The sequence below is a fragment of the Urtica dioica genome, chromosome 2 (assembly GCF_054948205.1).
Source record: "Urtica dioica subsp. dioica isolate 48M chromosome 2, U.dioica_male_clone48M_v1_H2, whole genome shotgun sequence".
Taxonomy (NCBI): Eukaryota; Viridiplantae; Streptophyta; class Magnoliopsida; order Rosales; family Urticaceae; genus Urtica; species Urtica dioica.
Window position 1 is genome coordinate 3,863,755 of NC_142757.1, and position 71,552 is coordinate 3,935,306.

Below are 71,552 nucleotides of genomic sequence, written 5' to 3' on the forward strand. Positions count from 1 at the left end.
AGATCGATCGCGAGTCACGGGATCTTTTTTCATTGGATCCGGAGAAGTGAACTTGTCACGTGCCAAAGCCAAGATCCCTTCTGGCGTTGTGTTCAATGGTGTGAATGACGAATACCCTTTAAAGTCTTCCGCATCTCGCAGCTTCTGGGGTGCAGGGGGTTGGCTGTTGGAAGCATGATTCCCCTTATTTCGTCTTTTACGAGATTCGCCTTGTTCGTGGCTGACTTCGTCTCGACGACGAGAGCTTGGATTGTTGCTCTTACGGTCGTCGAGGTAATCTTCGATGCCATGAAAGTCTTAGCTCGAGTCATCAACTCGGCCATAGTAGAAGGGACACGGCCAATGACTGACTTGAGGGAGTAACTTGTGTGCAAGCCTTCAATGATAGCGGCAATTGCGTCACCATCGTCAAAGCGGTCGACCTTGTTCAGCTCTTCTGTGAATCGGGCGAGGTATCGCCTAAGAGACTCGCCACTCTCTTGCCTAATTGACCATAGGTACATCTCGGTCTTCTTTTGGACCATAGATGTAGCGAACCGTGCTAGGAAGATTTCCTTCAGGTCTTTGAATGAGTGGATGCTTCCCAGCCTTATGTTCTTGAACCACTCGAAACCGGGTCCAACGAGGGTAAGACTGAAAGCTTGGCACATGGCGTCGGGTGCAACACCCTGCATCGTCATCCAGGTTTCATAGTGTTGGATGTGGTAAGCATGATCCACTTTTCCATCATAGGCAGCGAGGTACAGGAGTTTGAAATTTCCCGTACAAACCTCGGCTAATATCTGAGCCGTGAAAGGCGAGGAATTCTCCTCAATGACTCCATAGGAACTTCCGCCTATTTCATATTCCCAGAGATCTCGTACCTCATTTCGAAGATTCTGGATCATAGTGACCACATCGAGACCGGTTGTCGGAGTAACTCCCTGTTCGGAAGGAGTCACATCCAGCCTTTCATTAGACCCTTGACCCGTTCGGCAGTTCCCGTTAGTTGGGGCTGCCACTGGGATGTTGGGCCGAGAGCTCAGTCCCTCTCTCAGATCATTGCCTCGCTCGTTGCGTTGAGTAGTGAGATGGTCCCTGAGATCAGGGCTTGTCGCACGGAGGCACATGCTTCGCCTACGACGGCGCGCTCTCCTCGTGCCCTGACTTTCCGCAACATTCTCCCTTTGAGCAAGTCGGTCAAGGGCTGAATGTCGGGAGTTACCCTCTTGAAAGGCAGCAAGCATATCCCCTATCTTGAGTAAGGGGTTCGAAGGACCGGCTTCATTCACGGAAGGGAGTCTCCCGTCCTTCGTTAGAGAAGTCTCGACATCCTCCGAATCACCAGTATCCTCGTAATCAGGGTCACAGATTTCCTCGTTGAGGTTCTCGAGATCCCCATTGGGGATCACTGCGTTACGCGTAGGTTGTTTTGCAGCCAGTCGGCTGTGGTACCTCGCGTTCTTCGCCTTCAGTTGGCGGATATTCTCCTCCAATTCCATGATGCAGTCGTCCCTGCTATCTGGAGAAGGAGATGGCGAGCGGGTCGAGCTCTCTTCATGGAGCGACTCTTCGTCACCATGCGCTTGAGAGCGCAAGAAATATTTCTTGGTCCCAGTGACATGGTCAGGGTTATCGACGCCCTCAGAACGTACGGGTGGCTGACTTCTCATCTTTTCTCGAGTCCGAGAAAGTCTAGTCCCAAAAAAGAAGAAGAAGATGGATAGAAGGGATTTCGGGCTGAACAGGTCGGGAAGTCCCCTCCTTCTAGCGCCAAAATGTTGTCGCACGAAAATGAACAACTATTAAAAGGGTCGGGCGGTTCGACCCAACATTGGACCAAGTGGCCGCACCCGAGCCAAAAGAGTGAACTCGAAAGTCTCGAGCTGGGTTTTCTCCAACCCACGCACTTCTTAGAGAAGAGAAGGGATGAAGAGGAGGAGTGACCGTGCCTTTTTGGAGTAGGCTGCCTACGTACCCGTGTATGGGATTAGGTCAGAACGTAGTTCAAGGCATACGTAATGTAGAATGAGGCACAGAGTTTGGGGAGAGGTAGTTCTCGATGAAGCAGATAGAGCGCGGTGGAGTCCTCGGCGACGTCTCTGAACTTCGGAAATCACAGACGCGTCTAGTGTGTTAGATGCGTAGGGGATTTTCGGTAAAAAAAACCCTAGGAGCGTGTCTTGGCACTAATCTCGGCGTTCGATCATAGGGAGCAATTTCCGAGATTCCCTGAGAGTGCTTCGGAACGTCTGAGAATGAGAGAGATTTGTAGAAAGCGCTTCAGGCCAGAAATGGCATCAAAAGAAGCAGAGGAGAGTGAGAATTTGAGCGTATCGATAGGAGTGAATAGGGTTCCTTCCCCCTCAATGAGAGGGGGTATTTATAGTACTTGGAGGACCTTATGAAGCTCCTTTCTCATCGATGTGGGACTGGGGGGGGCGCCCCGTCAAGAGGAGGAGCGAGTCGCGGAACGCGAAGCGCTCAACCTGCCCCGCGCGGCGCACGGCGCGTGGCGCGCGCCTGGCTGGCTCTTTGTGGGCCTTCGCAGACTTCTGTATTATTTGGCCCGTTGGGCCGTTTGGGCTTTGGATATCACACTCGTCACGTGAAATATGAAAGTCTCTACTCATGGAGAGCGACTCAACTCGAGGAGCGATGCTCGATTCGAGGAGAATGACCTGATTATTGACTCGAGGAGCAAAGCTCGACTCGAGGAGAGTGAAGCTCGACTCAAGGAGAGCGCCTCGAGGAAAATGACTCGAGGCTCGACTCAAGGAGCGATACTTGACTCGAGGAGCGATGCTCGACTCGAGGAGCGATGCTCGACTTGAGGAGCGATGCTCGACTCCAGGAGCGATGCTCGACTCGAGGAGAATGACCCGAGGCTCGACCCGAAGAGAATGTCCCGAGGTTCACTTCGAGGAACAAGGCTCGACTCGAGGAGTGAAGGTCGACTTGAAGGATGGAAAGTCTCGGCATGAGGATTTGCCAGCGACTCGTGATGGAAGGCTCGCCACACTTCAGGACCTCCAGCCTGACCATCGGCCCTTTGAGCGAAGCGTCTTCTTGGTGTTCTGGGTTTTTCGAAAATGCCCAACAACAGGTTCCGTCATGTATGACTTGGTGAACTCTATATGGTCCTTCCCAATTCGGGCTGAGGACACCGGTACCTTGTACTTGGGTGTTTTGGAACACGCGCCTGAATACAAGGCTGCCGACGGCGAAGATTCGCCTCTCGACTTTGGCGTTGTAGTATTTCTCGACTTTGCGCTTTTGTGCGGCGAGTCGGGTGATAGCCTCGAATATTTTCTCGTTGATTAGATCAAGTTGGAGGCGCATGGCCTCGTCAAAAGTGTCGACTCGGTAAGTGGGGACCTCGATTTCCACGGGGACCACTTTCTCAACCCCGAAAGCTAGGGAAAAGGGGGTCCCTCCGGTGGCATTTCGAACAGTCATTCGGTAGGCCCAAAGGATGAACGGTAGCTCCTCAACCCATGCGCCCTTCTTGGCCTCGAGCTTTTTCTTGGGGTTGCTTTTTATAGTCTTGTTGACGGCTTCCACTTGGCCATTAGCCTGTGGGTGTTGCGGGGACGAGAATGTATTGCTGATCCCTAGTTGGGCGCAGATTTCTCTAACCCGGGCATTATCGAATTGCGCACCGTTGTCGGTCACAATTGACGCAGGATTGCCATGGCGGCATATGATGGACTTCCAGATGAAGTTTGTTGTGTTGGCCTCGGTGATTCTGGCTAGAGGCTCGGCTTCGAACCACTTAGTGAAGTAGTAAATAACGACGATGGCGTATTCGTACTGCCTCGGAGCTTTAGGAAGCTTGCCGATGATGTCTACGCCCCATTTTCCAAAGGGACGTGGTACGACGATGCTACCCAGGGGAGATGGCGATTGTCGTGGAACGTTTGAGAAAGGTTGAGACTTGTCGCACTTTCTCGCCCAGTTCTAGGCATCTTTCTTCATCGTGGGCTAGAAATAGCCCTGTCGGAGCGCTTTGAGCGCGAGGGATCTCCCAGCGGAGTGATTCCCACAGATGCCCTCATGAATTTCATGGATTACCTTAGACGACTCGACGCTATCGAGGCATCGGAGAAGCGGGGTTGAGTACCCGCGCTTGTATAGGGCTTCGCCTCTCAACAAATATTTAGATGCGGGGGCTTTTAGCCGTTTGGCTTATTTGCGATCTTCGGGAAGTGCCCCTCTTCGCAAGGATGCTTGCATTCTTCAGGACCTACTGCGATGGATGAAGAACATGAAGACGGACATGGAGTGCGCTGCGACCGACCATGCCGCTGCACTCGCGGGGGTCTGAACTGCCCAGGAGTTTCAAGCACTCGAGAGGGAGTCGAAGCGGGCCCGCGAGGAGGCTTCCCTTCTAGGCGCGGAGCTGGCCGCCAAGAGGTCATTGCGGGCGGCCGATAAGACATCTCGAGAAAAGACGGAATAGTCGCCCGATACCTTCCTGGGGGAGACGAGGAAACTCTAAGCGCTACTCTCAAGCCGAGACGAAGAGCTGAAGATCGTCCATGCTTGACTATCGGCCAGCGAGATCTCCCGCATCAAGGCGGAGAGGGAGCAGGACTCCTTGCTGGTGGAGATGCAAGCCATTATTGAAGAGAAGGACGACGATGTGCGAGCCAAGGCGGATTTGGAGGACGATTGGGACATTGCTCTAGAGGAGGCTCATTACGCTGCAGCGGTACGGGTTCGTGACACGACTGCGAAGGAGAACGCATCTCGCAAAACCACCTTCTCTTTCTTCGACGGCATGTTTCCCCCCTCGGACGACGTGCCCCAGGCGAACGACCCTTGTCCCTAGGTTCCCGCAGAGGCTGCTCAATCGACGAACTGCCCTCCACCCGAGATCGATGAGGAGCAGGTCGATTTTGGTTCCGAGTAGCTCGTTTTGTGTCGATTTCCCGTGCACTTGTTTAGTTCTTCTTTTCTTCGATGCTTTCCTTTCGGATATTTGTCGCATTTTTTTCTTTTTTGTTGGGTTGTTTCCGTAACGTTGACCTTATTATTAGTGCTTTCCTGGTTCACCATTGTTGTCGCTGATTTTTGGACAACGATTTAGGAGCCCAAAGTGGTTAGACCCAAGGCCAGACCAAGTGGTCTCACTTCGGCTCGAGCGTGTCGGGCTTGGTATCCCAAGCCTTCCCTTAGCTGTCAATGGTGTTTGAGCTCGCCGGCCTACCTGAAAAAGATAAGAGAACCGTGAGCTAAGAAGGGAAAACAGAGGGGGTGCCCCTGTTTACCTCTCCGACGCTCAACATTAGTGGGATTGAGGTGGAGTATAGATGTTTTAGAGGTGGTGAGAGGCCAAAGATGAGCGAAACGAGTGAAGTACGAGTTCGACAGCGTTTCGGGACTCAAAAAATGGATTACCTGGACCAAGGGAGGTACCTTGGTATTTATAGGCGACCAAGGGGCATTTTGGGCATCCCCTTGGCCGAAGGCCGGGTCTGAGTCGACCATGGAGGAAGGCCGGCTCTGAGGAAGGCCGGCTCTGAGGAAGGCCGGCTCTGGGGAAGGCCGGCTCTGAGGAAGGCCGGCTCTGGAGGAAGGCCGGCTCTGGAGCAAGGCCGGCTCTGGAGCAAGGCCGGCTCTGGAGCAAGGCCGGCCCTGGAGTAAGGCCGGCTCTGGAGCAAGGCCGGCTCTGGAGCAAGGCCGGCTCTGGAGCAAGGCCGGCTCTGGAGCAAGGCCGGCGCTGGAGGAAGGCTGGCTCTGGAGCAAGGCCGGCCCTGGAGCAAGGCTGGCTCTGGAGCAAGGCCGGCTCTGGAGCAAGGCCGGCGCTGGAGGGAGGCCGGCTCTGGAGCAAGGCCGGCTCTGGAGCAAGGCCGGCGCTGGAGGGTGGCCGGCTCTGGAGCAAGGCCGGCCCTGGAGCAAGGCCGGCTCTGGAGCAAGGCCGGCTCTGGAGCAAGGCCGGCCCTGGAGCAAGGCCGGCTCTGGAGCAAGGCCGGCTCTGGAGCATTCACTCGGCCATTGGCCGAGTTAACTGCGTGGCTAGATGACCTTCGGGCCGGCCGTGGGCCGGCTGACCTTTGGGCTGGCCATTGGCCGGCTGACCTTTGGGCCGGTCACGGGACGGCTGACCCTTGGGCCGACTGAGCATACGGCCGGCCATTGGCTGGCTGAACCTTGGGCCGGCCATTGGTTTGGGCCGGCCAATGACTGAGGCAAGGTCTCGCCGTCAAAGGCCTCACGCCGGTCTCGCGGATCGAAGCGATGCCTTCTTCTTCGTCGGTCCGAGACGGGCCGACAACATTAGCCCCCCGAGTTTCTGGTCGAGCGTGGGTCGAGCGGGAACTCAGTACTTGGGCTGACGTGCGGACCCGGGACAAATGCTCTCAAGTTTGTGTGTCGCATCGTAGAAGGGCTTTCAATGCGTTGTGAGGGACGGCTTGTGTTCCGGGTTAATCGTGCGTGGCTTATCTTCTCGACCTACCGACGAAGGTGTGACCTTTGAAACCCATTTGAAACTCGTTGCCTTTCGGCTCACGAGCTGGGCAGCGAGCGAGATGCCACATTTGCGTGGTGAGGTTTCCCGTGGACGGTGGCTAGACCAGATACGCCCGGCGGACGCAAGCCTTTGAAACCCATTTGAAACTCGCTGCCTTTCGGCTCACGAGCTGGGCGGCGAGCGCGATGCAACATTCGCGTGACGAGGTTTTCCGTGGACGCTCGCTAGACCAGATACGTCCGGCGGGTGCAAGCCTTGAACCCATTTGTAACTCGTTGCCTATCGGTGCACGAGCTGGGCGGCAAGCGCGATGCCACATTCACATGGCGAGGTTTCCCGTGGACGCTGGCTAGACCAGATACGTCCGGCGGATGCAAGCCTTGAACCCATTTGTAACTCGTTAACTATCAGTTCACGAGCTGGGCGGCGAGCGCGATGCCACATTCGCGTGGCGAGGTTTTCCGTGGACGCTGGCTAGACCAGATACGTCCGGCGGACGCAAACCTTGAACCCATTTGTAACTCGTTGCCTATCGGTTCACGAGCTGGGCGGCGAGCGCGATGCCACATTCGCGTGGCGAGGTTTTCCGTATATGCTGGCTAGACCAGATACGTCCGGCGGACGCAAGCCTTGAACCCATTTGTAACTCGTTGCCTATCGGCTCACGAGCTGGGCGGCGAGCGCGATGCCACATTTGCGTGGCGAGGTTTTCCGTGGACGCTGCCTAGACCAGATACGCCTAGCCTTGAACCCATTTGTAACTCGTTGCCTATCGGCTCACGAGCTGGGCGGCGAGCCCGATGCCACATTCGCGTGGCGAGGTTTTCCGTGGACGCTAGCTAGACCAGATACGCCCGGCGGACGCAAGCCTTGAACCCATTTGTAACTCGTTGCCTATCGGCTCACGAGCTGGGCGGCTAGCGTGATGCCACATTTGCGTGGCAAGGTTTCCCGTGGACGCTGGCTAGACCAGATACGCCCAGTGGACGCAAGACTTGAACCCATTTGTAACTCGTTGCCTATCGGCTCACGAGCTGGGCGGCGAGCGCGGACTCGAGACTCAACTCGAGGACTCATGTAGAGCCTGCACGAGGCGTAGTTAGTTGACTTGTGGACTCGGGACTCAACTCGAGGAATGAACTCATCTCGAGGAGACATGTGAGGAGTCAGTACGAGGAGTATCTGTCGACTCGTGGTCTCGGGACTCAACTCGAGGGCTCATGTAGAGCCTGCACGAGGAGTTACGTGAAGAGTCGGTACGGGGAGTATCAGCCGACTCGTGGATTCGAACTTGACTCGAGGAATGAACGCATCTCGAGGTGACATGTGAGGAGTCGGCAGGAGGTGTATCTGTCGACTCGTGGACTCGGGACTCAACTCGAGGGCTCATGTAGAGCCTGCACGAGGAGTTTCGTGAAGAGTCGGCACGGGGAGTATCGGTCGACTCGCGAACTCGGAGCTTGACTCGAGGAATGAACTCATCTCGAGGAGACATGTGGAGTCGCCACGAGGAGTAGCTTGTCGACTCGTGGACTTGAACTCGACTCGAGGGATTACCTTATCTCGAGGAGACATGTGGAGTTGCCACGAGGAGTAACTTGTCGACTCGTGGACTCGAACTCGACTCGAGGAGACATGTGGAGTTGCCACGAGGAGTAGCTTGTCGACTCGTGGACTCGAACTCGACTCGAGGAATCATTTAGAGCCTGCACGAGGAGTTTCGTGGAGAGTCGGCGCGAGGAGTATCGGTCGACTCGCGGACTCGGAGGTTGACTCGAGGAATGAGCTCGTCTCGAGGAGATGTGTGAAGAGTCGGCACGAGGAGTATCAGTCGACTCCTGGACTCGAACTCGGCTCGAGGCCTTATGCAGAGCCTGCACGAGGAGTTCCGTGTAGGTTGTTTCTCTTTGGGACCTCCGGCCAAACCATCGGCCCCTTGAGATTTTATTATGCTTTTATTTGTTTTTCGTTTTTGAGAGAGTCAGCTGTTGTCGCTGTTTTTCGGACAACTATTTAGGAGCCAAAGATGGTTAGACCCAAGGCCGGACCAAGTGGTCTCGTCTTGACTCGAGCGTGTCGGACTTGGTATCCCAAGTCGTCCCTTAGCTGTGGGTGGAGCTCACCACGTCTTGATACCTGAAAAGGGGAAACAGGGGGGGCCCCTGTTTACCTCTCCGACGCTCAACATTAGTGAGATTGAGGTGGAGTATAGAGGTTTTAGGGGTGTTTAAAGGCCAAAGCTAGAGAGAAACGAGCGAGGTACGAGTTCGGCAGCGTTTCAGTACTCAAGAATGGATTCCCTGGACCAAGGGGGGTGCCTTGGTATTTATAGGTGACCAAGGGGCATTTTGGGCATCCCCTTGGCCGAAGGCCGCCTCTGACCCAGCCATGGCCGGCTCTGACTCGGCCGTGGAGGCCATGGCCGGCTCTGACTCGGCCGTGGAGGCCATGGCCGGCTCTGACTCGGCCATGGCCGGCTCTGACTCGGCCGTGGAGGCCATGGCCGGCTCTAACTCGGCCATGGCCGGCTCTGACTCGGCCGTGGAGGCTATGGCCGGCTCTGACTCGGCCGTGGAGGCCATGGCTGGCTCTGACTCGACCATGGCCGGCTCTGACTCGGCCGTGGAGGTCATGGCCGGCTCTAACTCGGCCATGGCCGGCTCTGACTCGGCCATGGAGGCCATGGCCGGCTCTGACTCGGCCATGGAGGCCATGGCCGGCTCTGACTCGGCCATGGAGGCCATGGCCGGCCTTGGAGAGCCGGCCTTGGAGGAGCGCCGGCCTTGGAGTGCCAGCCTTGGAGCGCCGGCCTTGGAGAGCCGGCCTTGGAGAGCCGGCCTTGGAGCGCCGGCCTTGGAGTGCCGGCCTTGGAGCGCCGGCTGTTGTCGCAGTTTTTCGGACAACGATTTAGGAGTCGCAGACGGTTAGACCCAAGGCCGGACCAAGTGGTCTCGTCTCGACTCGAGCGTGTCGGGCTCGGTATCCCGAGCCGTCCCTTAGCTGTGGATAATCTATATCTCGTCCAAGAACCTGAAACGTGAACAGAAAGGTGTGAACTACAAAGGGGAAACAGGGGGGGTGCCCCTGTTTACCTCTCCGACGCTCAACATTAGTGTGATTGAGGTGGAATATAGAGGTTTTAGGGGTGTGTAGAGGCCAAAGCTTGAGAGAAACGAGCGAGGTACGAGTTCGGCAGCGTTTCAGTACTCAAGAATGGGTTACCTGGGTCAAGGGAAGGACCCTTGTATTTATAGACAGCCAAGGGGTGGCTTGAAGACCCCTTGGCCGAGTGAGCAAGGTTGGGCCGGCCTTGGAGGAGAGGGCCGGCCTTGGAGTGCCGGCCGTGGAGGGCCGGTCTTGGAGCGCCGGCCGAGGAGGGCCGGCCTTGGAGCGCCGGCCGAGGAGGGCCGGCCTTGGAGCGCCGGCCGAGGAGGGCCGGCCTTGGAGCGCCGGCCTTGGAGCGCCGGCCGTGGAGGGCCGGCCTTGGAGCGCCGGCCTTGGAGCGCCGGCCGTGGAGGGCCGGCCTTGGGGCGCCGGCCGTGGAGGGCCGGCCTTGGAGCGCCGGCCATGGAGGGCCGGCCTTGGAGCGCCGGCCGTGGAGGGCCGGCCTTGGCCAGCGCCGGCCTTGGGCCAGTCATACGCCGGGCGGCCGCCGGCCGGGAGCTGGCCGGACGGCACTTGGCCGGCCGGGAGCCGCTGTGCGGGCCTCGCACCGGTCGCGTGGATCTAAGCGATGCCTTAGTTCTCGTCGGTCCGAGACGGACCGACAACATTAGCCCCCCGAGTTTCCGGTCGAGCATAGATCGAGTGGAAACTCAAAATGTACGCCTTTATACGGATGCGGGATGAACGCTCTCGGGTTCGTGTCATGAGGAATGGCCTTCGCGCGTCGCGAGGGACGGCCTTTGTGCGTCGCGAGGGACGGCCTTTGTGCGTCTCAAGGGACGGCCTTTGTTTCGGGTTGATCGTGCGTGGCTTATTTTCTCGATCTGCCAATGAGGGCGTGATCGATTAGCACGACTTTATTGTGTCGTGCGCGTCTTATTTTCTCGACTTGCCAACGAAGGCATAACCGATTTGCACGTCTTTGTCATTTTGTGCGCGTCTTACTTTTCTCGATTTGCCAACGAAGGCATAATCGATTAGCACGTCTTCGTCGTTTTAGTGCGCGTCTTACTTTTCTCGATTTGCCAACGAAGGCATAATCGATTAGCACGTCTTTTTTGTTTTGTGCGCGTCTTACTTTTCTCGATTTGCCAACGAAGGCATAATCGATTAGCACGTCTTCGTCGTTTAGTGCGCGTCTTAATTTTCTCGATTTGCCAACGAAGGCATAATCGATTTGCACGTCTTTGTCATTTTGTGCGCATCTTACTTTTCTCGATTTGCCAACGAAGGCATAATCGATTAGCACGTCTTCGTCGTTTTAGTGCGCGTCTTACTTTTCTCGATTTGCCAACGAAGGCATAATCGATTAGCACGTCTTTTTTGTTTTGTGCGCGTCTTACTTTTCTCGATTTGCCAACGAAGGCATAATAGATTAGCACGTCTTCGTCGTTTAGTGCGCGTCTTACTTTTCTCGATTTGCCAACGAAGGCATAATCGATTTGCACGTCTTTGTCGTATTGTGCGCGTCTTGTTTTCTCGATTTGCCAACGAAGGCATAATCGATTTGCACGTCTTTTTTGTGTTGTGCGCGTCTTACTTTTCTCGATTTGCCAACGAAGGCATAATCGATTAGCACGTCTTTTTTGTTTCCTTTTTTTTTTTTTTTTTTTTTTGAGCGAGCGAACTCTAGTTTCGTCGAGTATTGTTCTTCGTTGAGCATTGTTTCCCATTAGCCCCCCGAGTTTCTCGTGTACTCGTAGAGGAGACTAGAAATTATAATGCAGCAAGATAAAGACTTCGAAGTGAAATGTGATACAATTATCATGCACAAATAGTCAAAAATTACATCCCTGGGCCATTGGCCTTATTGAAATTCGAGATTGTCTTAAAATAACATGACATAATGAGAAAAGGGGACGGGCTTAGCCCACGACATGCAGCTGTGAGGTCTCCGGTTGTTCAATCGCTGCCTGGTTCATGACAGTCACCGTCGCCGGACCCTTCCTTCCCCGCCGTGGACGGTCTTTGTGCACCGTGGCCGCCTCGACCGTTCTCAGGACATACTCTTTTAATTTCCCGACTTGAATCAGGGCCTCGATCTGACGCCTAAGATGATAGCACTCGGACGTCAGATGCCCGTGATCCTGGTGGTACTCACAGAACTTGTTCCGATCCCTCTTCGCGGGATCTTTCGCTAGAGGAGCCGGACTTCCTAGCTCGTCGCGGTGCAGAGCTAGGATCCGCTCTTGCGGAGTGTTCATTGGGGTGTGCTCATCTTTCGAGAGTCGTGAGAACAAAGGGAGAAAACTGGTAGAGGGAATGCGTCGTCAAGGTCGAGAGATCCCCTCCTTCTAGCGCCAAAATGTTGACGCAGTTTTTCGGACAACGATTTAGGAGTCGCAGACGGTTAGACCCAAGGCCGGACCAAGTGGTCTCGTCTCGACTCGAGCGTGTCGGGCTCGGTATCCCGAGCCGTCCCTTAGCTGTGGATAATCTATATCTCGTCCAAGCACCTGAAACGTGAACAGAAAGGTGTGAACTACAAAGGGGAAACAGGGGGGGTGCCCCTGTTTACCTCTCCGACGCTCAACATTAGTGTGATTGAGGTGGAATATAGAGGTTTTAGGGGTGTGTAGAGGCCAAAGCTTGAGAGAAACGAGCGAGGTACGAGTTCGGCAGCGTTTCAGTACTCAAGAATGGGTTACCTGGGTCAAGGGAAGGACCCTTGTATTTATAGACAGCCAAGGGGTGGCTTGAAGACCCCTTGGCCGAGTGAGCAAGGTTGGGCCGGCCTTGGAGGAGAGGGCCGGCCTTGGAGTGCCGGCCGTGGAGGGCCGGTCTTGGAGCGCCGGCCGAGGAGGGCCGGCCTTGGAGCGCCGGCCGAGGAGGGCCGGCCTTGGAGCGCCGGCCGAGGAGGGCCGGCCTTGGAGCGCCGGCCGAGGAGCGCCGGCCGTGGAGGGCCGGCCTTGGAGCGCCGGCCTTGGAGCGCCGGCCTTGGAGGGCCGGCCTTGGGGCGCCGGCCGTGGAGGGCCGGCCTTGGAGCGCCGGCCGTGGAGGGCCGGCCTTGGAGCGCCGGCCGTGGAGGGCCGGCCTTGGCCAGCGCCGGCCTTGGGCCAGTCATACGCCGGGCGGCCGCCGGCCGGGAGCTGGCCGGACGGCACTTGGCCGGCCGGGAGCCGCTGTGCGGGCCTCGCACCGGTCGCGTGGATCTAAGCGATGCCTTAGTTCTCGTCGGTCCGAGACGGACCGACAACACCGGCCTTGGAGAGCCGGCCTTGGAGAGCCGGCCTTGGAGCGCCGGCCTTGGAGTGCCGGCCTTGGAGAGCCGGCCTTGGAGCGCCGGCCTTGGAGTGCCGGCCTTGGAGAGCCGGCTGAGCATATGGCCGACCACCGGCCGACTGACCTTTGGGCCGGCGACAGGCCGGCCAAGCATATGGTCGGCCGCCGGCTGGCTGACCCTTGGCCCGGCCACTGGTTTGGGCCGGCCAAAGGCCGAGGCAAGGTTTCGCCGTTCGAGGCTTTGCACCGGTCGCATGGGTCGAGGTGACGCCTTAGTCCCCGTCGGTCCGAGACGGACCGACAACATTAGCCCCCCGAGTTTCCGGTCGAGCGTAGATCGAGTGGAAACTCAAAATCTACCCTTTATACGGATGCGGGATGAACACTCTCGGGTTTGCGTCATGAGGAATGGCCTTCGCGCGTCGCGAGGGACGGCCTATTGTTTCGGGTTGATCGTGCGCGGCTTATTTTCTCGATCTACCAGTGAGGGCGTGATCGATCAGCACGGCTTTATTGTGTTGTGCGCGTCTTGCTTTCTTGACTTTCCAATGAAGGCATAATCGATTTGCACGTCTTCGTTGTATTGTGCGCGTCTTATTTTCTCGACCTGCCAACGAAGGCATAATCGATTTGCACGTCTTTGTTGTATGGACGCAGGCCTTGAACCCATTTGTAACTCGTTGCCTATCGGCAAACGAGCTGGGCGGCGAGCGCGATGCCACATTTGTGTGGTGAGGTTTCCCGTGGACGCTGGCTAGACCAGATACGCCCTGCGGACGCAGACCTTGGACCCATTTGTAACTCGTTGCCTATCGGCCGAGGAGCTGGGCGGCGAGCGCGATGCCACATTTGTGTGGCGAGGTTTCCCGTGGACGCTGGCTAGACCAGATACGCCCAGCGGACGCAGACCTTGAACCCATTTGTAACTCGTTGCTTATCGGCCGACGAGCTGGGCGGCGAGCGCGATGCCACATTCGTGTGGCGAGGTTTCCCGTGGACGCTGGCTTGACCAGATACGCCCAGCGGACGCAGACCTTGAACCCATTTGTAACTCGTTGCTTATCGGCCGACGAGCTGGGCGGCGAGCGTGATGCCACATTTGTGTGGCGAGGTTTCCCGTGGACGCTGGCTTGACCAGATACGCCCAGCGGACGCAGACCTCGAACCCATTTGTAACTCGTTGCCTTTCGGCCCACGAGCTGGGCGGCGAGCGCGATGCCACATTCGTGTGGCGAGGTTTCCCGTGGACGCCGGCTTGACCAGATACGCCCAGCGGACGCAGATCTTGAACCCATTTGTAACTCGTTGCCTATCGGCCGACGAGCTTGGCGGCGAGCGCGATGCCAGATTCGTGTGGCGAGGTTTCCCGTGGACGCTGGCTTGACCAGATACGCCCAGCGGACGCAGACCTTGAACCCATTTGTAACTCGTTGCCTATCGGCCGACGAGCTGGGCGGCGAGCGCGGACTTGAGACTCAGCTCGAGGACTCATGTAGAGCCTGCACGAGGAGTAGTTATTTGATTTGTTGACTTGGGACTCAACTCGAGGGCTCTCGTAGAGCCTGCACGAGGAGTGGTTAGTTGGCTTGTGGACTCGGGCTCAACTCGAGGACTCTCGTAGAGCCTGTACGAGGAGTTTCGTGAAGAGTCGGCGCGAGGAGCATCGGTCGACTCGCGGACTCGGAGTCTTGACTCGAGGAATGAATCCATCTCGAGGAGACATGTGAAGAGTTGGCACGAGGAGTATTAGTCGACTCGTGGACTCCAACTCGACTCGAGGAATGAACTCGTCTCGAGGAGATATGTGAAGAGTCGGCACGAGGAGTATTAGTCAACTCGTGGACTCAAACTCGACTCGAGGAATGAACTCGTCTCGAGGAGATATGTGAAGAGTCGGCACGAGGAGTATTAGTCGACTCGTGGACTCAAACTTGACTCGAGGAATGAACTCGTCTTGAGGAGATACGTGAAGAGTCGGCACGAGGAGTATTAGTCGACTCGTGGACTCAAACTCGACTCGAGGAATGAACTCATCTCGAGGAGATATGTGAAGAGTCGGCACGAGGAGTATTAGTCGACTCGTGGACTCAGACTCGACTCGAGGAATGAACTCGTCTCGAGGAGATATGTGAAGAGTCGGCACGAGGAGTATTAGTCGACTCGTGGACTCAAACTCGACTCGAGGGCTGAACTCATCTCGAGGAGATATGTGAAGAGTCGGCACGAGGAGTGTCAATCGACTCGTGGACTCGAACTCAACTCGAAGAATGAGCTCGTCTCGAGGAATTACGCGCAGGTTGTCTCTCTTTGGGACCTCCGACCTAACCGTTGGCCCCTTGAGGCTTTATTGTGCTTTTATCTGTTTTTTGTTTTTGAGAGAGTTACCCCAACATGGTTGGGCGAACTGATGAACCGAATCCAAAGACGTTTGGACGGAGCGATGAAGTCGCTCCAGCTCGATTAGATGAAGTGCCGAGCTCGACCAAGCGAGGCAACGAACTCAACCAGACGAGGTGACGAGCTCGACCAGACGAGCTTGGCCAGGCGAAATCACCCAGGCGAGTTGAAGAGCTCGGCCAGGCGAGGCGAGCTGACGAGCTTTGCCAGCTGACGAGCTCGGCCGGGCGAGGCGAGCTGACGAGCTCGGCCGGGCGAGGCGAGCTGACGAGCTCGGCCGGGCGAGGCGAGAGCTCGGCCAGGGCGAGGCGAGCTGATGAGCTTGACTAGGCGAGGCGAGCTGATGAGCTCGGCCAGGCGAGGCGAGCTGACGAGCTCGGCCAGGGTGAGGCGAGCTGATGAGCTCGGCCAGGGCGAGGCGAGCTGATGAGCTCGACTAGGCGAGGCGAGCTGATGAGCTTGACCAGGCGAGGCGAGCTGACGAGCTCGACCAGGGCGAGGCGACGAGCCGGTGAGCTCGGCCATGGCGAGGCGAGCTGATGACCCTCGGCCGGGCGAGACGACGAGTTGGCGAGCTCGGCCAGGCGAGGCGAGCTGATGAGCTCGACATCCCGAAAATTTGTGAGAACCGGCACGAGGAGTATCAGTCGACTCGTGGGCTCGGGCTCAACTCGAGGACTCATGTAGAGCCTGCACGAGGAGCTACGTGAAGAATCGGCACGAGGAGTATCGGTCGACTCGTGGATTCGAACTCGGCTCGAGGAATGAACTCATCTCGAGGAGTTACGTGAAAAGTCATTCTTTGGGACCTTCGGCCTAACCATCGGCCCCATGAGACTTTATTATTATTATTATTATTATTATTATTTTTTGAGTTGTTGTTGATGGAGTATCGACCCCTGTTAGCCCCCCGAGTTTCTTGCGTTTTTGAGACGAAGGCCAAGAAACTCTCGTATTAGAGGTATACAATAGTGTGCGTTACACTTTTTCATTTGTGAAATAACTCTTTACTGCAATAAGGGGGTCGTTACAGTTTGTCATGGCACTTGGCCTTCTTTTGAGAAAGAAGATTACATTTTTGAAATGAAAGTGACCACGAAGCCGATCGAGTTCGGGCATGAGTTTAAATGTCGAAGCTGCGACAATCATGGCTTGCTAGCAGATGCGACGAATTCCTTGAGATCCCCACCTCGAATTAGGGAATCAATTCGCTTCTTAAGCTGTTTGCACTCGATCGTCACGTGCCCGTGATCCTGGTGGTATTCACAGAACCTACTTCGATTTCGCTTCGCGGGGTCCTTTGTGAGTGGAGCGGGGCTTCCTAGCTCATCGCGGCGTAAGCTTAGGATCCTGTCGGGCGTTGTGTTGAGCGGGACGAATGTTTGCTTCGGGGCTGGAGAAGGGTGGTCGTTAGGGACTTGACCCTTCCGGCGCCTTTTCCTTCGTGACTCGGGACCAACGGCCGGTTTCACACCCACGGCTGCGCGCTTTTGGTTTGGTGCTTGATTGATGTTGGGTGGTCGCTGCCCCAAGACGATCGCGGTCTCGCGTCGAGCGTTGAGTTTTTCTCTCAAGTCGAACTCATGATTCTCTCTTTGAGAACTGAGGCGGTCTCTCAAGTCTCCGGAGGCCGTCCCTATCACCCTTATTAAGGGCGCATCATTCAGGCGACGCCTTTGGCGGAGGCCGAGACCATCGACGTTGTCACCTTCACAAGGGTTTTGGACGCGGACGGTGAGCTTGGAGCGTCCCTTCCGGGACCTCGAGACCGAGCGTCCTCGGGTATTGCGCGAGCTTTAACGCCTTGACGTGGTCGCCCGAGGGTGTTCCCTCGAGGGCGCGTGCGCGTGCTCATAAGAAAGTTGACGTCTCGGTGCGGCCGCCCGAGGGTGTCCCCTTGGAAGCGTGCGCGTGCGTCCCCTTTCATGAGCAAGGTGGTCGAGGTCGGTCTCGAGGTTGATGTCATCGACATTGTTGGAGTCGAGGAGGTCGGCGATGAGCGCGCCGGTGACACCGGGGCGGTCTAGGAGCTTGGCGAGCCTTCGAGCCGTGTCCTCTCGGACTGCGGCCTCGGGGTCATTCGCCGGGTCTCGGGGCTGGCTCTCGTTATCACGAGGTTGCCCTTAGAGACGGTGCGCAGAGCCTTGGAGGTCGCGCCTCGAGCTAGTCGCTCGGGGGCCCACGGAGGTGGCGGGGCTACGACTCATCTCTCGAGAGTCGTAGAAGTGAGAAGAAAACCGGTAGAGGGGATGTGTTGCCAAGGTCGAGAGGCCCCCTCCTTCTAGCGCCAAAATGTTGTCGCTGTTTTTCGGACAACTATTTAGGAGCCAAAGACGGTTAGACCCAAGGCCGGACCAAGTGGTCTCGTCTTGACTCGAGCGTGTCGGACTTGGTATCCCAAGTCGTCCCTTAGGATACGTGAAAAGGAGCCTACTCGTGGATTCGAACTCAACTCGAGGAATGAACTCATCTCGAGGAGTTACGTGAAAAGTCTTTCTTTGGGACCTCCGGCCTAACCATCGGCCCCTTGAGACTTTATTATTATTATTTTTTTGAGTTGTTATGGAGTTGTTTTTTATTGAGCATTGCTCCCTGTTAACCCCCCGAGTTTCTTGCGTTTGTGAGACGAAGGCCAAGAAACTCTTGTGTTGGAGGTATACAATAGTGCGTGTCAAAAAGTTGTCATGTGTAGAATAACTCTTTATTGCAATAAAGGGGTCGTTACAGGTACTCATGGCACTTGGCCTTCTATGAAAAAAAAAGAAATTGCATAATTGAAATGAAGCGATTACAAAGTCGAGTGAGTTCGGGCATGGGTTTAAGGGTCGAAGTCGCGACAGTCATGGCTTGCTAGCAGGTGCGACGAATTTCTTGAAGTCCCCACCTTGAATTAGGGATTCAATTTGCTTCTTAAGCTGGTGGCATTCGATCGTCACGTGCCCGTGATCTTGGTGGTATTCGCAGAACTTACTTCGATCTCGCTTCGCGGGGTCCTTTGTGAGTGGAGCAGGGCTTCCTAGCTCATCGCGGCGTAAGCTCAGGATCCGGTCGGGCGTTGTGTTGAGCGGGACGAAGGATCGCTTCGGGGCTGGAGAAGGGTGGTCATTGGGGAGTTGACCCTTCTGGCGCCTTTTCCTTCGTGACTCAAGACGATCGCGGTCTCACGTTGAGCGTCGAGTTTTTCTCTCAAGTCGAACTCGTGATCCTCTCTTTGAGAGCTGAGGCGGTCTCTCAAGTCTCCGGAGGCCGTCCCTATCACCCTTGTTAACGGCGTGTCATCCAGGCGACGCCTTTGGCGGAGGCCGCGACCATCGACGTCGTCACCTTCACAAGGGTTTTGGACGCGGATGGTGAGCTTGGAGCGTCCCTTTCGGGACCTCGAGATTGAGCGTCCTCGGGTATTGCGCGAGCTTTGACGCCTTGACGTGGCGCCCGAGGGTGTCCCCTTGGAAGCGTGCGCGTGCGTCCACTTTCGTGAACAGCGTGGTCGAGGTAGGTCTCGTGGTTGACGCCGTCGACGTTGTCGGAGTCGAGGAGGTCGGCGATGAGCGCACCGGTGACGCCGGGGCGGCCTAGGAGTTCGGCGAGCCTTCGAGCCGTGTCCTCTCGGACTGCGGCCTCGGGGTCATTTGCCGGGTCTCGGGGCTGGCTCTCGTTATCACGAGGTTGCCCTCCAAGACGACGCGCGGGGCTTCGGGGGCCGTACCTCGAGCTAGTCGCTCGGGCGCCCATGGAGGTGGCAGGCACATGACTCATCTCTCGAGAGTCGTAGGTGTAGTGATAGAGGAATGGAAGGGAGAGCGTCGAGGGCCCCTCCTTCTAGCGCCAAAATGTTGTCGCTGATTTTTGGACAACGATTTAGGAGCCCAAAGTGGTTAGACCCAAGGCCAGACCAAGTGGTCTCACTTCGGCTCGAGCGTGTCGGGCTTGGTATCCCAAGCCTTCCCATAGCTGTCAATGGTGTTTGAGCTCGCCGGCCTACCTGAAAAAGATAAGAGAACCGTGAGCTAAGAAGGGAAAACAGAGGGGGTGCCTCTGTTTACCTCTCCGACGCTCAACATTAGTGGGATTGAGGTGGAGTATAGAGGTTTTAGAGGTGGTGAGAGGCCAAAGATGAGCGAAACGAGTGAAGTACGAGGGGGAGGTACCTTGGTATTTATAGGCGACCAAGGGGCATTTTCGGCATCCCCTTGGCCGAAGGCCGGGTCTGAGTCGGCCATGGAGGAAGGACGGCTCTGAGGAAGGCCGGCTCTGAGGAAGGCCAGCTCTGGGGAAGGCCGGCTCTGAGGAAGGCTGGCTCTGGAGGAAGGCCGGCTCTGGAGCAAGGCCGGCTCTGGAGCAAGGCCGGTGCTGGAGGAAGGCCGGCTCTGGAGCAAGGCCGGCCCTGGAGCAAGGCCGGCTCTGGAGCAAGGCCGGCTCTGGAGCAAGGCCGGCCCTGGAGCAAGGCCGGCTCTGGAGCAAGGCCGGCTCTGGAGCAAGGCCGGCCCTGGAGCAAGGCCGGCTCTGGAGCAAGGCCGGCTCTGGAGCAAGGCCGGCTTTGGAGCAAGGCCGGCGCTGGAGGAAGGCCGGCTCTGGAGCAAGGACGGCCCTAGAGCAAGGCCGGCTCTGGAGCAAGGCCGGCTCTGGAGCAAGGCCGGCCCTGGAGCAAGGCCGGCTCTGGAGCAAAGCCGGCTCTAGAACAAGGCCGGCGCTGGAGCAAGGCCGGCTCTGGAGCAAGGCCGGCGCTGGAGGGAGGCCGGCTCTGGAGGGAGGCCGGCTCTGGAGCAAGGCCGGTGCTGGAGGGAGGCCGGCTCTGGAGCAAGGCCGGCCCTGGATCAAGGCCGGCTCTGGAGCAAGGCCGGCTCTGGAGCATTCACTCGGCCATTGGCCGAGTTAACTGCGTGGCTAGATGACCTTCGGGCCGGCCGTGGGCGGGCTGACCTTTGGGCCGGCCGTTGGCTGGCTGACCTTTGGGCTGGTCACGGGCCGGCTTAACCTTGGGCGGGCCATTGTTTTGGGCCGGCCAATGACTGAGGCAAGGTCTCGCCGTCAAAGGCCTCACGTCGGTCTCGCAGGTCGAAGCGATGCCTTCTTCTTCGTCGGTCCGAGACGGGCCGACAACAGCCATGAGTCTTATTTTCTCGATTTACTATGTTTAGTGTAATTGATTCGCACAATCTGGCTGATGTATGTTTCACGAACCTCGGTTCACTATGTCTAGCGTAACCGGTTTGCACGTCTTAGCGCCATACTTAGTGGCTAGGTTTTCTGTGGACATTGGCTAGAGCAATTTCCTCCGGCGGACGCAAGCCTTTGAAACCCATTGGTGACTCGCTGCCTCTCAGCGTATGAGTTGGGCGGCTAGCGGGCCTCTTTACTGGCGTGTACGCTACCTGTTGGCGTGCATATCGTGTGCTAGACGGGCTTGAAGTAAGCGTAGTTCCCAGTGAGCGTGGTACCTGTCGGTACGTGTGTCGCGTTTTGGGATTTTGACTGCTGCCTTAGGGTCAGCAGTCCGGTGCGCGGATGCAACCCGTTGACGATCAACTACCTTTCGGCGTGCGAGGCATGGAGTCGTGCGAGAGCGTCGCCAAAGGATGTATACCTGTTAGCCTCCCGAGTTTCTTCTGTACTCGTAGAGGAGAGTAGAAATTATAACAATTCATAACAAAGCTTTAAGGTAAAATATAATCCCATTATCGCGTCAAAGAAATCAAAATTACATCCTTTGGCCATTGGGCTTATTCAAACTCGAAATTGTCACTGAACAAAATTGGAAATAAAACAAAAAAACATAAAGAGTCGAGAGCGAGCTTTATTGGTAGTATTGCCTCAGATGCTCAGCGTTCCATGGGTGAGTGAACACGAGCCCTTCTAGGTTCTCGAGCTTGTACGTGCTACCGTGTATGGCTCGGTGCACACGATACGTGCCTTCCCAGGTGGGTCCCAAGACTCCCGCCCATTGCACCTTGGTGTTTTGGAACACCCTTTTGAGGACGAGGCTTCCGTCGGTGAACTTCCGAAGCTTGACCTTGAAGTTGTAGTACTTCACGACCTTTCTCTTCTGCGCGGCAAGGCGGGTTAGTGTGTCTGCCCTCTTCTAGTCTATGAGGTCCAGTTTGAGCCTCATTGCTTCGTCATTGGCGGTTTCTTCAAATTCATCGATGTGGAAAGTCGGGAGTTTGGTCTCGACGGGTACCACGGCCTCGACACCGAATGCGAGTGCGAACGGGGTTTCACCGGTTGCGTTCCGCATGGTCGTCCGGTATGCCCACAATACCGTAGGAAGCTCTTTGGCCCATGCCCTATTTCTTTCATCTAACTTCTCCGCCTCGACTTGGCCATTGGCTTGAGGATGACGGGGGGAGGAGAAGGTCTTGTTGATGCCCAACTGCTCGCATATGTCGCAGACATGCGCGTTGTCGAATTGTTTCCCATTGTCGGTCACAATCGATGCGGGGATCTCGAAGCGGCAGACGATGTTCTTCAATATGAAACTAGTCGTGTTCACCTCTGTGATCTTTGCCAATGGTTCTGCCTCCACCCATTTCATGAAGTAATCGATAGCCACGATTGCGTGTTTGCATTTCCGCGGGGCCGTAGGTAGCTCGCTGATGAGGTCGATTACCCATTTCGCGAAGGGTCGAGGTACAACGATCGGATATAGCGGCGCCAGTGCCTGGCGCGGGACATGGGCGAACCTTTGGCACTTGTCGACCTTTTGGCCCAATCATGGGAGTCCTTTTTCAAGGTTGGCCAGAAGTACCCGAGCCTTAGGAGTTTCACAGTCAAAGACTGTCCGGCAGCATGGTTCCCGTACAGCCCCTCGTGTACCTTGCGGAGCGCGCTTTTCGCTTCGACCTCGTTTAAGAATCAGAGGAGAGGCATCGAGTACCCTCTCTTGAATAGGGTGTCCCTTCTCATCGTGTATTTGGAAGTCAAGCTTCTCAGCTTTCTCGCTTCCTCCTTGCTTTCGGGGACGACTCCTCGCTTGAGGTACTCTACGAGTGGCGTCATTCATGATGGGGGTTGCACTTCGTCAATCACCCCTACGTCGCTTCTCGAGACGTAGGGTCGGGTCAACACTTCTATCGGGACATTGCTTTCTCCCTCTTCGTCTATCCCTAACGCAAGGCATGCCAGGGCATCGGCCTCGATGTTCGCCGTGCGGTGAACTTGGACTATCTCGAACCATGACATGGCTTCCAGGTTCTTCTGAGTCTTGGACAGATATGCGATCAAGCTCAGCTCCTTGGCTGCGTAGTCGCCCTTCACCTAGTTCACGATTAGTTTTGAGCCACAATGGATACGAAGGTTCCGCATTTCTAGCTTGTTTTCCAACTCCAAGCCAACGATTAGAGCTTCGTACTCCACCTCGTTGTTGGAGGCCTTGAACTCTAATCGCAAAGTGTACCTCAATTTTTCCCTATTGGGGTTCGTGAGTACGACGCCGACGCCAGCCCCCCTGGCATTTGATGCATCATCCACGTGCAAGTCCCAGACCGGCCCTATCGGGTCATTGGTCCTTTTCTTCGACGACCCGTTGTGGTCGTTCTCCTTGTCTTCCTTGTCTCCCTTGTTTCCATCTATTGAGGGCGTGCCGGTGAATTCCGCCACAAAGTCGTCGAGGGCCTGGCCTTTGATAGTGGTACTTGGTTGAAACTCGACGCCGTACCCTCCCAGCTCTTGAGACCATATGGCCATTCGTGACGAGGTTCCTCTTTGTAGAGCCTTCTCGATGGGATGTCCACTGCGCACCACGATCGGATGTGCTTGAAAGTAAGGGCGCAATTTTCTCGCACTCATGACAAGGGCGAGGGACGATCTTTCAATTTCCGGGTATCGAGTCTTGGCGTCGAGGAGCGCCTTACTAACGTAGTAAACCGGCCATTGGACCTTGGCTTCCTCGCGTATCAGGACCGCGCTCATGGCCCTGTTGGAAACCACGAGATAGACATACAAGGTCTCACCGTCTTTCGGTTTTGCGAGGAACAGAGGGGAGCTGAAGTAGGTCTTCATTTCGTGGAACGCCTTTTCACACTCCTCTGTCTACATGAACCCGTCACTCTTTTTCAATGCCTTAAAGAATGGTTGGCACCTGTCGGTGGCCTTGGACACGAATCGCTTTAGGGCGGCGATGCTTCCAGTCAAACTTTGTACATCTTTAACCTTCTGTGGGGACCTCATTTCCAAGATCGCCTTGATTTTTTCGGGATTAGCCTCGAGCCCATGGTGGCTCACCATGTAGCCCAGGAATTTTCCAGACTCAACCCCGTAAGCGCACTTGTTGGGATTGTGCTTCATTTTGTAGCGCCGCAGGATCGTGAACATCTCCCTGATGTCTCGGACAATATCGTGGGCTTTGAGACTTTTGACTAACATGTCGTCCACATAGACCTCCATTGTTTTTCTAATCTGGTTGGCAAACATTCGATTTACCAACCTTTGGTACGTAGCACCCGCGTTTTTTAGGCCAAAAGGCATGACCTTGTAGCAGTATAGTTCGCGGTTCGTAACAAAGGTGGTCTTGATTTGATCCAGCTCGTGCTTGCGGATCTGATTGTACCCCGAATAGGCATCCATGAAGCTTAGCAGTGTTTTCAATGGTGCCCACAAGAAGAGTTGTAGTGTGTATTTATGTACATATGATGTCATATAGTCTCATGAAGACTCTTGCTTGTAATTTCTTATTCATTAATAAAAAGTTGAAACATTCATTCAATCTTCATTTTTTGAAGCTTTATCATAAAACCTTAGTCTTTAGTCCATAAACAAACTAAACAATTTACGAAGAGACAAATGTAGATTTGCATGAACAAACTCTTCGTAGTTTGCTTAAGACTTGGTCATATCAGTCTAGAAAGGATTAAGAGACTTGTGAGGGACGGTCCACTCCAAGCCTCTGCAATAGGTTCCCTACCTACTTGTGAATCCTGCATAGATGGAAAAATGACTAAGCGACCTTTCTCCGTTAAGGGTCGAAGAGCCACTGAGTTGCTGGAACTAGTACATTCTGATGTATGTGGTCCGCTCAGCCAACAGGCACGTGGAGGATACGAATACTTCGTTACCTTCACCGATGATTACTCGCGATATGGTTTTGTCTATTTGCTCAAACACAAATCCGAGACCTTTAACGTATTTAAGGTCTTTAGGGCTTTAGTGGAAAAGCAAACTCGCAAAGTGATCAAAACTCTTCGATCTGATCGAGGTGGTGAGTATATGTCTGGAGAGTTCGATGACTTTCTTAAAGAAGAAGGTATCGCTTCTAAGCTTACCGCACCTGGTACACCTCAACAAAACGGAGTGTCAGAGAGAAGAAACCGAACTCTTATGGAGATGGTTAGATCAATGATGAGCTACTCATCACTACCTCTTTCCTTTTGGGGTTATGCCCTCGAAACAACCGCTTACATTCTGAACCAAGTTCCGTCTAAAACGGTTCCTGGTACTCCTTATGAAAGATGGACTGGCCGTAAAGTAAGTTTGGGTTTCATCCGAATTTGGGGTTGCCATGCACATGTGCTAAAGCAAAAGACTAGCAAGTTGGCTAGTAGGTCAGAATTGTGCCTGTTTGTGGGATATCCAAAGGAAACCAAGGGTTTCATCTTCTATACTCCCGAGGACGATAAGACTTTCGTTAGCACGAATGCTCGTTTCCTTGAGGAGGACTTTATGAAGGATGCAAAACCTAGAAGCAAAATTGTGCTTGAAGAAAAGTTGGGTGAGGAAGCTTCTACCTCATCTGTAAGAACTTTTCTTACCCCAACTGAAACACAACCTAACTCATTAGAATCTCGTCAAGTAGTACTTAGACGTAGTGGGAGGGCTACTCAAAAGCCTGACAAGTACATGACTTATGGAGACTCTCTTGTAGCCGTCTATGACATGGATGATCCTGTTTCCCATAGCCAAGCGATGGCTTGTTCTGAATAAAACCTTTGGCTTGACGCCATGAAAGTTGAAATGCACTCGATGTATGTCAACAAAGTCTGGAAACTTGTAGACCTTCCTGAAGGGATTAAACCCGTAGGGTGTAAGTGGATATACAAGAAGAAAAGGGGTCCTGATGGGAACGTCGAGACGTTCAAAGCACGACTTGTGGCGAAGGGTTATACCGAACAAGAAGGGATTGACTATGAAGAAACCTTCTCGCCAGTCGCGATGCTTAAATCCATCCGCATACTCCTATCCATAGCTTCAGCTCTCGACGATGAGATCTGGCAAATTGAAGTCAAGACAGCCTTCCTGAATGGCAATCTTGACGAGCACATTTACATGGCTCAACCAGACGGTTTCATGGAAGAAGGTCAAGAGACCAAGGTTTGTGAGTTACTTAAGTCCATTTATGGACTAAAGCAAGCATCTAGGTCATGGAATATTAGATTCGATGAAACTGTAAAGAGCTTCGGCTTTGAACAGTCAATAGATGAGCCTTGTGTTTACAAATTAATACACGAAGGCAAAGTTGTGTTTCTGGTGCTATATGTCGATGATATACTACTCATTGGTAATGACGTGGGTAAGTTATCTGAGGTTAAGGTCTGGCTGGCAAAGCAATTCGATATGAAGGATCTAGGAGAAGCCTCGTACTTTCTGGGAATCCAAATCTTTCGAGATAGGAAAAACCGGACCCTGTCGCTCTCTCAAGCATCTTATATTGATAAGGTAATGGATCGCTTCTCGATGCAAGACTCCAAGAAGGGCCAAACACCACCCTTTAGGCATGGAGTCTCACTCTCTAAGGAAGCCTCATGTATGCTATGCTATGCACTAGACCTGACATGTATGCTATGCTTTGCACTAGACCTGACATCTGTTTCGCCGTTGGCGTAGTTAGCCGTTTCCAATCCAACCCTGGACCCGAGCACTGGATTGCTGTTAAGCATGTTCTTAAGTATCTTCGAAGAACTAGGAACTTGATGCTTACATACTCAGGTACTGACCTGACTATGACGGGATATACCGACTCCGATTTTCAAGCGGATAAGGATTCCAGGAAATACACTTCGGGATCTGTGTTCATCCTTAATGGTGGAGCTGTTGTGTGGAGGAGTATTAAGCAATCTTGCATTGCTGACTCCACCATGGAAGCAGAATATATGGCTGCTTGTGATGCATCCAAAGAGGCTGTATGGCTTAGAAAATTCCTTAAGTATTTGGAAGTTGTTCCAAACGTCGACGAGCCCATGACCCTTTATTGTGATAATAGTGGGGCTGTCGCTAACTCAAAGTAACCTCGAAGCCATAAGCGCTCTAAGCATATTGAGAGGAAATACCATTTGATTCGAGAGATCGCGCAGCGCGGAGACGTGGAGGTGAAGTAGATCTCTGGCAGATCCATTCACCAAGGCCTTACCGAACAAGGTCTTCGACCAACATCGAGAGGGATTAGACATGAACTACTACACACATCTTCTTTGAGTCAAGTGGGAGTTTGTTGTCAATGGTGCCCACAAGAAGACTTGTAGTGTGTATTTATGTACATATGATGTCATATAGTCTCATGAAGACTCTTGCTTGTAATTGCTTATTCATTAATAAAAAGTTGAAACATTCATTCAATCTTCCTTTTTTGAAGCTTTATGATAAAACCTTAGTCTTTAGTCCATAAACAAACTAAACAACTTACGAAGAGACAAATGTAGATTTGCATGAACAAACTCTTCGTAGTTTGCTTAAAACGATATATTCCCAATCTAAGTGTCAAAGGGCTATTGAGAGTTGGAGACTCTATAGTTCTTCTAGGTATCTTCCGAAGGTACTGAATTGACCAGTGCACTTCTAGAGATAAGATAAGAACAAACCATTTAACCTCTTATGTCTCGAAGTCACTATGTATGAATTGCATCGTGCTTACCTTAATCCTGAAATGAGACATGTCATTTCACACCTTAGTATTCTCATTTGAGAAAGTCAGAGTTCGGACTCACTATGTGATCCGAACAAGGCCTATTGGTGAAGTACTAAGTTGTGAGAATGTCATGAGTAACTTTGTGAAGTTCTCATAGATATGGAATTCATGTACAAGATTGCTGAAATGCAATGTATATCACCTCATGCTTTGTTCCTTGGAGTGTGAATAAATGAACTGGCCAGTGTCCAAATTGAGTCTTGACTCTTTTGGATGAAACAATGTGACTTGTTAGCTCCTCGTCAATACATTGTTTCTAACTTATTCACAAGCGACAAATGAGTTGAGGAAATAACAGCTAGAAGGGTAAAATCGTAATTTTGTAAATCCCGACTAGCTGATGATATTCAAGAAGGGTAAACACTGATAATATTCTGTGGATCCACTCATTACAATTAGGTTGAATTCTTGAGTAGAAAATAAATTCATTTGAACCGAGAGATTTTCAGTGTCAACTCTTTAGTGGAGTCAGTTGACATTAAGCTAAACTTGGAAAAGGTTTTTGAACTTTTGAGTCCAAGTGTTTAGCTCAAGCTTTATTCATTTGGATCCATGAGGTCACTGTCACAAATCATATCGAGTAGGAATAGTTACACTAGAAGCTAAGTCAAAACAAGAACGAGACAAGTTTTACGAAAATTGTCAAAATGGTATTTGTGTCCTTTTGGACATAGGACAAAATGGATGTCAATAAACTTTTTGACAAGGTCATTTGATGACAAATGAAACTTAAAACACTCAGCCATTAATAGTTTATTGGGCCTTGAGGATTAATTTCATTTCATAGAATTTTACTTGAAAATTCTTAATGGGCTTTTCTTATGTTGTCATGAACAAATGAAGAAACATCTAGAAGCTCCTTCTAGAAGCTCAAATTTCGTCCAACCCAAGGAAAATAAGGCTGAATTTCGTTCATGCCATAGTGGGAAAGAGAGTTTATTTTGTGCATTAATGTATGAAGATACTTGCCAAAAGAAAAAAGAGGAAACAAATTTCCTCTAGAAGGAAAGTGCAATTTCGGCCAACTAAGAGAGAAAGCAAATGAGGAAACAAATCCAAAGGCTTCTAGAAGCTCATTTGCACGTGCAAGGGGTATGAGGAAACTACCTTTTGAAGGTAATCCTCCTCCTATAAATACCCCACCTCATTTCTCTCATTTCATTCATTCCACATAAGTTAGAGATTGAGAGCTTCTCTCGCTAGACCTTATGGCCGATCCTATTTCTCTCTCTCTAGTTATTTTTGGTTTTTGTTTTGGCACCTAGGTCCACAATTGACCTAGTGTTTTAGCTCTTCGACTCTAAGACTTGCTCTTGAGTCGTCGTGTTTAAAAGTGCCCACACACTAATTCCTTTCTTTCTCGAGTGATTCTTGTGATAGAAACTTTCATGGTTGCTCGAGTTCCCGAGGAAAGAAGAGAGACGTGCTGCGAGGGGAAACAAACGTTTCAACCTTCCAAAGGCTTCTCAACGTTCAAGCTTCTAAAAAGGTTAGTAAACATTTATGCTCATAATAGTTTTTATTTACATGTGCTTGCTCTTTGTCTAGGTTAGTAAAATCGTTTTACTTGTCAAAAGAAGATTTTTTTAAAATTCCGCCGCTTACCGAAGCGTTAAACTTTTTCTTAAACCCTGCATCAATTCCAACAAGCAGCTCATGGCTCACCTTGTCATCCACGAGTTGCTCAATTCTCGGGAGAGGAAAGTTGTCCTTCGGGCAGGCCTTGTTGAGATCTTTGTAATCGATGCAGATCCGCCACTTACCATTTGGCTTTTTCACCATGACGACATTGGACACCCACTTGGGGTGTTCCGCCTCCCTAATGAACTTGGTGGCGAGAAGTTTATCAACTTCTTCACCAATGGCTTGGTATCTCTCCCCACTGAATTTCCGTCTCGGTTGGACACGTTCGTTCATCTTTTGTCATCATTGAGGCGGTGGACCATTATCTCGGGGTCGATCCCCAGCATGTCCGCGTGTGTCCACGCGAAGATGTCCTTGAACTCGCAGAGAAAGGCCGCAAGTTTGAGTCGGATCTCGGTCAGGAGCTGGGTGCCTACCTTGACTACTTGGTCAGGCTTGGCGTCGTCCAGCATAACGGGAACGAGGTCATCCGGTGTCTCCTCCTTCCGACGCTCGACATCGTCCCTTTGGTCCAACTCCTCGAAGGTGCCTCCTTCCTCGATCCTTCTAGATGTAGCACATTCTCGCCATCGATTGGTCTCCCAACATTATGGCGATTCCCTTCTCGGTCGGGAATTTCATCATCAAATGGTAGGTGGAAGTTATGGCTTCAGCCGGTTGAGAGTTGGGCGTCCTATGATTATGTTGTAAGCGGACGGCTGATCCACAACTAGGAAAGACACAATGTGGGTGACCTCAATTCCCCCAGGAGTCCCGAAGGTAACTGGGAAGTCGATGGTGCCCTCTGTCATGACCCTCTCTCCGGAGAACCCGAAGAGTGGGGTCAAGATTGGGGTCGGTCTCAGCCCGGTCAGATTCATCCTGTCCAAGGCTGATTTGAAAATGTTGTCGATCGAGCTGTCGTTGTCAATCGGGATCCTCCGGATGAGGTTGTTAGCGACTGGGGCCGAGACAACTATCGCATCATTGTGCAGGAGGAGCACTCGCACTACCTCCTGGTTGGTGAAGGGACCTCGTATGTGTGGTTGATATGATAGGCACTCTTCCCCTGAGAGACTTCTCGAACTCGGGTCCTCCCATGATCGAGCCCACAACGTCCATTTGTGATCTCTCCGGTTCATTGTTCACCGTTCGGTCAGTAACGATCACCGTCGTCTGATCCTTCCTTTCTTGCCGTGGGCGTTCTCTGCCCACTGCGGCTATCCCGATCGTTCTGAGGACGTTTTCCTTTAGCTCCCTGTCTTGGATAAGGGCTTCGATTTGATGTTTGAGCTGGTAGTACTCAGACGTCAGGTGCCCGTGATCTTGGTGGTATTCACAAAACTTGCTTCGATCCGGCTTCGCTCTTGCGGTACAAAGCCAGGATCCGCTCTTGCGGAGTGTTGAGAGGGGTGAATGCTGAGAACTTTCGAAAGCTGTCAACATGCGAGGGCCTTGGCCCGGGGAGGGAGCGACCATTAGGGGCCCGGCCTCCCTTATTTCTCCTCTTTCGAGGGTCGGGATGATCCCCATCCTGATCGTCACGATGCCGACCGCCTTGTCCCCCAGCTTTCCGGCCATCTCGTCCATCGAGGTAGTCCTCGATCCTCATGTAAGTGTAGGCTCTCGACATGAGCTCCGCCATGTCCATTGGGACCTTTCCTACAATAGACTTGAGGAAGTCGCTTGTGCGAGCTCCCTCCGTGATTGCCGTGATGGCATCCTTATCGTTGAATCCTTCGACCTTGTGGGATTCTTCAGTGAATCGAGCTAGATAGTGCCTCAAGGTCTCATCTCTCCCTTGTCGGATGGACAAGAGGTACGTCTTTGATTTCTTCTGTGCCACTAGAGTGGCAAACCGAGCGAGGAAGGCCTATCACAAGTCTCGGAAGGAAGAAATGCTCCCCAGCCTTAGGCTTCAAAACCGTTCGAATCCTAACCCGGTGAGGGTCAGGCTGAATGCTTGGCACAGGGTGGCGTCCGACTGTCCTTGCATTGACATCTACGTCTCGTAATGTTGGATGTCGAAGTTTGGGTCCGTCCGTCCATCGTAAGGAGGGATGGACGGTAGCTTAAAATTCCCTACACATGGCTGCGCAAGGATTTGAGCGGCGAAGGGATAGTATGATTCCTCGATCCTGCCGTATGGCCTTTATCCTCCCGATTTCCTCATATCGATGATCTGATTTTAGAGGCTTTGGATCATCGTCACCACGTCAAGCCCATTGGATGGGCCGACCACCGGGGCCATGGGAGTCACCTGTTGGCATTCATTGGACGCTTGGTCCCCGGCGTTGGCCTGAGGTCGGCCAAGATTGGTGGCAGGGAGCGCGTCCCTTCGGGAGTTGAGCCTTTGACAGAGGTCCTCTCCTCAGGAGTTCATCTGAGCCATCAAACGTTCCCTCAGGTCCCCCGCTTTGTGCTTGGCGGGTCGAGGCAACCCTTGGTCGGGTCGCCCGGTTAGCATCTCGGCTGTCGGCCCCATCATCTCCGGGGGCGGCTCTCTCCCCAGCGGGTGGCCATGTCCGGCCGCCTCTTGAGACCGAGGGGGCGAACCCCCGAGCATAGGAGTGCGAGCACTGGCGCGCCGGCGGGGCTGGCCCGACCGTGGCATCCCTCGTCCTTTCGGACCAAGAGCATACGAGGCTAGACTCCTCCTCGTAGTCGGGGTCAGAGTCCCCATGACTGGGACCACCCTCGACATCGTAGCCGAGAAGGTCGGCGATAAGCGTACTGTCTACGCCGCGACGGCTTCGGGGTCGGCCGCCGGGTCTTGGGGTTGGCTCTCGTTATCACGAGGCTGCCCTCCTAAGCAGTCTGCGAGGTTTCGGAGGCCGTACCTCGATCCAGTCGCTCGGGTACCCGCAGAAGTGGTCGGAACTTGACTCATCTTTTCGACAGTCGTAAAGATTGCAAGAAAAGAGGTTGGAAGGGAGAGCGTCGCCAAGGTTGGGAGGTCTCCTCCTTCTAGCGCCAAAATGTTGTCGCTCATTTTGAGACAAGTATTTAGGAGCCCAAAGTGGTCAGACACAAGGCCAACCCAAGTGGTCTCGCTTCGGCTCGAGCGTATCGGACTCGGTATCCCAAGTCGTCCCTTAGCTATCAGTGATGCTTGCCTCGTTCGTCGTTGGTCCTGCAAGCGAAGGAAATGATGAACTACAAAGGGGAAACAGGGGGGATGCCTCTGTTTACCTCTTCGACGCTCAACATTAGTAGGATTGAGGTGGAGTATAGAGGGTTTAGTGTTTAGAGGGCCGAAGCTTGAGAGAAACGAGTGAAGTACAAGTTCAGCAGCGTTTTAGTATTCAATTTCGGATTACCTGTCTCGAGGGGTCGAGCCTCGTATTTATAGGCGACCAAGGAGAATTTGGAGGCCCCTTGGCTGATTAACGACCCAGGACCGGCCGAGTGACGACCCAGGGGCGGTCAATGGCCGAGTGACGACCTTGGGCTGGCCATTGGCCGAGTGACGGCCCAGGGCCGTCCATCGGCTGAGTGACGGCCCTGGGCCGGCCGAGTGATGACCCAGGGCCGGCCATCGGCTAAATGACGGCCTTGGGCCGGCCACTGGCCGAGTGACGGCCCTGGGCCGGCCGAGTGACGACCCAGAGCCGGCCATCGGCCGAATGACGGCTCTGGACCGGCCACTGGCCGAATGACGGCCCTGGGTTAGCCATTGGCTGAGTCACAGCCCAGGGCCGGCCGAGTGATGACCCAGAGCCGGCCATCGGACGAGTGACGGCCCTGGGCCGGCCATTGGAGGAGTGACGGCCCAGGGCTGACCGAGTGGCGTCCATGGGTTGGCCATCAGCCGAGTAACGGCCCTTGGCCGGCCATGCACCGAGGGGAGGCCAGGGCCGGCCGTAGCCGCTCTCGCTGTCACTTCATCGGGTCGGGACGGGCTGGTAACAATAATTTATTCAAATCGAAAGCGTTATTTCTTATAGACTAAGATTTATCAAACATTCATCAATCCAAAGTCTCTATATCAAACTGAATCACATGTGCGGCATCTGTGCTTGGGCGGTGAACTTTAACTGGTCGATGATAGATTCATGCTTGGGTAGCTGAATTTGAAATCATATATGTGGAGCACAAGTGAAGGTTGATCACTTAGTGGGAGTATTCTACACTTGTGGTAAGTGTACGACCGGGACATGTCTTGGTTGTAGATGTGTCATTTAAGGACCGTTACGACACACTAACCAAGGTCGCTAATGATGGTCACAGTGAGACTTGATCTAAATCCTGAAGTGATCACGGACACTGGATCATGTTACCGCGCTTTTTGACTCATTCGCTAAAAGGTCACTATCATGCTAATCATAGATTATGTCTTTGCAGTTTCGGAACATGGCTCGAGTGGGAAGTGATTTACAGATATGGAATCCAGCCTTCCTGAAAGAAGGTAAATGTTCTCTCACCTAAGGGTTGATTCCAGAACCGATAGATTGCGCGCACTTCAGAAGTATGAACGTTCGGAAGAATCTTTCGATGGGGAAGCAACAATGCTTAAGGCTTATAAGTCTCAAGAAAAGTATAACGGAATAACTAAATTTTCTCGACATGTGTTGAACCTAGAGGATCTTGATCATGAACTGACTATATTAGTGGAAACTCGTCACAAAGAGTAAATATAATTCTAGTTTAAAGAAGGGTTCAGTCTTGGCTTACATATTGGAGTATTTTCCCAAGATTAAACGAATTGATGGAAAAAGAGAAAGGACTTTTTTGACTTTTTCATATGATTTGTTAAGCTTTTATTACTATGTCCATAGTCCCCGATTCGGCTGTGATAAAGACTGATAAGAACTCTCTGGTAATAATGAATAAGCAGCATTCATTCGGAAATTTTTCTATTTGCCGAATTAAATATTTATTGTGGAATTAATTATTTATTGTTTGATCAAGTAAATAATTAATTGAACCTGGAGGATCTTGAACAAGAACTGGCTATATTGGCGGACACTCGTCACGATGAGTAAATACAATTCTAGTATAAAGAATGGTTCAGTCTTGGCTTACATAGTGGAGCACTTGACCAATGAGGTAGGCGCCTAAATTAGGGTATTAATTACCTAATATTCTCTCTTTAATTAGTTGCTAGATTTGTGGTAACTAATTAAATAAGAGAGAGAATAATAATGGTAGAGATATTCTCTCTCCATTAAATGAGGAAATAAGATATTGTCCTCATTATTCTCAAATATTTGGATTCCTTAAATATCCTAGATTATGATCTTATGGATGAGAGAAAAAGTATGATTTGTAGTCAAGATCCAGTCGTTCATGCTTAACTACAAAATATGAAAGAATAAAGGAGAATTAAATATCTCTAGGATCTTCCTAGAATATCTCCTTTCTACCACTATAAATAGAAGTCTAAGAGAAAGCAAAAATGACATAATTGCTTTAGCAAGAATTTCGACCAACTCACCTAGGTGTTGACGAAAATTCTCTCTCTCCCTCTCCCTTGGAATTCCGTGATTCCATTCCCATACGATCTGATGTCATAAATCAAAGTCGTAGTGAGATTTAGAGTGTGCCCACCCTTTCTTCCTATTCGTATCGGAAATTACATTTCGGAAGACTACAGTATCATCTTCTGAGTGCCATATGACGAGAGTACTAAAGCCATTCCCGGTGATCAGATTGTGGAAGATAAAGCTTGAAGAAGGAGTTGGAGGACCTCGGAACGAAAGCTTGAAGTGAAGATTCTGTAGCTAAGGAGAAACCCGTAAGTTTTTCCTAATGATTCTTTTGTTTAAATCGGTTGCTTGATATTGCTCTCATGCTTATATTAATTAAAGCAAATCTAGATCTTGTTAAATATAATCAATATTAACTAGCTCCTGTTAGTTTAATTAATTTTCCGCATGGTTATATGGGTGCATAATCACCAACATGAACGTGTAGGATTTTGGTCACGTACTAACTATATCAGTGGATGCTCTTACGATACGAAATATAATTCTAGTAATAAGAAGAGTGCAGTCTTGGATTATTTTGTGGAGCATCCCCAAGATTAACGAACCGATTGAAAAAGAGAAAGGACCGTTTCGTTTTTTTAATCGGATTTGTTTGAGCTTCTGTTACTAGGTCATGTTGTCAATAGTGCCCACAAGAAGAGTTGTAGTCTTTACTTATGTATATTTGATGTAATAAAGTCACACGAAGACTCTTGCTTGTAATTGCGTATTTATTAATAAAAGTTGAAACGTTTATTCATTCTTCCTTCTCTTAAGTTTTATGATAAAACCTTAGTCTTTAGTCCATAAACCAACCTAACAATATATGAAGAGACAAATGTAGATTTGCATGAACAAACTCTTCATGGTTTGCTTAAAACAATATATTCGCAATCTAAGGATCAAAGGACTATTGATCTCAGTACGATTGTTAGGAGAATCTATGATGTCTGGTTATGGGACATTGAGAGTTGGAGACTGTATAGTTCTTCTAGGTATCTTCCGAAGGTACTGAATTGACCAGTGCACTTCTAGAGACAAGATAAGAACAAACCATTTAACCTCTTATGTCTCGAAGTCACTACGTATGAATTGCATCATGCTTACCTCAATCCTGAAATAAGACATGCCAGTTCATTGCTTACGTATTCTCATTTGAGGAAGTCAGAGTTCGGATTCACTATGTGATTCTTAACAGGACCTATTGGTGAAGTACTAAGTTATGAAGATGTCATGAGTAACTTTGTGGAGATCTCATAGATATGGAATTCATGTACAAGATTGCTGAAATGCAATGTATATCACCTCATGCTTTGTTCTTTGGAATGTGAATAAATGAACAGGCCAGTGTACAAATTGAGTCATGACTCTTTTGGATGACTCAATGTCACTTGTTAGCTCCTCGTCAAAAGATTGTTTCTAACTTATTCACAAGCGACAAATGAGTTGAGGAAATAACAGTTAGAAAGGTAAAATGGTAATTTTGTAAATCCCGACTAGCTAATGATATTCATGAAAGGTAAACATAGATAATATTCAGTGGATCCACTTATCACAATTAAGTTGAATTCTTCACTAGAAAATAAATCATTTGAACCTGAGAGATTCTCAGTGTCAACTCTTTATTGGAGTCAGCTGACATTAAGCTAAACTTGGAAAAACTTTTTGAACTTTTGAGTCCAAGTGTTTTAACTCAAGCTTTGTTCATTTGGATCAATGAGGTCACTGTCACAAATCACATCGAGTAGGAACAGTTAAACTAGAAGTTAAGTCAAAACAAGAACGAGACAAGTTTTACGAAAATTGTCAAAATGGTATTTTTGTCTTTTTGGACATAGAATGAAATGAATGTCAATAAATTTTTTGACACTGTCATATGATGACATATAATTACTCGGCCATAACAAGTTTATTGGGCCTTTAGGATTAATTTAATTTCATAGAATTTTACTTGAAAATTCTAAATGGGTCTTTCTTATGTTGTCATGAACAAATGAAGAAACATCTAGAAGCTCCTTCTAGATGCTCTTGGCCGCCCAACACCTAAAGAAAAAGGAGAGATTATTTTGTGCATTAATGTCTGATCTTACTTACCAAAAGAAAAAGAGAAAAAAAAAATTCCTCTATGAGGAGAAGGGAAATTCAGCCAAGCAAGAGAGAAGCAAAAGAGGAAACAAATCTGTTGTTGGCCCGCCTAGGGCCAACGTGAACAAGGGCATCTCTTCGACCCACATGGCTAGTACGAGGTCTTGGGCGGCGAAACCCTGACTCAACCAGGAACCGGCCCAAACCAATGGCCAAGTCAAAGCCCAGCCGTGGGCCGAGTCAATGGCTCGCTCGGCCATTGGCTGGGTCAAATGGCCCACTCGGCCATTGGACAGTTCACTCGGCCAATGGCCGAGTGAACCCCTCAGCCACCAAGGCAGTTCACTCGGCCATTGGCCGAGTGAACCTTCCAGCAGTTCACTCGGCCAATGGCCGAGTGAACCCCTCAGCCACCAAGGCAGTTCACTCGGCCATTGGCCGAGTGAACCTTCCAGCAGTTCACTCGGCCAATGGCCGAGTGAACCCCTCAGTCACCAAGGCAGTTCACTCGGCCATTGGCCGAGTGAACCTTCCAGCAGTTCACTCGGCCAATGGCCGAGTGAACCTCCCAGCTGCCTCAGCAGTTCACTCGGCCATTGGCCAAGTGAACCTTCCAGCAGTTCACTCGGCCAATGGCCGAGTGAACCTCAGCCGGCCCAAGACCTTCACTCGGCCAATGGCCGAGTGAACCTCACCACCATGTTCACTCGGCCATTGGCCGACCCAGCCTCCTCCAATGCCGACCCAAGCATTCTCACTCGGCCAAGGGGTCTTCAAACCACCCCTTGGCTGCCTATAAATACCAAGGCACCCCCCTTGGTCCAGGTAATCCATTCTTGAGTACTGAAACGCTGCCGAACTCGTACCTCGCTCGTTTCTCTCAAGCTTTGGCCTCTAAACACCCCTAAAACCTCTATACTCCACCTCAATCACACTAATGTTGAGCGTCGGAGAGGTAAACAGGGGCACCCCCCCTGTTTCCCCTTTGTAGTTCACGTGTTCTCTACTCCTTTTCGGGTACTTTGACGAACTCAAGGGACATCCACAGCTAAGGGACGACTCGGGACACCGGGTCCGACACGCTCGAGTGAAGACGAGACCACTTGGTCCGGCCTTGGGTCTAACCGTCTTTGGCTCCTAAATAGTTGTCCGAAAAACAGCGACAACATTTTGGCGCTAGAAGGAGGGGACCACTGACCTTAGCACGCTCTCCCTTCCATTCCACACTTTCACCGCCCCTACGACTCTCGAGAGATGAGTCACCTACCCACTACCTCCACGGGTACCCGAGCGACGAGCTCGAGGTACGGTCTCCGAATCCTCGCGCACCGTCTTGAAGGGCAACCTCGCGATAGCGAGAGCCAGCCCCAAGACCCGTTGAACGACCCCGAGGCCGAGCTCCGAGAGGACACGGCCCGGCGGCTCGCGGAGCTCCTTGACCGTCCCGGCGTTGACAGCTCCCTCATCGCCGGTCTCCTCGGCTACGACGTCGAGGATCGATCTGCTCAAGATTACTCCGACCCCGAATACGTGGAGGAGTCGAGGACCGACGAGGCCACCCCTAGCCTCGCTCAAGCGCGACCCGAGAGGGCCAACAGTGCGTTGGCCGATCCTTTGTACCCGGCGCGACAACAGGCACGGTCACAGTCCCGGGGACTCACCCCTTCGGTTTCAAGAGGTGGCCGGACACGGCCCCTCGCCGAGGAGAGAGCGACTCTGGTCGACGATGGAGCCGATAGCCGAAGCGCTCGCCGGACGACCCGACCAAGGGCGACCTCGCCTCGTCGTGCGCCAAGCGTGGACCTTAGAGAGCGCTTGACGGCGCAGAGAAACTCCCGAGGGGAGGATCTCCGCCAAAGGCTAAATTCTCGAAGGGACGCGCTCCCCGCCGCAACTCTTGGCCGACCTCAGGCCAATGTCATGGACCAAGCATCCAACGAACGCCAACCGGTGACTCCCGTGGCCCCGACGGTCGGCCCTGCTAACGGGCTTGACGTGGTCACGATGATTCAGAGCCTCCAGAATCAAATCATCGAGATGAGGGAGTCTGGGAGGCAAAGGCCGTACGGAGGGATCGAGGAATCATACTCTCCCTTCGCCGCACAGGTCCTCGCGCAGCCATGCGTGGGAAACTTTAAGTTACCGTCCATTCCCCCCTATGATGGACATACGGACCCCCACTTCCACGTCCAACACTATGAGACGTGGATGACAATGCAAGGGCAGACGGACGCCACCCTCTGCCAAGCCTTCAGCCTGACCCTCACAGGGTCGGGCTTTGAGTGGTTCCAAAGTTTGAGGCCTGGAAGCATCCCGTCCTTCAGGGCCTTGCGAGAGGCTTTCCTCGCTCGCTTTGCCACGCTTGTGGCACAAAAGAAATCGAAGACCCACCTCCTCTCCATTCGACAGGGGAGAGATGAGACATTGAGACAATACCTCGCTCGCTTCACCGAGGAGTCTCACAAAGTCGAGGGCTTCGACGACAAGGACGCCATCACGGCGATCACCGAGGGAGTTCGCACGAGCGACTTCCTCAAGTCCATTGTCGGGCAAGTCCCGCGAGACATGGCGGAGCTGATGACGAGAGCCCGCACACATATGGGAATCGAGGACTATCTCGATGGCCGCGATGGCCGAAAGTCAGGAGGACAAGGTAGTCGCCACCGTGAAGAACAGGACGAAGATCGCCCCGACCCTCAAAGCAAGAGGAGCAAGGGAGGCCGGGCCCCTAACGGTCGCCCCCTCTCCGGTCCAAGATCGTCGCACGTTGATAGCTTCCGAGCGTCATCAACATACACCCCTCTGAACACTCCGCAAGAGCGGATCCTAGCTCTGCACCGCGACAAGCTAGGAAGTCCGGCTCCTCTAGCGAAGGATCCCGCGAAGAGGGATCGGAACAAGTTCTGTGAGTACCACCAGGATCACGGGCATCTGACGTCCGAGTGCTACCATCTTAGGCGTCAGATCGAGGCCCTGATTCAAGACGGGAAATTAAAAGAGTATGTCCTGAGAACGGTCGGGGCGGCCACGGTGCACGAAGGCCATCCATGGCAGGGAAGGAAGGGTCCGGCGACGGTGACTATCATGGACCAGGCAGCGATTGAAGAACCGGAGAGCTCACAGCTGCATGTCGTGGGCTAAGCCCGTCCCCTTTTCTCATTATGTCATTTTGTTTCCGGTTTTAAGACAATCTCGAATTTCAATAAGGCCAATGGCCCAGGGATGTAATTTTTGACTATTTCTACATGGTAATCAGATTACATTTCACCTTGTTGCATTATAATTTCTAGTCTCCTCTACGAGTACACACGAAACTCGGGGGGCTAATGGGAAACAATGCTCAACGAAACTAGAGCTCACTCGCTCAACAAAAAAAAAAAAAACAACAACAACAAAGACGCGCAAATCGATTATGCCTTCGTTGGCAAATCGAGAACATAAGACGCGCACAATACAAAAAAGACGCGCAAATCGATTATGCCTTCGTTGGCGAATCGAGAAAACAAGACGCGCACAAGACAACAAAGACGCGCAAATCGATTATGCCTTCGTTGGCAAGTCGAGAAAAGTAAGACGCGCACAATACAACAAAGACGTGCAAATCGATTATGCCTTCGTTGGCAAATCGAGAACATAAGACGCGCACAATACAAAAAAGACGCGCAAATCGATTATGCCTTCGTTGGCGAATCGAGAAAACAAGACGCGCACAAGACAACAAAGACGCGCAAATCGATTATGCCTTCGTTGGCAAGTCGAGAAAAGTAAGACGCGCACAATACAACAAAGACGTGCAAATCGATTATGCCTTCGTTGGCAAATCGAGAAAACAAGACGCGCACAATACAATAAAGACGCGCAAATCGATTATGCCTTCGTTGGCAAATCGAGAACATAAGACGCGCACAAAACAAAAAGACGTGCAAATCGATTATGCCTTCGTTGGCAGGTCGAGAAAACAAGACGCGCACAAACCAACAAAGACGCGCAAATCGATTATGCCTTCGTTGGCAGGTCGAGAAAACAAGACGCGCACAAACCAACAAAGACGTGCAAATCAATTATGCCTTCGCTGGCAAGTCGAGAAAATAAGACGCGCACAACGCAATAAAGCCGTGCTAATCGATCACGCCCTCATTGGTAGATCGAGAAAATGAGCCACGCGCGATCAACCCGAAACAAAAAGTCGTCCCTCGCGGCGCGCAAAAGTCATTCCTCATGATGCAAACCCGAGAGCGTTCATCCCGTGTCCGCATAAAAGCGTAGATTTTGAGTTTCCACTCGACCTACGCTCGACCGGAAACTCGGGGGGCTAATGTTGTTGGCCCGCCTAGGGCCAACGGGAACAAGGGAATCTCTTCGACCCACATGGCTAGTACGAGGTCTTGGGCGGCGAAACCCTGACTCAACCAGGAACCGGCCCAAACCAATGGCCAAGTCAAAGCCCAGCCGTGGGCCGAGTCAATGGCTCGCTCGGCCATTGGCTGGGTCAAATGGCCCACTCGGCCATTGGACAGTTCACTCGGCCAATGGCCGAGTGAACCCCTCAGCCACCAAGGCAGTTCACTCGGCCATTGGCCGAGTGAACCTTCCAGCAGTTCACTCGGTCAATGGCCGAGTGAACCCCTCAGCCACCAAGGCAGTTCACTCGGCCATTGGCCGAGTGAACCTTCCAGCAGTTCACTCGGCCAATGGCCGAGTGAACCCCTCAGTCACCAAGGCAGTTCACTCGGCCATTGGCCGAGTGAACCTTCCAGCAGTTCACTCGGCCAATGGCCGAGTGAACCTCCCAGCTGCCTCAGCAGTTCACTCGGCCATTGGCCGAGTGAACCTTCCAGCAGTTCACTCGGCCAATGGCCGAGTGAACCTCAGCCAGCCCAAGACCTTCACTCGGCCAATGGCCGAGTGAACCTCACCACCATGTTCACTCGGCCATTGGCCGACCCAGCCTCCTCCAATGCCGACCCAAGCATTCTCACTCGGCCAAGGGGTCTTCAAACCACCCCTTGGCTGCCTATAAATACCAAGGCACCCCCCTTGGTCCAGGTAATCCATTAGTAGGGTTGAGGTAGATTGTAGAGGGTTTGAGTGTTTAGAGGTTGATACTTGAGAGAAACGAGCGAGGTATGAGTTAGGCAGCGTTTCAGTACTCAAGAATGGATTACCTGGACCGGGGGAGGGCCCCCAGCACTTATAGGTGACCGAGGGGCATTTTGGGCATCCCCTTGGTCGAAGGCCGGCGCCGGCCCTGGGTCGGCCATGGAGCCGTAGGCCGAGCTCATGAGGGCGGAGGTCGGCCATGGAGCTGGAGGTCGGCCATGGAGCTGGAGGCCGAGCTCATGAGGCCGGAGGTCGGCCATGGAGCTGGAGGCCGAGCTCATGAGGCCGGAGGTCGGCCATGGAGCTGGAGGCCGAGCTCATAAGGTCGGAAGTCGGCCATGGAGCCGAAGGCCGGCCCTGGGTCGGCCATGGAGCCGAAGGCCGGCCCTGGGTCGGCCGTGCGTCGGGGGAGTCCCGGGGTGGTCGCTATCGCGGCCGTCGCTGCTCTACCGGGCCGAGATGGACCGGTAACATTAGCCCCCCGAGTTTATCATCGAGTGTAAGTCGTGTGGTAAACTCAAAGTCTACCGTCGGCCCACCGGAGAAGCCTGTCGCCCAGAGGTATGTCCCGACGTCTTTTAATATTATTATTATTATTTGTCGATCGCTTTAGTCTGGTTATTCGCGCCCATGGACCCCATCGACCACCTATCAGGAGGTGGGACCATTGAAGACGACTTGCTTCATTTGTTCGGGGACAACCACGTACACTTAGACAATTTTTGGGCCCAAATTTCGCCTCCCCCAACGTTCTTCGAAACACGACACACGTCGAACTCAAACAACGCGGCTGAGATGACCGGGGAAGATCTCTCTTTGGTGGCGGCGTGGCTGACCGGCGAGGGAGAGGACGCGCGTGCTGGAGCAGCCAGCGCCGGCCGGGGGACGCCGAGGATGGCCCGCGTGTCGGAGGAGGCGCCTTGGCCCGGGGTGGCGCCGGCGATGGTGGAGGTGTCGGGGAAGACCTACCCAGGCCAGGGAACGACGCCCAACCACCCACAGGCGGCCTGGACGCCGCGCACGCGCCGGAGGAAGCCGCGCTGGGAGCGGTCGGCGCTGGAGGAGACGTGCCGGAGGGGGATGACGCCGGGGGGGACGCCTTGCCCAGGGGCGGCACGTTCTGGGTGGACCCCAGTGCCGGAGGAGCCCCCACCCGACTAGGCGAGGTCGCTCGGGTAGTCACCAGGCGCGCCCGTGCGGAGGAACGCCCGGGCTGCGCAAGTGAGCCCGGGGCGGCCGCGCACGGAGAAGCCGACGCCGAGAAGGGCGCGCCGACCGGTGTCGACGCCCTTTGGGCCGGTCCCGACGTAGGGGAGGCCATGGCTCGGCTGGGTGAGGCCGCCGGGTGGTCTGCAGATCGCGCCCAGGAGGAGAGCCCCCCGGGCTTAGCCACGCCGGCGACGTTGCGCGCCGCTGGAGGATCGCCTGCGCCGGGCGACGCCGCCCAGGGAGGGGCCGACGCCGGGCAGGAGGCGGCACGGCCAGGTGGCGCCGACCAGGGGGTGGCGGCCTGCCCAGCCCTTGGGAAAAACCTAGGCCCTATCAGGCCGGGCCTGTGTGGTGAGGACCCAGCCGGCCAGGAATTGGGCTAGGAAGGCGTGTTGTCAATGGTGCCCACAAGAAGAGTTGTAATCCTTATATTGTACATTTGATGTAATATAGTCTTACGAAGACTCTTGCTTGTAATTGCTTATTCATTTAATAAAAAAGTTGAAACGTTCATTCAATCTTCCTTGTTTGAAGCTCTATGATAAAACCTTAGTCTTTTAGTCCATAAACAAACTTAACAACTTACAAAGAGACAAATGTAGATTTGCATGAACAAACTCTTTGTAGTTTGCTTAAAACGATATATTCGCAATCTTAGGTTCAAAGGACTATTGACCTCAGTACGATTATTAGAAGAATCTATGATGTCTGGTTATGAGGAATTGAGAGTTGGAGACTCTATAGTTCTTCTAGGTATCTTCCGAAGGTACTGAATTGACCAGTGCACTTCTAGAGACAAGATAAGAACAAACCATTTAACCTCTTATGTCTCGAAGTCACTATGTATGAATTGCATCATGCTTACCTTAATCCTGAAATGAGACATGTCATTTCACACCTTAGTATTCTCATTTGAGAAAGTCAGAGTTCAGACTCACTATGTGATTCCGAACAGGGCCTATTGGTGAAGTACTAAGTTGTGGGAGTGTCATGAGTAACTTTGTGAAGTTCTCATAGATATGGAATTCATGTACAAGATTGCTGAAATGCAATGTATGTCACCTTATGCTTTGTTCCTTGGAGTGTGAATAAATGAAATGGCCAGTGTCCAAATTGAGTCCTGACTCTTTTGGATGAAACAATGTGACTTGTTAGCTCCTCGTCAATACATTGTTTCTAACTTATTCACAAGCGACAAAGGAGTTGAGGAAATAACAGCTAGAAGTGTAAAATGGTAATTTAGTAAATCCCGACTAACTGATGACATTCATGAAGAGTAAACATAGATAATATTCAGTGGATTCGCTCATCATAATTAGGTCGAATTCTTGAGTAGAAAATAAATTCATTTGAACCGAGAGATTTTCAGTGTCAGCTCTTTAGTGGAGTCAGTTGCCATTAAGCTAAACTTGGAAAAGGTTTGTGAACTTTTGAGTCCAAGTGTTTAGCTCAAGCTTTGTTCATTTGGGTCCATGAGGTCACTGTCACGAATCACATCGATAGGAATAGTTAAACTGGAAGCTAAGTCAAAACAAGAACGAAAATTGTCAAAAGGGTATTTTTGTCTTTTGAGACATAGGATGAAATGAATGTCAATAAATTTTTTGACAATTTCATTTGATGACTTAATGTCACTCGGCCATGACTTGATCATTGGGCCTTGTGAGTTAATTTCATTTCATAAGAGTTTTATTGAAAATTCTTAATGGGCCTTTCTCATGTTGTCATGAACAAATGAAGAAGCTTCTAGAAGCTCCTTCTAGAGAGACTTGGGCGCCTACCCTATAGAGAAATAGGAGTGATTATTTTGTGCATAAATGTATCAAGATACTTGCCAAAACAAAAAGAGGAAACAAATTTGCATATGCATGCATTAGGAATTTCGGCCAAGAGAGAGTCAAAGGCATGGAACAAAATAGGAAACAAATCCAAGGCTTATTGAAGCCTAGTTTGGCCGTGTGACTCAATAAAGGAAATAGGGAAATTAGCTCATGAATATTTGATATTCTATAGAAGAGGAAACTACCTTATAGAAGGTGAGACCTCTCCTATAAATAGGAGCTTCATTTCCTCACATTTCATTCATCCAAGTTTAAGAGATTTGAGAGACTCTCTCTCTAGAACTTGTGGCCGAAACTCCTCTCTCTCTCTCTAGTTTATTTTCGATTATTCTTGTTTTGGCACCTAGGTCCTCACTTGACCTAGTGTTTAGCTCTGCGACTTCAAGACTTGTTCTTAAGTCGTAGTGTTTAAAAGTGCCCACTCACTAATTCCTTTATTTCGAGTGATTTAGTGATAGAAACTTTCGTGGTTGCTCGAGGTGCCGAGGAAAGAAAGAGAGACGTGCTGCGAGGGGAGACGAGCGTTGCAAACTTTCCAAAAGCTTCTTCAAAGTTCATGCTTCAAGAAAGGTTAGTAAACTTCTAGCTCATATTAGTTTTTAATTACATGTACTTGCTCTTTGTCTAGGTTAGTAAAAACTATTTTTACTTGTAAAGAAATTTTTTAAAATTCCGCCGCTTCCCGAAGCGTTTAATCTTTTTCTTAAACCCTAGATCAATTCCAACAGATGGTATCAGAGCTATGGTCAAAGATTATCATGTACATGTTTTTAAAATTATGAGCTTGAAAATCGTTTTTCGAAAGTTTACTAATTTTGTGACAAGTTAGAATTGTTATCTTAGATTGTTTTTTAATTTATTGCTCATGCCTTTAGATTAAAAATCATGTTGATTTTCTATGAGTTTGGGATGTTTTTAAAACACATTAGAATCAGTTCTAAAAGTTTTTAATTTTTTATATTGAAAAACGTGTTTTAAAGGTTTGAGAAATTTCGAGTAAATTTTTGTGACTAGTTTTGTTATCTTGCTAGTTTCTTATCTTTACTTGAATCGTTTTATGCTTGTTGTTATTTCTTTTATGCCTTGTTATTACCTTGCTAATAAAACACAAATAAAAGCTTTAACAACCTTCATAAAACGTTCCGTTACACTCGATTCTTTTTCGCACCTAAAAAGGACCAAGCTTTAATTATTTCTTTTTCTTCGAGCTGGAGTAAACCCGCATTAAAAGTGGCATAACTCTCTGCTCAGAAATCTAAATTTAATCATTCTTGAATCAAATTAAAGCTCTGTCTGTCCTCTGTCCAATGCCACCGGTTTCGGCTCAAAAGGACATTGGAGCCGCCAGATATGGCGATTTTACTCCGAGGTGCGCGGCTGTTCCGAAACTCCAGTTTTTTTTAGAATTCCGGATTTTCAAACCCCACTACCATGAGTTATAGAACTCTAATGAGAAAATTTTCTTGAGAAAAAATGTTTTTCATATGATTATAAACATGATGTGTAAGATTAAAATGTTTTGATTTTTGAAAGTTTTATTGAAATTGAATTTTTACAAAACTAGTTTGAATTTTGAAAAACCGTTTTCACTTTCAAACATGAAAATATTTTGTCATCCAAATCAAATAATTTTTCAAAATGTTTTCAAAACTATATCTATATCACATATGTTCAAAATATATATGCTCTTGAAAATTTGAGTGTGAGGTCTCTTTGTAGACAAGCCGAAAAATAAAAAGATGTGTAATCTCAAACTTTCAAGTGTTCGAGTGAGTTGAAGTTCACACTTCCCTCATGCACTTTCCCGAAATAGAAAATAGGAAAAGATCGAGTATGTACCTTGTGCCTTTATGCACTAATACTGCTCTGAACATGTCGATCTAGGATTCTCTTCTAGTTGTCCGCTCTGTCGCTCTCTAACTAGGAAATCTGTTTCCGAACTTATAAGAGTCGATGAACCAACTCCAAAAACTAAGTGGGAGGGTTATACTTGTTGTTTGTAACCCACGATCCCCAACACTAATGAAAAGTGCAAGTGTCGTCGGACTAAGAGTCACCCTCGTGGCCCTCTCTTAAATGAGAGTACTCAAGGGCGCTTTGCTCTGATCATTGCTCAATGAGCTACGTCCGAGAGTGAGACGATGATGGCAAGGCCTCCCCTTGGGGGATTGTTTTTCAAAGTTGACCTTTTGGACTAAGTGGTTGGTTGCACACTTAGGCTCAATCCCTAGTAATCCTCCCTTGAGGTTCTGCGAAAGGATGTGAGTGATCAAAACAATTTAAAAGGTGGCTAGTCAAAATAGATGTATTGACATCTTGGCTTAGCATTAATGATGTGTCATTTACTTATAAAAGGAGATTTTTTGCGGCCTTCTATTGAGGGAGTAAATTATCGTTTGGTTTATAACACCTTTGGATTTTATAAAAGTCTTAATAAGCCAAAGACTAATCATAAACTTGTTTCAACTTAAATAAGCAACATGTCTCGCAAACATCTCTCGTTCATCCTTTCCTCGAACAAACTCGAAAACGATAACTACGTAGATTCGAAACATAACCTCGACATAGTCCTTACCAAGCACAAATGGGTACTCACCACCCCGTGTCCTCCTCTGACGAATAATGATTCAACTCAAGAGGACAAAGACGCCTTGGCGGCCTGGCTCTGCTCCGATGGGTTTGTCTATTTGCTCAAACACAAATCCGAGACCTTTAACGTATTTAAGGTCTTTAGGGCTTTAGTGGAAAAGCAAACTGGCAAAGTGATCAAAACCCTTCGATCTGATCGAGGTGGTGAGTATATGTCTGGAGAGTTCGATGACTTTCTTAAAGAAGAAGGTATCGCTTCTCAGCTTACCGCACCTGGCACGCCTCAACAAAACGGAGTGTCAGAGAGAAGAAATCGAACTCTTATGGAGATGGTTAGATCAATGATGAGTTACTCATCACTCCCTCTTTCCTTTTGGGGATATGCCCTTGAAACAGCCGCCTATATTCTGAACCAAGTTCCGTCCGAAACGGTTCCTGGTACTCCTTATGAACGATGGACTGGCCGTAAAGTGAATCTTAGCCGCATCCAAATTTGGGGTTGCCCTGCATACGTGCTGAGGCAAAAGACTAGCAAGTTGGCTAGTAGGTCAGAGTTGTGCCTGTTTGTGGGATATCTAAAGGAAACCAAAGGTTTTAGTTTCTATAGTCCCGAGGACGATAAGACTTTCGTTAGCACGAATGCTCGTTTCCTTGAGGAGGACTTTATGAAAGATGCAAAACCTAGAAGCAAAATTGTGCTTGAAGAAAAGTTGGGTGAGGAAGCTTCTACCTCATCTGTAAGAACTGTTCTTACCCCAACTGAAACACAACCTAACTCATCAGAATCTCGTCAAGTAGTACTTAGACGTAGTGGGAGGGCTACTCAATAGCCTGACAGGTACATGTCTTATGGAGACTCTCTTGTAGCCGTCTCTGACATGGATGATCCTGTTTCCTATAGCCAAGCGATGGCTTGTTCTGAATCAAACCTTTGGCTTGACGCCATGAAAGTTGAAATGCACTCGATGTATGTCAACAATGTCTGGAAACTTGTAGACTTTCCTGAAGGGATTAAACCCGTACGGTGTAAGTGGATATACAAGAAGAAAAGGGGTCCTGATGGGAACGTCGAAACGTTCAAAGCACGACTTGTGGCGAAGGGTTATACCCAACAAGAAGGGATTGACTATGAAGAAACCTTCTCGCCAGTCGCGATGCTTAAATCCATCCGCCTACTCATATCCATAGCTGCAGCTCTCGACTATGAGATCTGGCAAATGGATGTCAAGACAGCCTTTCTGAATGGCAATCTTGACGAGCGCATTTACATGGCTCAACCAGACGGTTTCGTGGAAGAAGGTTAAGATACCAAGGTTTGTGAGTTGCTTAAGTCCATTTATGGATTAAAGCAAGCATCTAGGTCATGGAATATTAGATTCGATGAAACTGTAAAGAGCTTTGGCTTTGAACAGTCAATAGATGAGCCTTGTGTTTACAAGTTAATACACGAAGGTAAAGTTGTGTTTCTGGTACTATATGTCGATGATATACTACTCATTGGTAATGACGTGGGTAAGTTATCTGAGATTCAGGTCTGGCTGGCAAAGCAATTCGATATGAAGGATCTAGGAGAAGCCGCGTACATTCTGGGAATCCAAATCTTTCGAGATAGGAAAAACCGGACCCTGTCGCTCTCTCAAGCATCTTATATTGATAAGGTAATGGATCGCTTCTCGATGCAAGACTCCAAGAAGGGCCAAACACCCTTTAGGCATGGAGTTTCATTCTCTAAGGACCAGTCTCCCAAGACTGCACAAGAGATTGAAGACATGAGGAAAATTCCTTATGCCTTTGCCGTAGGAAGCCTCATGTATGTTATGCTTTGCACTAGACCTGACATCTGTTTCGCCGTTGGCGTAGTTAGCCGTTTCCAATCCAACCCTGGACCCGAGCACTGGATTGCTTTTAAGCATGTTCTTAAGTATCTTCGAAGAAATAGGAATTTGATGCTTACATACTCAGGTACTGACCTGACTATGACGGGATATACCGTCTCCGATTTTCAAGCGTATAAGGATTCCAGGAAATCTACTTCAGGATCTGTGTTCATCCTTAATGGTGGAGCTGTTCTGTGGAGAAGTATTAAGCAATCTTGCATTGCTGACTCCACAATGGAAGCAGAATATGTGGCTGCTTGTGAAGCATCCAAAGAGGCTGTATGGCTTAGAAAATTCCTTAAGTATTTGGAAGTTGTTCCAAACGTCGACGAGCCCATGACGCTTTATTGTGATAATAGTGGGGCTGTCGCTAACTCAAAGGAACCTAGAAGCCATAAGCGCTTTAAACATATTGAGAGGAAATACCATTTGATTCGAGAGATCGTGCAGCGCGAACACGTGGAAGTGAAGAAGATCTCAACGGTTGACAACCTAGCATATCCATTCACAAAGGCCCTAGCGAACAAGGTGTTCGACCAACATCGAGAGGGATTAAGCATGAAGGACTACACACATCTTCTTTGAGTCAAGAGGGAGTTTGTTGTCAATGGTGCCCACAAGAAGAGTTGTAATCCTTATATTGTACATTTGATGTAATATAGTCTTACGAAGACTCTTGCTTATAATTGCTTATTCATTTAATAAAAAAGTTGAAACGTTCATTCAATCTTCCTTGTTTGAAGCTTTATGATAAAACCTTAGTCTTTTAGTCCATAAACAAACTTAACAACTTACAAAGAGACAAATGTAGATTTGCATGAACAAACTCTTTGTAGTTTGCTTAAAACGATATATTCGCAATCTTAGGGTCAAAGGACTATTGACCTTAGTACGATTATTAGAAGAATCTATGATGTCTGGTTATGAGGCATTGAGAGTTGGAGACTCTATAGTTCTTCTAGGTATATTCCGAAGGTACTGAATTGACCAGTGCACTTCTACAGACAAGATAACAACAAACCATTTAACCTCTTATGTCTCGAAGTCACTATGTATGAATTGCATCATGCTTACCTTAATCCTGAAATGAGACATGTCATTTCACACCTTAGTATTCTCATTTGAGAAAGTCAAAGTTCAGACTCACTATGTGATTCCGAAAAGGGCCTATTGGTGAAGTACTAAGTTGTGAGAATGTCATGAGTAACTTTGTGAAGTTCTCATAGATATGGAATTCATGTACAAGATTGCTGAAATGCAATGTATGTCACCTCATGCTTTGTTCCTTGGAGTGTGAATAAATGAACTGGCCAGTGTCCAAATTGAGTCCTGACTCTTTTGGATGAAACAATGTGACTTGTTAGCTCCTCGTCAATACATTGTTTCTAACTTATTCACAAGCGACAAAGGAGTTGAGGAAATAACAGCTAGAAGGGTAAAATGGTAATTTAGTAAATCCCGACTAGCTGATGACATTCATGAAGGGTAAACATAGATAATATTCAGTGGATCCGCTCATCATAATTAGGTCGAATTCTTGAGTAGAAAATAAATTCATTTGAACCGAGAGATTTTCAATGTCAGCTCTTTAGTGGAGTCAGTTGGCATTAAGCTAAACTTGGAAAAGGTTTGTGAACTTTTGAGTCCAAGTGTTTAGCTCAAGCTTTGTTCATTTGGGTCCATGAGGTCACTGTCACGAATCACATCGATAGGAATAGTTAAACTGGAAGCTAAGTCAAAACAAGAACGAAAATTGTCAAAAGGGTATTTTTGTCTTTTGAGACATAGGATGAAATGAATGTCAATAAATTTTTTGACAAGTTCATTTGATGACTTAATGTCACTCGGCCATGACTTGATCATTGGGCCTTGTGAGTTAATTTCATTTCATAAGAGTTTTATTGAAAATTCTTAATGGGCCTTTCTCATGTTGTCATGAACAAATGAAGAAGCTTCTAGAAGCTCCTTCTAGAGAGACTTGGGCGCCTACCCTATAGAGAAATAGGAGAGATTATTTTGTGCATAAATGTATCAAGATACTTGCCAAAAGAAAAAGAGGAAACAAATTTGCATATGCATGCATTAGGAATTTCGGCCAAGAGAGAGTCAAAGGCATGGAACAAAATAGGAAACAAATCCAAGGCTTATTGAAGCCTAGTTTGGCGGTGTGACTCAATAAAGGAAATAGGGAAATTAGCTCATGAATATTTAATATTCTATAGAAGAGGAAACTATCTTATAGAAGGTGAGACCTCTCCTATAAATAGGAGCCTCATTTCCTCACATTTCATTCATCCAAGTTTAAGAGATTTGAGAGACTCTCTCTCTAGAACTTGTGGCCGAAACTCCTCTCTCTCTCTCTCTAGTTTATTTTCGATTATTCTTGTTTTGGCACCTAGGTCCTCACTCGACCTAGTGTTTAGCTCTGCGACTTCATGACTTGTTCTTAAGTCGTAGTGTTTAAAAGTGCCCACTCACTAATTCCTTTATTTCGAGTGATTTAGTGATAGAAACTTTCGTGGTTGCTCGAGGTGCCGAGGAAAGAAAGAGAGACGTGCTGCGAGGGGAGACGAGCGTTGCAAACTTTCCAAAAGCTTCTTCAAAGTTCATGCTTCAAGAAAGGTTAGTAAACTTCTAGCTCATATTAGTTTTTAATTACATGTACTTGCTCTTTGTCTAGGTTAGTAAAAACTGTTTTTATTTGTAAAGAAATTTTTTAAAATTCCGTCCCGAAGCGTTTAATCTTTTTCTTAAACCCTAGATCAATTCCAACAAGGCGCGCGCGAGAAAGGCCCAAGCGGCCTAGGGCTGGACGGGGCTGCCGGGCCGGGCGTGCGCGTGGAGGATCCGGCCAGCTAGGAGATGGGCTGGGTCCTTGGGCTGGATGCACGCACAGGAGGGAGCACATATGGCCACGGGCGGGGCCGGCCTAACGGCGGCGGCCCGGCCGGCCGGCAGCCAGGCGCGCACTCGGGCGACCATGCCGAGGTCGAGAGGGACAGCCCGGCTCGAGTGGGCGGCCGTGAGGGTGTAGCCCCTGCCCGAGCAACGCTCCAGACGCCGAGCGCTCGAGCGACTCGTCGAGCCGTCACGTTACACATGCGGCGACACTTTCCTTAATCGCGCGGGAGGAGACGCGGGCCTTAACCTTTCCGATTGGAGAATCGGTAATACGAGGCGACCTTGACTGCTCGGGTTACGATGTCCCGAGTTCGCTTTCGATTATCAGCTTCACGAGCCTGAGGAAGCGCTACAACATCCCGGAATTCGTGTCGATCCTACGGCCGTTACCCGATGACCTTCCGACTCGCCCGCGAAAGGGGTTCGCCGCGATCCACGAGGCGAGTCTTCGCGGAGGACTGAGGTTGCCCTTCCAGCCGGTCATCCAGGAGTTACTGGTTCGGTTAGGGGTGCACGCTTTGCAGATGTCTCCGTTCTTTTATCGAGTGGTCGCGGCGTGCCATATGATGCTCTATCGAGCGAAGAAGAGGGCCGTTACTGTGAACGAAATTCAGGATCTCATATCGGTGCGAGGGGTCCCCGGGAGACCGGGCTCCTACCTAGTCTCACACCGAAAGCGCCTAGCCATCGTCACCAGGGTCGCTTCGAAGCATAGGTGCCCTTGGGTATAGGTGTCCGAGTCGGCCTTTGGGGTTGCGCCCCTCGCGTTTGGTCCCGCGGCCGATTTTCCACCGGCAAGCGACGTCGAGGACTCCGAGCTCGACTCGGTGATCAGGGCGGTCCCGGAGTCGAGGCGGCAGGGGTCACTCTTCGAGTCCCCAGACCTGATGGCGAGGACTGGGTGGTTCGTGCCTGGCGACGACACTCCTCCATGCCCGAGTCTCGGCGCGGAGGTTACGGAGGATCCTCAATCACAGGCAGGGGGTTCGTCTGCCCCTCCCCCCGACGTGGGGGGTACCAGCCATACTTACGTTTCCGCGCTATCGCGCTTTTCGCTGTATTTATGCTTATCATTTGCGTTCTAACTTATTGTCGTTTCTTTCTCATTTTCAGATACCATGACCCGACGACATCGACCGCGCACACAAGTGCCGAGAGCGGCACCTACCGTCGAAGCTACGACCGCGGATCGCCCTCAAGCTGAGATTCGCCACCGGGGGTCGCCACCGCGGGCGAGGAACGAGGCGATCTCTTCTAACAAGTGACTGTCGTCGTCGACTTCCTTCGGATCACCCTCCGGCCACAAGCGTGCCCACACATCGGCGGCGCCAGACAGCATGGACTCGATGCTCCTAGCGGAGGCGGTAGAGCTGAGGGACTAGTGCTCCCGAGGGATCCTTGAAACCTCTTTGCGGGATTTCAAGAGTCTCCTGACGACGAGCGACCTCGAGCATTTCCAGAATGGGATCGGAGACGCCCGAAAGGTACGAGCTGTCGGCGAGCGAGATCTCCCGGGTCAAGGCCGAGAGGGAGAGGGATACTTTGCAGGTGGAGGTGCAGACCCTCGTCGAAGAGAGGGACGACGCTATGCGGTCCAAGACGGACTTGGAGGACGACTGGGACCTCGCGCTGGAGGTGGCCCGTTATGAGGCAGCCAAACGGGTCAAAGACGCGACCGCGAAGGAGAACGCGTCTCGCGGAACCACGTTTTCCTTCTTCAATGCCATGTTCCCTCCTTTGGATGACGAGCCGCCGGAGGACAACCCGCATCCTCAAGTCCCTGCGGAGGCTGCCCAGTCGACGAACCGCCAGTTGGATAGAGACGCCATTGGCAGGTTCGGCGCTCCTCGCCCCGAGGAAGATGAAGAGCAAATCGACTTCGGCTCAGAGTAGCCAACTTTTCTTTGGTTTTCTGCGCACTTGTTTAGCGCTTACATGGTGTTTTCTCTCGGATTTTTTTTATGTTTTTCTTTCGTTCGGAGTTTTCCGTACTCTCATACTTTTCTTGTTGGATTGCTCGTACAAAATTGTCTGCTTTAGTTAAAGCTTTTTCGTCTGTTACGCGTCTTATTTTCTCGATTTGCTATGCTTAGCGTAATCGATTTGCGCGATGTGATTGGTGCGTGTCTTACGAGTCCGGCTTACCTTACCTAGCGTAACCAGTTTGCACGGCTCACTGCCGCACTTGGCGGCGAAGTTTCCCGCGGACGCTGGCTAGACCAGATTCGTCCGGCGGGTGCGACTCTTGGCCATCCATGCGTGTGCGAGCTGGGTGGCCGTCGCGCTCATCTTCCGACGAGTACGCTACCTATTGGCGTGCGTATCGGGACGATCTTGTTGTTGACGCAGTTCACAGTGAGCGTGGTACTTGTAGGTACGCGTGTCACGTTTTGGGTTTTGACTGCCGGGATCGACGGTCCGGTGCGCGGACGCGATCCACCGACTCCCCGTTTGCCTATCGGTGTGCGGGGCGTGGAATTCTGCGAGAGCGTCGCGCGAGGGTCGGAGGTCCAGTGCGCGGATCCGACTTGTTGATGTTCCGCTACCTTTCAGCGCGTGAAATGTGGAGTCGTGTGAGAGCGTCGCGCGAGGGTCGGAGGTCCGGTGCGCGGATCCGATTTGTTGACGTTTCGCTACCTTTCGGCACGTAAAACGTGTTATTGCGCTAGTGCGTCGCGCGAAAAATGAGCTTGTTATCCTTATTATATCCCCATTAGCCCCCCGAGTTTCTCGGGTACTCGTAGAGGAGACGAGAAATTGTAATACAATAAGGTAAAGGTGTCGAAACGAAATGTAATCAAATTATAATGTTGAAATAGTTAAAAATTACATTCCCAGGCCGTTGGCCGTACTTGAAATATGAAATTGTCTTTTGCTAAAATTGAAAATAAGACGAAAATAAATGAACGTCGGGGAAGTAGCGCCTCTATTGGTGGTACTGTCGCAGGTGCTCCGCGTTCCACGGGTGTGTGAACACGAGTCCTTCCAGGTTCTCGAGTTCGTACGTGCCATTGTGGATGGCTCGGCGCACACGGTATGGGCCTTCCCAGGTGGGGCCCAGAACTCCCGCACCTTGCACCTTGGTGTTTTGGAACACCCTTCTGAGGACGAGGCTTCCATCGGCGAACTTTCGCAGCTTGATCTTGGAGTTGTAGTACTTCTCGACCCTCCTCTTTTGTGCGGCAAGGCGGGTGAGTGTGTCCGCCCTCTTCTCGTCTATGAGGTCTAGCTCAAGCCTGATTGCGTCGTCGTTGGCGGCCTCTTCATACTCCTCTATGCGCAGGGTCGGCAGCTTGGTTTCGACAGGTACCATGGCCTCGACGCCGAACGCGAGAGCGAAAGGGGTTTCGCCGGTCGCGTTTCGAGCGGTGGTTCGGTACGCCCACAAGACCATGGGAAGCTCGTCGGCCCAAGCCCCCTTCCTTTCTTCCAGCTTCTTCTTCAGGTTCTCTTTGATCGTCTTGTTGACCGCCTCGACTTGACCGTTGGCCTGTGGATGGCGGGGATAGGAGTAAGTCTTGCTAATGCCCAACTGTTCGCCTCGATCGCATGCTTGTATTGCCTCGGGGCCGTGGGTAGCTCACCGATGAGGTCGACTCCCCATTTCGCGAAGGGTCGTGGCACGACGATCGGGCATAACGGGGTCGATGCTTGGCGCGGGATGTGGGCGAACCTCTGGCATTTGTCGCATTTTTTGGCCCACTCGTGGGAATCCTTTTTCAAGGTTGGCCAAAAATATCCGAGTCTCAGTAGCTTTAATGCCAAAGATTATCCAGCGGCGTGGTTTCCGCACACCCCCTCGTGCACCTCACGGAGCGCTTTCTTCACCTCGATTTCGGTCAAGCATCAGAGGAGAGGCATGGAGTAGCCTCTCTTGAACAAGACGTCTTCCCTCATCGTGTACTTCGGCGCCAAGCTTCTCAGCTTTTTGGCCTTTTCTTTGTCTTCGGGGACGACTCCTCGCTTAAGGAATTCCACGAGCGGAGTCATCCATGAGGGAGGCAGAGTCTCGTCAACCACCCCTACGTCGCCTCTCGAGATGTAGGGTCGGGTCAACACTTCGATCGGGATGCTGCCCTCGCCCTCCTCGTCTATCCCGGACGCGAGGCGAGCCAGGGCGTCAGCGTCGATGTTTGCCTCTCGAGGAACTTGGACGATCTCGAACCATGACAAGGCCTCTAGGTTCTTTTGGGTCTTGGACAAGTACGTGACCATGTTTGGATCCTTTGCGGCGTAGTCGCCTGTTGTCGGTCCGTATCGGACCGACGGGGACTAAGGCGTCACCTCGACCCATGCGACCGGTGCAAGGCCTCGAACGGCGAAACCTTGCCTCGGCCTTTGGCCGGCCCAAACCAGTGGCCGGGCCAAGGGTCAGCCGGCCGGCAGCCGACCATATGCTTGGCCGGCCTGTCGCCGGCCCAAAGGTCAGTCGGCCAGTGGCCGGCCATATGCTCAGCCGGCCAATGGCCGGCCATATGCTCAGCCGGCCCTCCAAGGCCGGCACTCCAAGGCCGGCCCTCCTCCAAGGCCGGCCCTCCTCCAAGGCCGGCTCTCCAAGGCCGGCCCTCCTCCAAGGCCGGCCCTCCTCCAAGGCCGGCTCTCCATGGCCGGCACTCCAAGGCCGGCCCTCCTCCATGGCCGGCCCTCCTCCAAGGCCGGCTCTCCATGGCCGGCACTCCAAGGCCGGCCCTCCTCCAAGGCCGGCTCTCCATGGCCGGCACTCCAAGGCCGGCCCTCCTCCAAGGCCGGCCCTCCTCCAAGGCCGGCCCAACCTTGCTCACTCGGCCAAGGGGTCTTCAAACCACCCCTTGGCTGCCTATAAATACAGGGGCCGCTCCCCTAGTCCAGGTAACCCATTCTTGAGCACTGAAACGCTGCCGAACTCGTACCTCGCTCGTTTCTCTCAAGCTTTGGCCCCTAAACACCCCTAAAACCTCTATACTCCACCTCAATCCCACTAATGTTGAGCGTCGGAGAGGTAAACAGGGGCACCCCCCCTGTTTCCCCTTCGTAGTTCACACCTTTCTGTTCACGTTTCAGGTGCTTGGACGAGATAGAGATCATCTACAGCTAAGGGACGGCTTGGGATACCAAGCCCGACACGCTCGAGTCGAGACGAGACCACTTGGTCCGGCCTTGGGTCTAACCGTCTGCGACTCCTAAATCGTTGTCCGAAAAACTGCGACAACATCGCCCTTAACCTGGTTTACAATCAACTGCGAGTCGCAGTGGATGCGCAGGTTTTGGACACCTAGCTTGTTTGCTAGCTCCAAGCCAACGATCAGAGCCTCGTACTCTGCCTCGTTGTTGGAAGCCTTGAACTCGAACCGCAGGGCGTATCTCAGTTTTTCCCTATTGGGATTTGTGAGCACAACGCCGGTGCCACCCCCTAGGCGTTTGACGCGCCATCCACGTGCAAGTCCCAGACCGGCCCTATCGGGTCGTTGGTCCTCTTCTTCGACGACTCGCTGCGGTCGTTCTCCTTGTCTTCCTCGTTCTTGTTACCTTTGTCTCCCTCCTCAGTTGAGGGTGCACTTGTGAATTCGGCTATGAAGTCGGTGAGGGCTTGGCCCTTGATGGCGGTTCTCGGTTGGGACCATACGGCCATTCGAGTGGATGTCCCTTTTTGAAGGGCCTTCTCGATGGGATGTCCCGTGCGGACCACAATGGGGTGCGCTTGAAAGTAGGGTCGGAGTTTTCTCGCGCTCATGACAAGGGCGAGGGACAATCTCTCGATTTCCGGGTATCGAGTCTCGGCGTCGAGGAGCGCCTTGCTAATGTAGTAGACCGGCCATTGCACCTTGTCTTCTTCGCGTATGAGAACCGCGCTCACGGCCCTGTCGGAAACCGCGAGGTAGATGTACAAGGTTTTGCCATTCCTTGGCTTCGCGAGGAACGGGGGGGAGGTGAAATAGGTTTTCATTTCGCGGAACGCTCCCTCGCACTCCTCCGTCCATACGAATCCGTCGGTCTTCTTCAGTGCCTTGAAAAACGGTTGGCACCTATCAGTGGCTTTGGAAACGAATCGCGTTAGGGTGGTGATCCTTCTCGTCAAACTTTGAACTTCTTTCACTTTCTGCGGCGACCTCATCTCTAAGATCGCCCTAATCTTCTCAGGATTAGCCTCGATCCCGCGGCGGCTAACCATGTAGCCAAAGAATTTTTCGGACTCGACCCCAAAGGCACACTTGTTGGGGTTGAGCTTCATCTTGTAGCGTCGCAGAATCGCGAACATCTCTCTTAGGTCTCGAACGTGATCGCGGGCCTTGAGGCTTTTGACGAGCATATCGTCCACGTAGACCTCCATGGTTTTGCCAATTTGATTGGCGAACATTTTGTTCACCAACCTTTGATACGTTGCTCCCGCGTTTTTGAGGCCAAAAGGCATGACCTTGTAGCAGTAGAGTCCGCGGTTCGTAACAAAGGTGGTCTTGATCTGATCCGGCTCGTGCATGCGGATCTGATTGTAGCCCGAGTAGGCGTCCATTAAGCTCAATAACTCGTGGCCCGCCGTAGCGTCCACAAGTTGCTCGATCCTCGGGAGAGGGAAGCTATCTTTCGGGCAGGCCTTGTTGAGATCTTTATAGTCGATACAGATCCACCACTTCCCGTTTGGCTTCTTGACCATCACCACATTGGACACCCACTTGGGGTGTTCCGCCTCCCTGATGAAGTCGGCGGCGAGAAGTTTGTCAACCTCTTCACCAATGGCTTGGTATCTCTCTCCGCTGAACGTCCGCCGCGGTTGAACGCGTTCAGCTACCCTCTTGTCGTTGTTGAGACGGTGAACCATTATCTCGGGGTCGATCCCCGGCATGTCGGCGTGTGTCCACGCGAAGACGTCTTTGTGCTCGCGCAGAAAGGTTGCGAGCTGGTTTCGGACTTCGGACAGGAGTTGGGTGCCTACCTTGACTACTTGGTCAGGTTTGGCGTCGTCCAACACGATGGGAACAAGGTCGTCCGGTGTCTCCACCTTTCGACGCTCGACATCGTCCCTTTGGTCCAGTTCTCCGAAGGTGCCTCCCTCCTCGATCTTGCATGGGAGCTTGTCCCCGAGCTAGAAGACGGTGCTCACCATCTTTCCCTTTTTCTTTCCCGTCCACACCTTGGATGTAGCACATCCTTGCCATCGATTGGTCTCCCAACATCATGGTTATTCCCTTGTCAGTCGGGAACTTCATCATCAGATGGTAAGTGGACGTAATGGCCTTCAGTCGATTGAGGGTCGGGCGGCCAATTATGATGTTGTAGGGGGAGGGTTAGTCCACGACCAAGAACGATACGATGTGGGTGACCTCGAGCCCCCCCGGTGTCCCAAACGTCACCGGGAGGTCGATGGTTCCCTCCGTCATGACCCTCTCCCCGGAGAAGCCGAAGAGTGGAGTCGAGATCGGGGTCGGTCTCATCCCAGATAGCTTCATCCTGTCCAGCGCCGACTTCAAGATTATATCGGCGGAGCTCCCATTGTCAATTAGGATTCTCCGGACGAGGTTGTTGGCGACCGGGGCTGAGACGACTATCGCGTCGTTGTGTGGGTGGAGGACTCGCGCCGCCTCTTGGCCAGTGAAGAACATAGACTCGAATGGGGCCGAAGGAGGAGCCTCGTATGTATGGTTGATGTAGTGCGCTATTTTCCCTTGGGAAACTTCACGCACGTATTTCTTCCTCTGCGTGGACGAGTCCCCAAACTCCGGGCCGCCCATGATCGAGACCACGACATGTAGTTCTGAGCTCTCCGGTTCTTCAATTGCTGCTCGGTCCGTGAATGTCACCGTCGCCAGACCCTTCCTTTCCTGCCGCGGACGCTCACCGTGCGCCGCGGCCGTCCCGATCGTTCTAAGGACGTACTCTTTCAGTTTCCCGTCTTGAATCAGGGCCTCGATCTGACGATTGAGTTGATAGCATTCGGACGTCAAATGCCCGTGATCTTGGTGGTATTCGCAAAACTTGTTTCGATCCCTTTTGGCGGGATCCTTCATGAGAGGAGTTGGACTTCCTAGCTTGTCCCGGTGCAAATCCAAGATCCGCTCCGGCGGAGTGTTCAGGGGGGTGAAAGTTGAGAACTTTCAGAAGCTATCGACGTTTGACGGTCTCGGCCCGGGGAGGGAGCGACCATTAGGGGCCTGGCCTCCCTTGTTCCTCCTCTTCCGAGGGTCGGGACGGTCTCCATCTTGATCGTCGCGACGTCGACTACTTTGTCCCCCTGACTTCCGGCCATCTCGGCCATCGAGATAGTCCTCGATTCCCATATACGTGCGGGCTCTCGGCATCAGCTCCGCCATGTCCCGCGGGACTTTCCCAACAATGGACTTGAGGAAGTCGCTCGTGCGAACTCCCTCGGTGATCGCCGTGATGGCGTCCTTATCGTCAAACCCCTCAACTTTGTGAGACTCCTCGGTGAAGCGAGCGAGGTACTGTCTCAACGTCTCTTCTCTCCCTTACCGAATGGAGAGGAGGTGGGTGTTCGACTTCTTTTGTGCCACGAGCATGGCGAAGCGGGCAAGGAAAGCCTCTCGCAAAGCCCGGAAGGACGGGATGCTCCCAGGTCTCAAACTCCGGAACCACTCAAAGCCCGACCCTGTGAGGGTCAGGCTGAAGGCTTGGCATAGGGTCGCATCCGGCTGCCCTTGCATTGTCATCCACGTCTCGTAGTGTTGGATGTGGAAATTCGGGTCAGTCTTTCCATCATAGGGAGGGATGGACGGCAATTTGAGGTTCCCCACGCAAGGTTGCGCGAGGATTTGCGCGGCGAAGGGAGAGTATGATTCCTCGATCCCTCCATACGGCCTCTGCCTCCCCGACTCCCTCATCTCGATGATTTGGTTTTGGAGGCTCTGAATCATCGTGACCATATCAAGCCCGTTAGCAGGGCCGACCGTCGGGGCCACGGGGGTCACCGGTTGGCGCTCGTTGGACGCTTGGTCCACGATATTGGCCTGAGGCCGGCCGAGAGTTGCGGCGGGGAGCGCGTCCCTCCGAGAGTTGAGCCTTTGGCGGAGATCCTCCCCTCGAGAGTTTCTCTGCGCCGTCAAGCGCTCTCTAAGGTCCACGCTCGGTGCGTGGCGAGGCGAGGTCGCCCTCGGTCGGACCGTTCGGCGAGCGCTTCGACTATCGGCCCCATCGTCCACCAAAGTCGCTCTCTCCTCGGCGAGGGGCCGTGTCTGGCCACCTCTTGAAACCGAGGGGGCGAGTCCCCGGGACTGTGACCGTGCCTGTCGTCGCACGGGTGCGAAGGATCGGCCAACGCACCATTGGACCTCTCGGGCCGTGCTTGGGCGAGGCTAGGAGACGCCTCATCGGTCCTTGACTCCCCCACGTAGTCGGGGTCCGAGTCGTCTCGGGCGAATCAATCCTCGACGTCGTAGCCGAGGAGATTGGCGATGAGCGAGCCATCGACGCCGGGACGGTCAAGAAGCTCCGCGAGCCGCCGGGCCGTGTCCTCTCGGATCGTGGCCTCGGGGTCGTTCACCGGGTCTTGGGGCTGGCTCTCGTTATCACGAGGTTGCCCTTCAAGACGGTGAGCAAGGCTTCGAAGACCATACCTCGAGCTCATTGCTCGAGTGCCAGCGGAGGTCGTGGGAATGTGACTCATCTCTCGAGAGTCGTAAGTGTAATGAAAGTGAGGAAATGGAAGGGAGAGCGTGCTAAGGTCGGTGGTCCCCTCCTTCTAGCGCCAAAATGTTGTCGCAGTTTTTCGGACAACGATTTAGGAGTCAAAGGTGGTTAGACCCAAGGCCGGACCAAGTGGTCTCGTCTTGACTCGAGCGTGTCGGACTTGATATCTCAAGTCGTCCCTTAGCTGTTGGTGATGTCTATTTCGTCCAGGCACCTGAAAAGCAAGCAGGAAGGTGTGAACTACAAAGGGAAAACAGGGGGGTTGCCCCTGTTTACCTCTCCGACACTCAACATTAGTAGGGTTGAGGTAGAGTGTAGAGGGTTTGAGTGTTTAGAGGTTGATACTTGAGAGAAACGAGCGAGGTATGAGTTCGACAGCGTTTCAATACTCAAGAATGGATTACCTGGACCGGGGGAGGGCCCCCAGCATTTATAGGCAACCGAGGGGCATTTTGGGCATCCCCTTGGTCGAAGGCCGGCCCTGGGTCGGCCGCAGAGCCGGAGGCCGGCTCTGGGTCGGCCATGGAGTCGAAGGCCGGCCCTAGGTGGGTCGTCCATGGAGCTGAAGGCCGGCCCTGGGTCGGCCATGGAGCCGGAGGCCGCCCCTGGGTCGTCCATGGAGCCGAAGGCCGGCCCCGGGTCGGCCATGGAGCCGGAGGCCGACCCTGGGTCGTCCATGGAGCCGAAGGCCAGCCATGGGTCGGCCATGGAGCTGGAGGCCGAGCTCATGAGGCCGGAGGTCGGCCATGGAGCTGGAGGCCGAGCTCATGAGGCCGGAGGTCGGCCATGGAGCTGGAGGCCGAGCTCATGAGGCCGGAGGTCGGCCATTGAGCTGGAGGCCGAGCTCATGACGCCGGAGGTCGGCCATGGAGCCGAAGGCCGGCCCTGGGTCGGCCATGGAGCCGAAGGCCGGCCCTAGGTCGGCCGTGCGTCGGGGGAGTCCCAGGGTTGTCGCTATCGCGGCCGTCGCTGCTCTACCTGGCCGAGATGGACCGGTAACACATTTATAATTTTATTTATATGTACTTGCTCTTTGTCTAGGTTCGAAAAACGTTTTCCTTGTTTTAAAGAAAAATTTTAAAATTTCGCCGCTTGCTCGAAGCGTTAAATCTCCTAGATCAATTCCAATAGGTCACTAGTCCCCGATTCGGCTTTGATAAAGATGGATAAGAACTCTGTAGTAATAATGAAATTTACTTATTATTACGATCGCACAGCTGAAAATTGTCTAGCAGCATTCGTTCGAAAATTTATCTATTTGCCGAATCAAATATTTATTGTGTAATTAATTATTTATTGTTGGATCATGTAAATAATTAGTTGAATTTTAAGTTGGGCCTTATGGAAACTCTAAAATTTGAAAAATCTTAGCCCATGACCTTTTGCTAAGCGCCTACTATGGTTATTAACTACCCAATATTCTCTTTTTAATTAGTTACTAAATTTGTGGAAAATAAATCAGGTAACTAAAAAAATAAGAGATGGAATAATAATGGTTGAAATATTTTCTCTCCAATTAAGAAGGAAGTAAGATATTGTCATTCATTCCCTCTATTAATTAATTTCCTAATATCTAGGAGAATAATAATTGTAGAGATATTCTCTCCATTAAATAAGGAAAAGGTATTGTCCTCATTATTCTCAAATATCTAGATTCCTTAAATATAGGAGAAAAATCAGGAAATATAATATCTTAGATTTTAATATGATGGATGAGGGAAAAAGTAGGATTCTTGGTCAAGATCCAATGGTTCATGCTTGTTTTCGGTCGTTTTTGGAAAACCGGAAACTTCGAGAAGGCACGATGTTCAAAGGGTCGATGGTAAGGCCAGAGGTCCTGAAGATTGGCAAGCCTCCCGCTACGAGTCGACTAACAAATCCTCGTGTCAAACTTTCAGCTCCTCGAATCGAGTCGTCCTCCTCGAGTAGAATTACGTGTCCACGAGTCGATTGACGAGTCCTCGTGTCGACCTTAATTCCTCGAGTAGAGACGTTTATATTTCACGCGACTTGCATGAAATCCCGAGTTCGAAGGCCAAACGGACTTGGGTCATTGAAAATCTCTATGGACCACAAACGGCCGACGAGATGGGCCGTACGCCTCTCAAGAAAGGCATGCTCGTGCTCCTTAAAAAAGGATGCGCGCGAGCGAACCATACGCCACGCCAGGGGGAGGAGGGAGGTGCGCGCCGCGCCAGGGGGAGGAGGGGAGGTGCGCGCCGCGCCAGGAGGGCTGTGTGCCGCCTACCCCCTGTGGCAAGCACGTGCACGGGCCGTCTGAGGAGAATGCCCCGCCCGCGCCTCGGATCAGCGCCCGCACGGCGCACGCAGCACGCGGTGCGCCGCACAGATCGCCTTGCACGCCGCGCACCCGCGCTACTCCTTTCACGCAGTGCGCCACCCACATGGACGAACTAGGGGCCTCATAGGCCTCTCCAACTCCTATATACACCCCTCCCCCAATGAGTGGTAATGGATCTTTTTCATTCCTTTGAAAACTCACTCTTCTCTCGGCTTCTCGTGATGCCATCTTTGGCCTGAAGCACCCTCTGCAAGATCTCTCACCCTCAGAGATTCTTAAAAGCTCCCGGGGACTCCCGAGCGTCGCTTCTTCTGATCAAGCGCTTAATTTAGAGCCCAAGCGCGCTCCCAGACTTTCCATCGAAATATAAAAGTCACACTTTCTTCTTATTCTATTTGGAGATTATGTTTCGGAAGATTACAGTATCATCTCTGGAGATCCAAACAACGAGAGTCTTGTCGTAGTTCCCGAAGTGAAGATTGGAGAAAAAGCTAGAAGATCGAGTTATTATAGCTCAGAGCGGGATTTTGAAGAACTAGATTTAAGTGTCAGTAGCAGATTGCAAACTTGTAAGTAATCTGAAAACTCGTCTTTTAATCGGTTACTTGAATCGCTCTCTCAAATCTAGCTCTATGCTATTCAAAATCTGCGAATCTAGATCTAGTTTATATAATCATATAAATATTTACCTTTTAGCGTAATTATTTATTTTCCGCAACGGTTATAGGGATAATCAATTCCCAACAGTATAGAAGCACCAAGGGCCAAGAAGAACACTACTACAAAACTAGGATTCTACAACGCTTAAAAACAGTTGTAGAATGATTCTACAACGCTTCTTAAGCGTTGTAGAATGATTCTACAACGCTTCTTAAGCGTTGTAGAATCCTGCGTTGTAGAAGCTTCTACAACGCTTAAAAATCCGTTGTAGAATCCAACAGCTTTCTACAACGCTTAATTATCCGTTGTAGAAACTAAGATTCTACAACGGATTTTTAAGCGTTGTAGAAGCTTCTACAACGGTTAGAATCCATTGTGTAATTTTTAAATATTTTCAAACATCTCGCCGCGGCGAAGTATATTTCTCGCCGCGGCGAAGTGATTCTACAACGGATTGAAGATCCGTTGTAGAATCACTTCGCCGCGGCGAGAAATATACGTCGCCGCGGCGAGTTATTTTCCGCGGCGAGGTACGTTCCGAGCCGCGGCGACAACATGCTACAACGGATTGCCAAGCGTTGTAGAATCAACTCGCCGCGGCGAATATTACACTCCGCCGCGGCGAGAAATTCGCCGCGGCGACGTCAAATCTTAGTCGCGGCGAGATTATTCTACAACGGATAATTATGCGTTGTAGGAAGGCGATAAATTTTTTTTTAAAACTCGCCGCGGCGAAGAAAAAATCTCGCCGCGGCGAGACTAAGATTTCTAATTTGCCTGCTCTCGGTATCTTTTCTCGCCGCGGCGAATAATATTTCCCGCCGCGGCGAGAATCATTTATTTTCAATCCAAAATCTGTTTTTACAGGATACTAGCACCTGAAAATAATCTCCAATACAAAAAATATCTAATATATACATTCATCTTCAAATATCCTCATCTTCAAAACATTCAAAATCTAATATATACATCTACAACCAATCCATAGTTCAATAAAAAAAAACTAGCTAATCATCACAGTTAATAAATGTTTGTACATAACTTACCCATTCTTCCCTAACTCTCTCTAAATCCTCCTTTGTATAGGATTTCTTATTTTCTAATTTTCCTACACCTCCTACGACTATATCACGCATATAAGAAATGATAAAATACCCGCATTCCGTGTTTCCCGTTTGTCTCGGAGCATCCCAAGCCTTGATGTACGTTGATTGCCCGTTACAATGCGCGTTTTGATTCTCGAGCTTGAAATCAACAAGAACCCTATATAACACGGAGATTAAAAGAGAAAAAACATCTAGAACGATTTATAATAAAAATTATTTAAGAAATCAAAATATTACCTTTTTATCAATCGATTGGGATTTTATTTCTCAACGGGTCAAAGAACATAGCGCTATTTCTCCAAAGGTCGAGGACAACGAGCATCCAATGCGCACCTTTGTTATACGGCATCAAAACTAATTCACCAAATTTTCAATCTCGTACCACATTTCCAACGTCCTTGACTCGTTTTGACAAATAAGCCTCCTCGTCGTCATTTTCGATATACAAACTTAAGCTCGGATTTATAAAACAATAATTTCGAGTCTTCTTCGCCTTTTCTAGCCTCGAGCGTAGATAGCTATGACAAACAAATATTTAGTTGATCAAAACACTAAATATTGAATATTGATATTAAAAAACGCATATAAAGAAAACTCTTACTCCATATAAACCGTTATGCTCCACGCGCCAATTTCCAAGTATTGCAAAAAATCGGAAATGTCTTCAAATGACACCGGAATCGGGATAGCCGCGAGACTTGGACTAACATTGACCATAATCACATCCCCTTCCGGTAACATTACTTTGTTGGCATGTTGAGCGAGCAATCGATACTTGGGATTAATCACCTTGTACGGAATCTTCTTAGCATCATCGATGCTAGCTTCACTCTCAAAATCGAGCTTTGAGAGTTGTTTGACAACCGGACCGCGACTCTCTATTCCCGTGTCCATTTCCATGAGTCTCTTCAGCCACGAGACAAACCCGCCTATAGCATCTTCAATGGTTTGAGCTTCTTCGGTGGGAATTGGCAATTTTGCTTTTTTAATCAAAACCCCCAAAACGGCCACGCGTAAATTTCCTTCCTCCAAAGGTGAGAAATGAACACGCGTAAATTTCCTTCCTCCAAAGTACTTAAAACGCGACGTGTGTTTGGATTGACCGCAAACTCGCGACGTTCCCAAAGCTTCTTGCAAAAGACTCTTTCCCGATTCCGGCAACCATGTCCCTTGCGATGCTTGTTGTGATAACGTTTTCTACACATAAAATTATTTGAAAATAAAATTACAAGGTTAATTGTTATAACAAAGGTAAAGAACTTACGATTTTTTCTCCCATCAATTTGTCTTTCTCATCCTTGTAGTTATCTACGTCTTTCATTCGCGAGTCAATCCAAAGTTCCTCTTTCGTAGGCCATTCCCCCGTTTCGTCATGCTAGTAAGAAGTAATTATATAATAAATTAAAAAATAATTGCAACATTTGAAATAACTAAAAGAAAAAAATGAATCTAATCTTTTCTTGATCAAGCTTTCGATATCCATTTCGGCCCGTTCGAGATTTGTACACACTTTTTCCGATATTTGATTTCCCATGTTCCGATGTTTGTTTGAACATTTCGGTTCGTCTATACTCAACAAATGCTATCCAATCTTCTTCGGTGATACTTGTATAGTATTTCAAAATACAAGCCGGTCTCTTTAAGGCGATTGGTTCGTTGATTATGTCTTTGAGTAGATCGTTGTATATCTCATGACGAAATAACTTTGCGGCTTCTCCGACTCTCATAAGGCAATCGTGTTTTTGTTCGATAGGAATCGTAAATCCTTCTTGCATTTCGTTCCAAATCCGTTCTTTAATTTGGGCGTTGTCTTTACATCTCCAATCACTCATCGAAAGTGGAACGTGTTCTCTTGCTAACACGCCAAAGTAACTCGACAACTCATCACCCTCTTTACCGATTGGTTGCCCTTTATCATCAAATTGTACCGGGATTTTTTTACCAAGTGTTTTAGCCTTATTAACCCGACCCATAAGAGTGTTTCTTCGTTTTCCTTGTTCATCGGAGTTAAGCTCTAGTTGTCTTCTCATTTTTCTTTTACCACTAACGCTAGAAGTAGTAGTAGTGGACGACATTGAATCTAATAAACAAAATTCAAAACATAATTTCAATTTTCAACTCAAATGTAATCAAAATTTCAACTCAAATGTAACAAAAATCCAATATAAACTCAACTCCAATCACAATATAAACTCAAATCCAATCCGATTCTAAACAAAAACACAATTCCAATCCCAATTCAATCTAATATCAAATATATTTCTCAAATCAAATCAATATCAAACTTAAATTCAATAAACTCAAATCCAATACAATATCTCCTAATTTCAAATCAATATCGAATTCACACTAAATAAGTCCATGTAAAAATGTTCAAAAACATTACCCGGAGTTGGACGAGCACAAGGGCGGCAAAGAGAAGGTGGTGAGATGAGGGCCGGAGAGGTAATGGCCGAAGGCGGCGAGGGTGGGCGCGATCGAGGTGAGACCGGAGGGCGCGCGGCAATGTGAGGGCCGGAGGGCGGCGTGGGCGCACGGCGAGGTGAGGGAGGGGGCGGGGGCGGGGGCGCCGAGAGGTGAGGGTCGAAGAGAGGGAGAGAGCGCGCAGGGCGAGGGCGCGGGGACTCAGCGAGGTGAGGGTCGGAGAGAGAGAGAGGGGCCGAGAGAGAGAGAGAGTGGTGGTGAGAGAGGGGCGGGGCGGCAAGAGAGTGGTGGAGAGAGAGAGAGGGACGAGAGAGATGAGTAGTGGAGAGAGAGATGAGAAGAAATGAAGTAGAATAAGGAATGAGAATGAGGGAAAATTAAAAAAAAAAACGCTAAGTATAGAATATGAAATTGGCGGGTAGTTAAAAAAATTTGAAATTTTCAGATTTTAAAACGCTCCTACAACGCTTATTCTAAGCGTTGTAGGATCTCGCCGCGGCGATGTATATTTCTTTCCGCGGCGAGATGCTTCTACAACGCTTATAATAAGCGTTGTAGGAGCCTCGCCGCGGCGAAACCAAATTCTCGCTGCAGCGAGGGTTACCCAGAAAATTCTCTCCGCGGCGAAAATGCGCCATCGCCGCAGCGAGGTAACCCTAGATGTCCTCGCCGCGGCAGTATACAATTTTCGCCGCGGCGACACCTTTCTACAACGCTTAAACAAGCGTTGTAGAATCCTCGCTGCGGCGACAGCGAATTGTCACCGCGGCGAGGAATACATTCGCCGCGGCGTAAAATCTATGATGCCGCGGCGAGACTATATGTCTGGAAGATGGTGCTCTCGGTAAGATTTTCTCCGCGGCGACGACGTGTTCCCGCCGCGGCGCAGGACTCCTGCCGCGGCGAGATGTGTAACTCGCCGCGGCGTGATTTAGTCTCCGCGGCGAACGCATATTTTTGCCGCGGCGAGGACATTCTACAACGCTTTTGGAAGCGTTGTAGAATGTCTCACCGCGGCGAAGTAGAAATGTCGCCGCGGCGAGTGACACGAGACTGATGATATAAATTCTCATTTCTGGTCTTTTTCACTTTGAACTCTCTCATAACCTCACTCGAAAAAATATTTCCAGTACCTTTCCTACTCATCCTAGAGCATCCTCGTTAACTAGTCTCATCTACACATTCAAATCTTGTAAGTTCTTCTTTAACTTGTTCTAATTGTTGTTCTCTTGATAGTTTACTAATTAGAATTGGCAATTTTTTGTATAATTAGGGTTTTTCTATGAATATGAGAAAGTAGATGTGGGAGAATAGATTGAATGAGATATATCGGAAAGGTGTAGATGAGTTTTGTGATTTTGCTAGAGAGAACATTGTAGATTTGAAATCTATTCGTTGTCCTTGTATTAAATGTGGAAATCATAGACATTTTTCGATTGATGTCGTTCGGACCCATTTGTTTGCATATGGAATAATGACCTCGTATCAAAGATGGTTCTACCATGGTGTGGTTTTTCGTTCTACGGCAAATGAGGATGATGTTGAAGATGATATTGATGATATGTGCGGAATGATGAATGATTTGGAGGACGATTTTGTTGAGCGACCGGAATTGTTTGAGTCCATGATGAATGATGCGGAGACACCATTATATGAAGGGTGTACAAGCTATTCGAAGTTGTCATTTTTAGTTACATTATTTCATTTGAAGGCGTCGGGGGGTTGGACAAACACTAGTTTTACTCTATTGTTGGAAACACTGAAAGAAGCATTTCCGATAGACAATAAAGTACCTTTAAGTATGTATGAAGCAAAGAAGACTTTGGGTACATTAGGCATGAAGTACGAGAAATTCCATGCGTGCCCAAATGATTGTGTTTTATATAGACACGAGTATGAAGATCTAGATGAATGTCCGACGTGCAAAGAGTCACGGTGGAAGAAGGGTAAAATTCCATGTAACGGGGTTAAAGGAGTTCCAGTTAAGGTACGTACATTTTCATCACTTGATTAGGAAATAGATGTAGCTCATATTCATTATTTAATACTGATTTTCGTTAAATATATTTCAGTCGTTATGGTACATTCCTCCAATGCCGCGCTTTCGTCGAATGTTTAATAGTCTCAAACACGCGAAGAACATGGTTTGGCACTCCGAAAAGCGTATCGATGATGGTATGTTGAGACATCCTGCTGATGCTGCACAGTGGAAATCATTCGATTTAGAGTATAAGGATTTCAGTGTTGATACTCGAAATTTGCGCCTTGGTCTAGCTTCTGATGGAATGAACCCGTTCAGCATGATGAGCAGTAAATAGAGTGTTTGGCCGGTTATACTTGTGAACTACAATCTCCCTCCAAAGCTATGTATGAAGATAAAGTTCTTGACGTTAACGCTTTTGATTTCAGGACCGAATCAACCAGGAAATGATATTGATGTCTATTTGGCACCGTTGGTCGATGATTTGAAGATGTTATGGGAGAAAGGGATGGAAGTTAAAGACGCTTACCGTGGAGATTTGTTCAACTTAAGGGCAATGTTAATGTGGACTATTAATGATTTTCCGGCCTATGGAAACTTGTCAGGATACTCTGTGAAATGCTCGATTGGTTGTCCGATTTGCATTAAAGACACATCTTCCATCCGTTTGAAGCATGGTAAGAAAAATGTTTTTCTGGGTCATAGAAGATTCTTACCAAGAGATCACTCGTATAGAAGATTGAAACAAGCGTTTGATGGAAATTCAGAAGAACGGCCCCCTCCTAGAATTTTTTCTGGTGAAGATGTCTATGAGATGGTTAAAAACGTCAATGAAGTGCTTGGGAAAAGAAAGCGGAGTGCTAGTACTAAAGAATCGTTCAAAGAGAATCCTTGGAAGAAGAAATCGATTTTCTACGACCTTCCTTATTAGAAGACACACTACGTCCGGCATTGTCTGGATGCTATGCACATCGAGAAAAATGTTTGCGAATCGCTTATTGGTACACTTCTTGATGATCCAAATAAATCGAAAGACGGAATACAATCTCGATTGGATCTCAAAGAGATGAATATAAGAAGCATTTTGCATCCCGAGGAGGGGGGTGGGAAAAAAACAAAATTACCACCGGCAAAGTACACTCTAGATCGAAAGGAGAAAAAGAAATTGTGTAACTGGTTTACTTCTATTAAAGTCCCCGAAGGTCATTCGTCAAACTATAAGAGGTTCGTGTCTTTGAAAGATTTGAGACTTACTGGAATGAAGACGCACGACTGTCATGTGCTGCTACAACAAATGTTGCCTCTTGCTTTGCGAGGAATTGTGCCAAAAGATGTGAGGTTTGCAATATCAAAGATATGTGTATTCTTTAACTCGATTTGCTCGAAGGTCATCGATCCAACTCGATTGGATTTAATGCAGTCAGAATTGGTGAAAACTCTGTGCTTGCTCGAAAAGATCTTTCCACCTTCGTTTTTCGACATAATGATCCACTTAACCGTCCACTTGGTACGTGAAGTGAAATTAGGAGGGCCCGTGTTTTTACGGTGGATGTATCCAATCGAACGTTATATGAAAGTGTTGAAAAGCTACGTGAAGAACTACAATAGGCCGGAAGGAAGCATAGTTGAAAATTACA

At 50.5% G+C, this 71,552-nt stretch overlaps 1 protein-coding gene across 1 annotated transcript; it reads right to left on the reverse strand.

The window, feature by feature from the left end:
* Window positions 1–29,419: 29,419 nt before the first annotated feature.
* Window positions 29,420–30,236, reverse strand: LOC149404010 (uncharacterized). Its single transcript, XM_089603922.1, has 2 exons — window positions 29,820–30,236; window positions 29,420–29,773 (listed from the first exon to the last, which is right to left on the reverse strand). Exons 1-2 carry the CDS (start codon window positions 30,234–30,236, stop codon window positions 29,420–29,422), a joined length of 771 nt encoding a protein of 256 aa, XP_089460048.1.
* Window positions 30,237–71,552: the final 41,316 nt, after the last annotated feature.

Coding starts and splice junctions, on each gene's coding strand:
- LOC149404010 (XM_089603922.1), bottom strand. CDS start 30,236: ATGGTCGCTCCCTCCCCGGGCCAAGGCCCTCGCATGTTGACAGCTTTC. Junction 29,774..29,819: donor AGAAGTCTCTCAGGGGAAGA/GTGCCTATCATA, acceptor TTCACCAACCAG/GAGGTAGTGCGAGTGCTCCT.